This window comes from Vicia villosa, linkage group LG4 (assembly GCF_029867415.1).
Source record: "Vicia villosa cultivar HV-30 ecotype Madison, WI linkage group LG4, Vvil1.0, whole genome shotgun sequence".
NCBI classification, from domain to species: Eukaryota; Viridiplantae; Streptophyta; class Magnoliopsida; order Fabales; family Fabaceae; genus Vicia; species Vicia villosa.
Window position 1 is genome coordinate 171,272,143 of NC_081183.1, and position 72,089 is coordinate 171,344,231.

Sequence of the window (72,089 nt, forward strand, 5' to 3'; positions counted from 1 at the left end):
TTCTTTCTTGTTGATGATTATGATAAATTTGATTTATTCTTTTGTTATCATCAAAACCACTATTAAACTCACAGATACCAAAATAGCATATTGAACGACAAATCATGTTCTAAATATTATGAAGTTTTCTCTCTAAGGACAGCCTATGAATATTGAATCATCTCAAAAAGTATCATTTTATTGGGAAATATGAATTACATTCACTTAGAATACTCATCCATTATCCCTCTGTTGTATATGGAGAATAACTTACCCAAATAAATGGGGGACTAAAAGGTCCTATTCATAAATTTCATTGACACCTTGTGGTTGGAGATTAGAGGAATAAAATAATTAGGAGTCCTTTACCTCTCTAACAGACCTAATAATACGACCAAAAACATGAGCAGCAGCAGCATCACGAGGCTCGTTCCCAACAGCCTCTTCCATGAAAACATTTTATCTTCATCATCTTACAAGATGAGCTTACAGAAGAACGTTAACTAGCTATAATGTTCATCTCTTGTTATTATGAGAAAGCATTCTTCTTCAATGATTATGCAAATGGATCATTACAAGTGTTTTATAGTGAGGTACAAGGTGCATCATACTTATGGTGTAACTCATCTATGTTATGATAACTACTAACAATCTCTAACCATTATAACTAACTAGATGAAAGCATCTAACTGATTCTAACTACTTTGTTAGTTAGTGTAACAAGCTAGTTATTCATTTAAATAAATTGTTACATACATGATGAGTTATGGACGGTGTAATATCCCCCCACGAGTTGGAGGATAGATGTTATTCATACCTAACTTGGATAAAAGATGATGGAATGGTTGATGTAGGATAGGCCTTGGGGAAGAAATCGTCTAGTTGATCCTTAGAAGAGACGGGAAAGAGCATAAGGACATTTGCTTGCATCTTTTCACGAACTATGTGTCAGTCTATTTCTAGGTGCTCTATACGTTCATGAAATACCAAATTGACTGCAATGTGTAATGAATTCAAGTTGTCACAATAAATAACGGGAGGTTTGCTGCATTGGATTTGGAGGTCATGAAGAACATATACCAACCATTGGAGTTGACAAGTGGTTGTTGCAAGAGCACGATACTCAAGTTCAGGTGATGAATGTGATACCATCAATTATTTTTTTGTGCGTCAGACGCTGATAGATTTACCAATGAAAAAGCATTGACCTGAAATGGATATTGTGTGTTTACACAACTGGTGCAACCTACATCTGATAATCCTATGAGTTGAGTATGTGACTCGCTCGAGAAAAATAATCCACGAGCAGGGAATCCTTTAAGATATCTTAAAATTCTAGTGGATGCTTTGTAGGGATTGGTGGTAAGATTGGTAAGAAACTACCTTAGTTGTTATGTGATTAAGGTAATATCAAGTTTAGTAGCTATAAGGTAAAAAAGACTACTAACAAGTCACGTGTATGCAAGAATATCATGGTATGTAGGACTGGCATCATTCATGAGCTTATTGGTGGGATCTTCATGTGTGGTAACAGGTTTTGAGTCAAGTACGCTTGCATCTTAAATAAGATCTAGACAATATTTTCATTGGCACAATGTGATTCTGATTTGGAGTGGGCTATTTCGAGTAAATACTTGAGTTGACCAGAATTCACAATTTGGATTTAGCTGAGTGAAAGCTATGGAGAGCGATGGTTCGGTCAAAGAAGTAACGATAACTCGAGGATCAAATTGGTATTGTTGGGTGACTTGATCGAGCTCAAGATCAAGGGAATAGAAGGAGTTAGAATCAACATCATAGAGTTTGTAGGGTTGGATTACTATTATTTTCTTGTAAACAAATTTTACAAAGTAAGATTGATTATCTCAATTTCGTTTGTAATTTAGGGCAGACGTAGCCATAGAGAGGACGATAGGTGAACTGCCTAAACAAGTCTTTATGTCTTCTATCTCTCTCATTTATTTTCAATTGCAAATTGTTTAAATTGTTGATTGTGCAATCGATACGATTAGATAAACTTGTTATCATTTGAAAATCTTTTTGTGGAATTAGATTACAATTCATAAGATTGTAATTGAGTTTCAAATCAACAAAACCATAGTAAAATTATGATCAACATTGATTGCACCTCAAGTGTTTGACAATTTGCCTCTTAGTTTTCGTTACTCTATATTTCATTGGAAATGCATTACTAGTGTAATCATACTCAAACGTAATGTGTTGGTTGTTGAAATACATTATCGCAATTGCTTTTCATTATCATTGCAATTCTTATTGGTTTAACGCATATCCGAATTTTCCGATAACGGTTCGGTTTAGACGAATTGATCTGGGCAATTTTTGCTATCCATATCAAACAATTTTTTAAAAAATACTATTTTTTCCAAGTATTTTTAATTGGGGATCTATTCATCCATTCTAGATAAGTTGTCTTCATCTAACAAAGAACCCTATGGAAAACCGAAAATGCCCCTCAGTTTCTGGAAATACATTTTCGGACGTACCATTTGTATTATACAACGAGCACAAAGACACCGTCACCCTATAGCCAAAGAAAATTTTATTCCAGAGATACATCTCTGTCACATAGCATGCAATGATTTTTTTTACGCGTCGTCTGGTACAAGATAGAATTTGTTAAAGTGACACCCTTAAGAGAATTTAAGATCACTGAGTACACCCCTCTTGAAAATTTGATATATACACTGCAGGAGCTCCTACATTATGGCAACAATCATAAAATTGTGAAGATCGAGTACCACTTGCCATCTGTCGACAAAAAAGGGAACATTGAATTCAGCAAATTTGAGTTGAAGACGGATGCTGATTTAAGGGTTATGTGCAAAACTTTTTTCTGTTTAGAATCAAAAAGTTGTGATCGAGCTGGATGTGATTGTTTTGAGATCGATCAATGATATTATCAAGATGTTCCAACTTCCACAGGGATGTTAAAATGTAATGTTAGATCTAAGTTAAAATCCCTTAGGGTCCGTTTGGTTGGGAGTAGATGGTTGAGAGGGGAGGAAAGGGGATATTTATAAATATATGTGTTTGGTTCATTTTTTATAAGGGGAGGGGAGCAAAATCCCTCCTAGACTCACTTTTTGCTCCTCTTCAAATTGGAGGAATTTGGAGGGGAGGGAAGATTCATTAATCATAATTTTATTATTTTCCCTATTTTATCCTCAATTATTTTTTTAATTCCAAGATTGTCCTTATTGAATTATTAAAGACAAGATTTTTTTTCTCTGTATTATTTCACGTTTCATTTTTCATTTATTGTTCAGTTCCTATTTGTGCGTTGTTGCTCTCAGGTGAGTCTTTTTTCTTTTTATTTTAATGAATTTCCCTTATTAATATTATGTTGTTTTTTTAATAATAATAACATACTTATATCAGTTGTTATTTATAATTTATAATATATATAATAGTAATAAAGTTTTTTTTATTATACTATTAATAATAATTACAATATGCAAATATAGCATATTTATGTTATAAATAAAGATTTTAAGTCTAATATTATTTGTCCATTTTTTTTAACATTCTAACATTATTTTATATATTTTTAATTATAAAAATTGTTTTATTGGGTTATCAGATAATTGTTTGATTTTGGTTGAAGATCTATAGTTTAACTAATGTGTGTTGTTGTTTACTGTTATAGTATGTTTTATGAATGAACAAGTTTTTATTTGGTGAAATTCACTCAATACTAATGTTATTTAGAATTATTTTTACTAACAATATTTATAAGGATAAAAAGGTAAATTGATTTTAAAGTTCCTCCCCTCCCCTTCTTTGAACCAAACATATATGTAGTTAAATTCCCTACCCTCCATTCCCCTTCATTCTCTTTCCCTCTATTAAATTTCCTCCTCTCCCCTCCCCTCTCCTCTATTGAACCAAACGGGTCCTTATGTATTACTCATCTTATGATATCAATGGTAATTTTAATTTGTCAACATGCTATTTTTTTTTATATTTTTCTACGTTTTTCTAATGCTGCCTCTTAACTCTCCGAAAATATACCTCCCTAATTTTTTCGAAGATGCATTTTCAAAATAAATATTTATAAACATGCATTTTTGTGGATCCGAAAATACATCTTCAAAACCTAAAAACATTATAGTATTTTATTATAGAATTTTTACACGGTTCCCTAGTAATGCTTAGGTGCATTAAGAAATCCCCAATATTATACTTCATTTATAATTTGGCGCTCAAGAATATTGTTTTATTAAGTTTATAGTAGTAAAAGAAAATACCATACATCTATATAATGGTTGCATTTAGATTACAAGTATTTGTAGTCGAACTGTGATACTTCTTAATTATTTTGTTTTAAAAAAAAATTTGGGACAAAATTATTATTTACAACTGTGATACTAATAATTTTTTCAAATGTAAAAATTGTACTGGCTTAGATGATGAAAAAAAAACCCAAGCAAAACTTTCTGAATAATACAGAATTTGCTATGTTCTAAGAGGAGAATTTGTATGGCTACTAAAAAGACAAGTTCCCAACACTCACCCTCAAGGACCAAAACAAACGTAGGTACCTAGAGACAATCATTAATTTACGATCAATATGAAATTATGAACTTGTAAGTTATAACACAACCGAATCCGCTTAGATTTTGATCTAATTACAAAGATATTAAGAAGCCTGAATCAATGCAATCACAATATGTATTGCAGATAAAAACTGCAAAAAGGAGTTAAGGGAGAAAGCTACCTATACAAAACACACAACCACTCAAAAGAAAAGCTGAAAGGTTAAACCCGGTTAATTGTCTTCCATTCTCTTCCTTCTTAGCCAAACTTCCTAAGCAGGGGATGAAGCAGTCTAGGTCAGATGCATATCAATTCCTAAAATTGTTTTCTTGTCCCTGATCCATGGGCAACATCAGAAACTGGTTCTCGGCGTGCCAGATACAATCTTGTAATCAATTGAACAAGAAAAAACAAAAGGATAAAAACGGAGAAGGGCGGAAGAATGATGTCTATGAAATTTTACTTAATATACTCCCAAGTGTCGCCATAATAAACATGTTATTGGGTGCTGCGAGTTAATCCTCCACGTGTCACATTTCTGTCCAAGTATAAATTGAAGATTCAATTACAAGGGGGGAAAACAGAAGAAAAATGTAAAGGGGAAGATGAAACAAAGCAAAATGAATTAGTATACTGATGATTATAGATTCCAAATGAGTAATATGCCAATAACTACATATGAAAGTAAAAATAACAATATAATTTTACCTTCCAGAAATTAGCTGATTTTGAGCACTGTTTACAGGACCCTTTATATTGCTGAACCGCTTTGCTCTGTTCTCTTGTACTTTATCGACACGCATAGCAGCTACCTCCTTTTCCATGGCAGCTACTTCTCTTCTCATCTTCTTTGCTTCAACCTCCATGGCTTTGGTCAATGTATCTACTTTCTTTGCTAACATCTGACAGATAATGACAATTGCAAACGATTAGCAACTATCATTTATAAGACGTCAGCAATTAATTTCCAAAAACACAAATATTAAACTAACTACTAACCTCAATGGCATCATCTTTATCTTTTAGGCTTTGATCTTTCTCATGACCAGCTTTCCTCAAGGCAATAACCTCTTTCTGCAAGAGGTCATATAAAACACTTGGAATACTATCCTCTGTATCCGCCGGTGGGAAGTCATTAGGCTTATCACCTGAACTTCCTTTCCAATTATCATCAGCCTCTCTCTCTTTGGTTTCTTCAAGAGATTGGTTGAATGAGTAACTTTGAGGTGCTCCACTCAGCAACGTTTTACTCCTGTCCAGTGTCCTTGAGCCACCATCAAAAGATTTAGATGTTCCTTTAGCATGCCTCAATATTGAGCTAGACGATAGGGATGACCTGAGTTGAGGGGATGGTGCTCTCTTAGGCAAGAACCCGTTAGAGGTTAGTTTTGAGATATTATCAGCTCCACCCAGTGATTGGCGACGAGAATAACCATTGTTCATACTTCTTCCCTCTATAGTGCTGCGACTACTGCCACTAGAATTTCCCCTCAAACTCTCCTCTAGAACTTTAAGCCGTAATTGATATTTTTCCTGAAAATTGTAAAAAATATTATATAATCTAAGAGCTAGTTTCCTAGTTTAACAGATAGGAACCAGATTATTACTTTCAACTGTGCTTCAGATTTTGAAGTGCGCTCAGCTATAGCAAGCTTATCACGAAGTTGCTGCATTTCCCCCTACAAGAATGCAGTACAGTAATAAGAGTAAGCTGTATTAAAGAGAAGACAAATGCAGGGAAATTTATATCAAAGACTAAACGAGGAAGACATGAAAAAGTAATAAAAGCTCAACACAACCACTAAAGACAAATAAGCAAAGTAAAAACAAAAAATACCTGCAAGAATCGTCGTTCTTCAAGCCATTGTTTGACAGGCATGACTTTATCATTAGCATCTTTCCATTCATTTGCAACCACAACAGCTACTCTGTTTGCTGTTACCTTGGCACGACCCAATTCCCTATTAAGAGTTTTTCTTTCTTCCTAAAGAATGTGAAACAAATCATGTAAAAGTTAATGCTATAATCAATAAAGCAACCAGGGGATTGAACTAGCTGAAGACTTTAATAAATTACATTCATTTCTTGAACTTTCCGTTGATAATCTCTCACTGCATTTGCTGCTGCACCACCGGCAAGGACTGACTCTTCAAGCTCCCTCACAGTTTGGGTGAGCTTTTCAACCTCTGCCACCTTTTGTCTATGCATTTTGTCCAAAATTTTGTTTTCTTCCTGAGAGAAGTGATGATGAAACCACCATTAAAAGTTACATAATTACAGCTCTAGTGTACTGGGAAATAATAAAAATCATCCAAGATTATGATACCTGGCAAATCTCGATCTGTTTCATCAGCTCTTGATTTTTGTTTTGGAGATCATCCACCATGGAGGCCTTAGCCAAGGCAAACTGAACAGTCCTTTCAGCTTCAAGTAGTGCAGCTTCTTTGGATTTGGTAAGACGGTCTAAAGCTCTATTGTCATCTTGTAGTTTAGCAATCTGTAGGGAATATACAGAAGAGAATAAAGCCAAAAATCATTAGTTATATGCCAGATTCGGCCCCTCAAATAATTCTTTCTTTCAAGGTATTGGAATATAACTTCCGAGAACAAGGAAATACCTCTTGCCGAGCAAGCTTTAGTTCAGCCTCCAACGGGGCAAGAATTGCTTCTATCGGAGGCATGTCATCATCCTTTTGAGCAGCATGAACCCTTCGAAGAGTAGCTTCTGCTGCAAACTGAGCTGCCATTGATGCTTTCTTTTCGTCATTGATTTTCTTTATTTCAAGATTCTGTCAGAAATATTCAATTTTGTTAAAAATCATGCAAACTAGGGAAACAAATAATTATTGAAGTTGATAAAGGTTCAGAGCAATACTCTGCTTTCTAATAGAGATTCTGATAACTTTAGCTTCCCATCAACCTTTGACAGCTCTTCAGACAGCTAAAGTACAAACAAAAAGCAAGATAAGTTACATTTCAAGTTGACACAAAGCATTCAACAAACCAGTGTGAAGAAATTGCAAAAATTGGCATAAGAAACATGAGTAAGTTAGCGCTTAATAGAGGCAAAAGCTCAATGTAACGGATATAAAATAATACAAAGAATGATTTGTAAGAATGTATGAAATATTTCATAATATATTTAATATTATATCAGAGTGCCTTAGTTTATTTTCAAAGATTATTTTATAATCTTAAAAATGAAAATACATTAGATTATTTCTTAGTATTAGTCGCCATGTAACTAAGATATTATGTTGATGTGTTCTGTCTTTTGACACCTATATTTTCTGCGGCTAAATTGGGAACTAATTTGGGGTTGAAATCAACGATCGGTGAAAATTCTGATTTAGGTTTAGCAACTAATTTCTGGTTGTAAATTGTTGTTACAACACATTCTGTTTTGCTGGTTTTGGAATGTTCGTGGCGATTAAGCAATGATGATTTTTTATTTATTTTTTGCTTTTACCTTGAGTGGTTCAGCCACATGTATTCTGCTCTTAATGGTTAATCTTTGGTAGCTTCTGTCTCTTATGTAGTAAGTGCTTGTTAAGCATAGCTATGGTTTCTGGTTGATGGTTAAGTATGTGATATTACTGTTTCTGCCTTGAGTGTGTAAGGTTCATCTTTTACCTTTTACTTTTGATGGTTAAGCTTTGGTAGCTTCTACCTTATGTGGTGGTTAAGTATATTTACTTCTGTTAGATTGTTAAGCATGGATTTGTGGCTTCAGCTTAATGGATAAGTGCTCTGCTGTAATGGCTTTGAGTTTCTTGCTTCTACCAAATGGTTAAGCCTATAGTTGATGCTTATTTCTAGTGGCTAAGTTTTAATTCTCTATTTTTAGAATTGATGATTGTTCCCAAATTGGGATTCTTGATTCTTTTGGAACAAGTTTCATGGTGACTTCTAGGGAACATGTGCCTCGTGGTGTTGTTGGAGTAGTTTTATATTTTCTCTTTTAAAGTGTATATTTGTAGCAAGCTTAAAACTTAGACAGCATCAGTTGAAGGGAGAGTGTTGGACTATATGAAATACTCCCCCTGATCCTTATAATAAGAAATAAAAACTTCTATTTTTATCCTTTTTATAAGAAATATTGACCCATTTCCAAATGTACTAAATGCTAAATTCCATTTGTACACTTATTTTTTGTGAGAGAACATTTAAATTAAGTTGGTGGAATTAGGAGTACTCCATATAGGGTATTCATGGAATAAAATTAAACTTACAGGGGTATTAAAGGAAACCAACTATTTCCAAGATGTTTTTTAGGCCTAAGTGAATTAGGATTTTGTTCTGTTATCATAAGGACCTGAGGTAGTATCTTACAATATAACTTTTAATATATCAGAGTACCTAAATTTATTTCCTAAGATCGTTTTATAATCTTAGAATATCTAAGACTATTTCTTAGGATTAGTTTCCGTATTACTTAGATATCACTGTCATTTGTTTAGGCCTAAGTGAATTAGGATTTTGTTCTGTTATCATAAGGACCTGAGGTAGTATCTTATAATATAACTTTTAATATATCAGAGTACCTAAATTTATTTCCTAAGATCGTTTTATAATCGTAGAATATCTAAGACAATTTCTTAGGATTAGTTTCCGTATTACTTAGATATCACTGTCATTTGTTTCTGATTTCCCAATATACTTAGAATTAAGTATAAAGTCCTGAGGTGTCAACCCAGTTAAGAGCCTTAATTTGTAACCTCAAGGAACGGAGTTCAAATCCCATATGGAACAGTAGTAAAATGGTTAATAGTACCACTATTATTAATAATAATAATTTTCCCATTTCCAATTTTGTTTAAGGATTAATTAAGCATATAAAGTAGTAATCATTACAAGACAACAAAAATACTGCATGTCAAGACTTCACATGTAGTAGACAACAAAACAAAACCATTAAAGGAAATATTGACATTATCAAGAAGTCAACACAAATGTACAGTAGAATTGATAGACCCCTTATCTAGGCCAAGTAGAGAAAGTGAAAGGGTGGGGTGAAATTGGGAACAAACTAACCACATGGCAGGTTAGTCAGAATGACAACATGGGGGAGTGTTGTATAGTGGGGGACAAAGGAGGGAAGGCAGGCAATTTATTGGGTAAAGGTTTGAAGCCAATTAACTTGGGAGGTTGAAGACCCTCTAAGTTTGCAGGTTTTTTTCGATCTTTTCTTTGTAGTTGTTTAGATATTTCTTAGGAGCTATACTTCATATTTCTCAAAAAAATTACGGTACCTATCACGAATTATGAGTGAACCTACGGAATGCCATATAAATAAGAAACATATAGAATGCCATATAAAAAGCAAACAGTACAAGGATAAAGTATCCTCAAAAATTAATAAAAATAAAACAAAATTAAGGAATCGGGCAAATAAGTAATGGAAAAATACAAAACCCAAGTCTTTTTGAACAAGATGAAGTCCATTATTTAGATCAAACAACACCATAATGTCTTGCCATGAATCAAGTTAATGATAGACCATTTAAATCTAAACTCTTCTAATGATTTTTTGTTGTTGTAGTTTTTCATGTCTTTCCTCTACTCTTATTATTGGACTATCCTCCATGTGGTTTACCCGACCCTCCTTGCTAGTGCTTTTCCGAGTCTGCACTAAACATGTCCAAACCATCAAAGATGAAACTCAGTCATCTTTTTTAGAGTATATAAGTTATCCAAACTTTCACTTTGATGATTTCATTCATCCATCATAACATTCTCATCTCAATAGCATCAAGCTTACTCTTTAGCTCTTTAGCGTTCAACCTTCAACAAATCATATTAAGGTGGTTTTATAGTTGTGCAGTAAATTTTTCATTTAAGTTGGAGTAGTACTATTCTGCCACATATTAAAGCTTTTCATTTCTTCATCTTTTTTCAACCCTGCTTGTATCTTAAGATTTACATACTGTTCTATCTCTCTATCACTATGTAAAATGCACAAAAGGTACCTAAAACAGAGAGACTCGTGGTATCTCTCGATATCATTATGTATAATGGACAAAAGGTACTTAAAACTGAGAGACTTGTGGTATATATCTCTATATCATTATGTATAAATTATAATGGACAAAAGGTACTTAAAACCGAGAGACTTGTGGTACATCTCTCTATCATTATGTATAATGGACAGAAGGTACTTAAAATAGAGAGACTTGTGGTAGGATGATAGCTCTCCAATTTTCACCTTTAAACTAGGGACTTGTGTGTCTCTTGCTAAACTTGCATTCCCTATACTCTCTTTTAGATTTCCTTAAGCAAAGGTAATATGCTCCCAAGCCTCATCTCCATGTCCCAAATTTACCGAATAATTTAACTACTCAATATTAATACCACTCTAATAATATTCTCTTTCACTTGATAATATTAAGTGTAAAGTTAGAAAAGTTTAATCAATGCTTCATAGGATTTTGTCCTCTAAATTGGTCACAAAAGAAATAGAAAAAGTTAAATAAAAAGCTCAATATAAAAAGAAAATGAGGGAGTAATAAAATAAATGTTTTACCAAAGAGCACTAATTAAAAAATATGGAGTATCAAATAAAAAGGAAAAGTAATTTACTTCCATAATATATTATGCATTACAACATCTCAACCTATAGCATATCAATTGTCTGATAACGCCTTTACTTTAAAAAAAGTTATTACTCGACAATTTTCTATATATAGTCAAGTCAACCGAACAAAGACTATATAACAATTCACAATAGCTTCAGAGTGAGAACTCCAAATTTCACAGAGACAGTTTCTTTCAAAAGAGAAACTTATAGAGAAATTGCACAAAAGTGTGAAAGGTAGTGAAAGGCATTATCAAAGGAGCTTATTCTCCAATGCAATGCCCTCCTCATATGGAAAATATTCATCCCACTTTTCTGCTGCAACTTCAAAGTTTAAACATAGTAACCGCACCAATAACATGAACCGACTAGGAAATAAAACAATAGTATCATATTTACTTACTCAATTCCTCCCAAACCATGACCAATATGTAAACTAGCAATTACTAGTAATGAATAAAATAGCATAACATAATAAGCAAATGAATAACCCATAGTAACAAACTTGAATATAACAATAAAAACAACAATAACACCAATTTGAGAAATTAGAGGTAACCTCTTCAACTGCCTTTTCTCTTAATCGTTCAGAATGCCTCAACGCTTTAATCTCAGCTTGTGCTTCTGATAATTCTCTATCCTTATCTACAATAAAAGAAAACACAAATTCAAAAATCAAATTAAATTTTAAAAAATTTACAAAAAAATACAGGTCAAGAACTTTCAGATCGAGCAGCATTTTCATTTCCATTTCCACACCTCGAACTTCATTCTCAAGACGATTAAGCTCCACCTTCACCGGATCCGAACCGTGCAACAAATTCATGAACTCATCCGCCTCCATGCTCGGCTGTCTAGCCGGGCCGCGTCTCCTCGACGAGCCTCTCCCTTCTCGGAAAGATCCCGACACCGAAAGCGGCACCGGCGTCGCAACTCCTCCGTCGCCGAAAATCTCCTCCATTCTCCGATCTAAACAGTGCCGAACCAAAACCCTCACTATTTGAAGCAACGAAACAGAATGTGAATTTGAAAGTGGTGGATTTAGAGAGAGAAAGAAAATTCGGAATCGTTTTGTTTGTTTCTATTTTTTTTCTTCTTGAATTCTGATTTTGTCTTATTGTTTCTCTCTCTAGATTAATAATAATGAATAAAAAAAGTGAAGTGTTTTTGCTCTTTGTGTTGTGAAGAGATTATGGTTATTTTTAAGCTGAAATAGTGAGTAGTGAGTGATTGTGACTTGTTTTGCTGGAGTGAGTGTGAGGAATACTGCACAGTAAACTCTCTTAATGATGGTAATAATAAGAGATGATTTTGCGTAATGATGTAACGGCTAAGATAAGCCGGAAGTGTAGTGCGCATACCGTGTTTTTGAAAATGAGGGTTTTTAATTTTTTATTGTGTGTGGGTTCGTAGTGCTACTGGTGCACGTGCCGGCGTGACTTAGTAATAGGGAGCAATATTTATTTTTTTTAAATTATTAAATGAAGTCTAAAGATACAATATTTACAAGATTTTTTCAATTCCATGTTTCTTCGATAATTCAAAATGTGACTGATTGTTGACTTGGTTCATATGTTTCAACATAATTTTTTTCAATACATTAGTTTTATTTTAATGTTTAAAAGAAAAAGAAAAAAGGCAAAATACCCTTTTTGGTCCCTTATGTTAACCTCGGGGTTCACTTTGGTCCCTTAACTTCAAAAAGTGTCATATTAGTCCCTTAACTCTTCAAAAGGTGTCATTTTAGTCCTTTTTGTCATATTAGCGACTGATTTAGCAACCGATTTTTGAGTTTTTCCGTCGCTAATGTGACAAAAAGGACTTAAATGACACCTTTTGAAGAGTTAAGGGACCAATATGACACTTTTTAAAGTTAAGGGACCAAAATGAACCTCGAGGTTAACATAAGGGACCAAAAAGAGTATTTTGCCGAAAAAAAACTAGGTTAGAATTAAAGTTTGGCTTAATACATCCATATATAATTGGGTTGTGAGGTGAGAGTTTTCATTTTATATAAATTCGGTTTTAGTTTATATTTAATCAATATGGAATTGTAAGTCCAGGATGTATATCTGGAGTCGAGTCCTAAGCCGCCAAACAGCCTAAAGCGCTTCGTCCTTCTCAGACCTCGCGTTTGGGAGGTTATGTACATTTGGAATGCATATCTCAAAGTCGAGTCTTGAACAATCAAACACATAAGTATCATGTCTCGACCATGCCTCCGCAATAGGAGAGATTCAGCATGCCCGAGATGCACACTCTTATGTTATAGACGTGGGTACACACCCTTATTTTTTAACAGAATTCTAACAAATGGGTTGTTTCTGAGGTGGTTAGTTAGTTGGTGTTATGTTAAAAAAATATTTTAGAGTTTAAAGGAAACTTGAATGGGATAAGTGATTATTGTTTGGAAGTGAATATGGATTATCGTGTTGTTAATGTTGCAAAATGTGACGTGGGTAACAAATTAATACTCATAACTATGTTGAGCATAATGTGAAAATTGATTGTTAATATTTTCACCTAAATGAAAGTAATATGGATGAATAAACTCACAAAGAATAAAATTTGAAAGACATTGATGGTGATGCTAAAGGTGTGAGGTTTGATGTTGGAGATAATAGAAGAACCACTGCACTCAATGACGGTTTTTAAGTGGATTTAACGCAAAATGTTTCTAACAAAGTTAAAGTCAAAGGAAAGTCGTATAAAATCAAGGTCTGTTGTTCAAAATCACCTATGAAGAAACTAAGGGCATGGAAGGCCAAGGATATTGCAAAAGTATTGTTGAAGGAGATTCTCATAGGAAGTATGCAATGATATAGAGGTATGTTAGTGAGTTGAAAAAGGTGTGTGTTGGAAATAAAGTCAATATCAATGTTGATAGACCAAATCTATCAATTCAGCCAAAATGTGGTTCATTATATTTCTGCTTTGATGGGTGTAAGAAAGGATTCACCATAGTGTGTAGAAAATTTGTAAAGGGTTGATGATTGCAACTTGAAGACTAAATATGGGGAAAACTACTGATATATGTAGGTAGAGACCCCAATGATCAATATTTTCCATTTGCTGTTAGGATTATTTAAAAAGAAATAAGGAAAGCTGGAAAATGGTTTTTTTATAATTATTAATGGAAGATATTGGACAAGATATGAGGTATGTGTTTATATCAAATCAATAGATCATGAGTTAATATTGTTAATGTGTTGATGCTTGTTCATATTAGTTTCTTTTTTTTTTTAACTTTGCATCAGAGGTTCATTTTCTGTGCCATGATAGCATCAATTATCAGCTCCTTTCAGTTTAACTTTCCAATAATATGAAATCTAGAAGTCGAAGATCGTTACTATTACATTGTTCCTTCCCAATCTCCTTGATTATACTAATCTAAATTGATGTTGTATTGGAAGGTCTGAAAGAGCTTCTTGGTGAGAGACTGGGGACAAATTTCTCCGTCCTCATGCGATTTAATCTTGATTTGACTTTTGGATGAAATGGGATATAATCATGGAATTATGCTGGAATCAGTTGTCGATTTCCACAAACAACATCATTGTTCTGTACAAAAACCAAAAGTGTGATCGATTAATCGTCATAGACTCATGATATAGTGGAATGGATTTTCAACGCGGTAGAACGAGGGGTGGACCTACAAGGTTAAAAATACAACACCCAAGTTAGTTATAGAGTCTAAAATGAACAAAGTGTAAGTTTAAAAAAAGAGAACATGTAACTTATGCCTTTGTATGTTAGTTATATATGATGGACAATTTTATTGAACTTTGCTTCATTGGGCTTAGTGTAACACCTAAGGCCAATAAGGACGGAGAGTGGTTGCCGGTGCACGAGGCATGTCTATGAGACACTTCCGAAGTCGAAGAGGGTGAGGAGTGGACGCCAAATTCACATCGGAATGAGAGAGATCCTGAAGTTGTGTAGGTATGGGACTGCATGGTTGAAGGAAGACTTATAAGGATTGATTGATACTACCTATACCAACAAAATGAATCTTCTTTTCGGTAGCCTAACAGATAAGAACTCCACAATCAAGCATGCTTGCTTGGAGTAGTATTTTGAAGAGTGACCTTCTGAAAAGTTTCCTAAAATGCGTGTGAGTGGGGACAAAACATGCTAAAAAGACCTGTGTTGGTTTGGGAGGCATTACACTTAGCACTTGGGTCTTACTCGTATTGGATTTTTGGACGATTCCGAACAAGTATAAAGAAATATAATATTAGAATATACAAGGGTGACACAAACTATGTTGGTTTGTGGGACTATTCATCGCTATATTGACACAAACTATAAAAAAATACAATACACATTGGCGCCAGATGAATTGACACCACCATTGAAAACATGCACACTAACATCAATTGGATTGACAACATCGTCTGCAGACGCCAATCACCACAATAGATAGGGGGTGCAGTCGTCAATTCTCCTCGAAAAAAAAATATTTGAAATTGAATTAATTTGATATATTTAAAATGTTATCAAAATTTGATATATTTGAAAAAGTGAGTTATTTAGGTAAAAAAATTCTAGAATATTTGACACTTTTTTATCATGAAATTTACATCCGCATATTTTAACAAGAAATTCTATTTTTGTTCAAGGTTACATACAAATTTAAAAGATTAATTAAAAAAAAATCAAAACATTACAAAAGTAGTAGTATAAAATAAGGGATACAATTGTCCAAAAAAAAATAAAAATAAGGGATACTTTGAACTTAGGTAAAGTAGCTATTGTTCCACGGTTTCAAAAGTAACTTACAGCACCTACGTCTTTAAATTCAAAACGTATTTTCCATCGTTTCCATCGTTGCGACAAGTGCACCGTGCATAAAAATAGTGAAGAAATATCAAATTAATCTGTAGTAGTTTCACTTCACTGTACTACAGCTACTACCGCAACCGCAAGTGCAAGTATTACATCGTAAAAAGCATCAATGGCCATCGAAACTCTAGTATTAGGTATTTTTCACTTCTCTCATCTCTAGTTTCTTCCTTGAACCTCTCTTACCGCTGTTAATTTCAACGAACCTGTAGGCGCTGGTCAAGAGGTTGGGAAAAGCTGCGTAGTGGTGAACATCAACGGAAAGAGAATCATGTTCGATTGCGGCATGCACATGGGTCACCATGATCACCGTCAATTCCCTGATTTCTCTCTTATTTCACCTTCTGGCAATTTCAATGATGCTCTCTCATGCATCATCATTACTCATTTGTAATAGCTTCATTATTCATTCATTTGTAACTTACTCCTTTTTTATGTTTGTGTTGTTGTTGTTGATGATGATGTTTGATTGTTTGTGGAATTAAATGGTGCAGTCATTTGGATCATGTTGGAGCGTTGGCTTACTTCACTGAAGTTTGCGGGTATCGTGGCCCGGTTTACATGACGGTGGGTGACTCCTGTTTTTCCCTGTTACCTGTTTGGTGAAATGTTTGACTCAATATGATGTGCTGCGGTTGTTTTTAATCCTGTATTCACTTTTCTGTCTTTACAAATCACAGAACTACTTGTTTTTCGTTAGGGAGAGGACTAAAAACATGTAGCTTTTTTATTTTTAGGACTTAAAATGAGTATAGGGATTAAGAACAAAATTCGATATAATTAAAAATATATATAGACTTTATTTTTTTTCTTCCCTTTTTATTCAATAATTTGTCTTTATTAAAAAAACGTTGAGGCTTTATTTATTTATTTTCAGTTGATATGTGTTTAATAAGAAAAGTTCTTTCTGTACTAAAGATTCATAGATGTTACTCAAATTGGTGGGATGTGTGTATTGTTATGCAATCTTTCTTTTTTGATTTCAAATTTATTGCTAATTGTGTATTTGTTTGGCACAAAGTAGCATTATTGTTTGATTAATTGTTATGACAATAATACTTTGTTGTTTGTAAGCATTGGCACTTCATTTTGAAAGCATGTTCGGGATCCGACATTGACATATGTACACTCAACTATTCATTGTTATCAATTATTGATGAGGATACGTTATTGTTGTGTCCGTCGTCCGAGTCATTGCTTCGTGGGTTTGTATGTTTTTGTGATTGTGTGAGGGAGTGTTGAAAATAATAAAATTATCCCTTTTTAGTCAAACATAAATAATGGGAATTTTTGAAAACTGAAAATAAACTCAATGTTTTGTAGCCTTTATTGAACACTTTTGACATGAGAAAAGAATGTGAAACCTTTATGCGATGTTTCCTGGACGTGAATGATGAGTATGTTTTATTTTAAGATTATGGGATTGTTAATTTTATTCTGAGTAATAGGAAGCAAATGTCTGCGGTTCTGGATTGAAGAAACTATAATGTGATGCTAAATGTAAATGGTTAAAGAAACCCATAAATTAATTAAATAGGAAAATATTTTGTACAGAAGCGTATTCTTGATCGGAATTTCAAATTTTTATAGGCAAGGAATTTTTAACGGCATATGCATATAATCATGTTCTAATTTTTGCTTATGGTTATGGGCGCTTTGAATATTTCAAGTACTGGCCTTGGTTGTAGTTCTATGATGCTAAATTTAGCTTACTTATATTTGATTTTAAGCAGTACCCAACAAAAGCTTTGGCTCCTTTGATGTTGGAAGACTATCGGAAAGTCATGGTTGATCGTCGGGGTGAGGAAGAACTATTCACTTCTGATCATATTGCTGAGTGCATGAAGAGAGGTAATGTAGTATCCTCTTCTCCCTTGCAGTATCTATATGTTGGTTTGCATTAGACAGACATGTCTCTTAGAATGGGTGCATATACTCAAACATGTCAATGGATCGCATGCTATTAATTTTCTGGTGTATAAATATCATTCATTTCAGTTTTAAATTTTTATTGTTTTTTTTTTTTTCCGAAATTGATAATGATGACAAACTAAAATTACGGAGTTTAGATTTTTGTGTGAATTTAAAAGAAGATTTTGCCATGCTCAATCAGTAGTTTGGTGTGTGCTTTGGTTTGTCGGATACAGCAATTTCCCATCCAAAATCACCACACCTCTGACATTAGCATCTTAATTATATATCTTTATCACACTTATTATAATTTTATATATGATTCCTGTAAACAGTTATAGCGGTAGATCTGAAGCAGACTGTGCAAGTAGATGAAGATCTGGAGATACGTGCATATTATGCAGGACATGTAAGGCTTATGAGCTTCATCTCTGAAGTCATATTTCATTTGCTGTAATGTGTTTAACACATGTTTTGTTGGTGATTTTCTCACATTGAAGTTCTGGTTTAAATTTTTAGAATATAAAATGTAATGGATGGGATGCCCGAAAATTGGTAAATCAGAAACCATACATAAAATATTGAAAATAAGATGAAAGAGTCTGGTTGAAAGTCTGGAAGAGATAGGACTACAAAGTTCTAAATGAATGTGTCCAGTTGCTTTCAAGATTAGGTTTAGATAGTCTTAGATAGCAGAAGAACAAGAACAATACAAAATAGTCTCGGAAGATTTATTTCCTGATTTGGTCCAGTTGAGAGATCTTTCGCTTTTGCACCGTGTAATACTATAACTTTTAACTACTGAAGGGAATATGGTGATGTAAAAGTTATGTGGGTATATAGGAGGCCATCCTATCTTGTGTTTGCAAAATTGCAAGAGGTTGATCCTCTGGTCGAACTTATGCCTTTTCAATCACATGGTGAAAATTCAATTGTTCCACACAAAGGTTCCTTTTCAGCTGTGCTGCAACTGCAACACTACGATTTCAGAAGAAATATTATTATTTGAAAAGACATAATAAAATAGTCCACTCTTATTTACTTGAACTTCACCGACACAACATTAATAAAGTAAATTTGGGATGGATGTTATCCTTCAATATTGTGGAATGGTTAATTCTGTTCTTGGTCTCAAAAGCTATCCTTCTATTGTCGCATCTTCTAGTTCCATCATACGTGTAATTCCTGATATTTTGGTTAACTTAGCATAACCACTGAGCTATCGAAGCTTTTTAGTTTTCACTTTATTCTACCCACATCAGGATTGATACATTTATAATATATCATGCCTGTCACTTGATAAACTTAACATTATTATACCTTCCATGTGAAGCAGCATTCCTTAAAACATAACTCATCATTTTATATGAGGATGTTTTTAGGATTTTGTTTTTTTGTTATTCAGGTTACTTTCTCTGTCATATCTATCTTGTACGAATAGTTTTTTGTTTTTCTCTAGAATTGATTTTTTTAGTACTTTCATTTGATCATTCAGCCTCTTATAAATTGTTTAGGTTATCGGAGCTGCGATGTTCTATGTAAAAGTCGGAGATGCAGAAATGGTTTATACAGGAGACTACAATATGACACCAGATAGACACCTAGGAGCTGCTCAAATTGATCGACTACGACTTGACCTTCTTATAACTGAGTAAGAACATCATTGACTGTGTAAATCCTTTCTATAATGATATCATCAACATTATGTGTATGTTTGGTATGTTGGTGGGTATGTCAAAATCCCGGGGAGCTACCGTGATTCAGGCATACACACCGTGATACTAAACATGCACTATAGTGAGGGCTATAAATGGTATTCTCTACTTGTTTATTGTTTTAAGGGTATATTATTTATATTAATTCATATTCAATTATTTTTAAAATTTGAATATACTTGACTATTTATTTGCATGTTTATGTTAGAAATATGAACCAATGCTTAGCCTGCACCTAACTGGCTAGATTTTTAGGATGTTGGTCCTTACCTGCTATCAAACATATAAGGTGGTAATTTTTTTCATTGACTAGTGTTTGTTGTTAGTTGTTATTTTGTAAGCGGAGCAAGTTGAACTAACTTACTTTTCACTTCAACCTTTATGTCCCTCCACCAAACCACATTATCGTCCCTACATGACCAAGTAGTTCTGAGATTAGGTTTTATTACCCTTATTTTTCTTTATTTGACCAATTTCAGTTTTGGGGTCACATATTTTGCCACCTTAATTTATTAATCTTGTTATACTTTTTACTCTAATTTATCTAATTGAGCATAGGAGTGACAAATTTGCAAATTATATTGTCAGTTTGTTACGTGTACAAGTTGCAGCAACATTCATATGCATTTGATAAGGTGCTTTTTTATCTATTGAATAATGATTCAATATGGTTTAAGATTCAAGTATCTGTTTTGCACTCACTTCTTGTAATTATAAGAAGGATGATATTGGACTCACGTTTCTTATGTCTCTCAATCTCCTTTCAGATCCACATATGCGACCACGATACGTGATTCAAAATATGCTCGAGAGAGGGAATTCCTCAAAGCTGTATGTATTCGCAAAATTACTTTAAAGGAACTATGAGCTTGAAGTGTTAATTTAATTTGGTGCCTTATTTTCTCTCAGACATCTATTAAGTAGAAGCATTGTTTTGATCTCACTTTCTCAACCCCCTTTTCTCTCATACTTTTGCTGTCTGTGTTTACACTGAGATGAGATGTCCTATATTTGAAGTGGTCCTTTGATATTTTTGATAAATCTTGGCTTATGCTCTTAACATGGATCAGTTTTTTAGATTAGGTTATGAGATTTTGACTGAAGTAAAGAAGGCAAAGTTTTGTCGGTATGTTCTATTTTGCTCCTATTTGATGTATTAGGTTGGACATACGATAGGAACCAGCATTTTTTGGGTAGTATTTTCTTACAAAGAAATCGGGAAAAATATCCCTTGATCACAATATTGATTGCAGATCTTTAACATATGTACCTCCCAATGTCCAAAGACCTCAGTGCAAATGATTTGGGTTTGGAACAATGTCTGTTTATGTCAGTTTATACATTTTCTTATTATTTTTTAAGGAATCAGTATTATCCTATGCTATCATCTTTCCTTTTGTCTCCATTTTTATATTTTTTATAGTTTCTTTTTACTCGAGGCTCATAATTTTTGATATTGTACTCCTGTGTGCTAGAGTAAAGATTTGTCTGTGGCTTTTCTAGTAAGCTCTTAGTATATATGCAACTAAAAGCAAAATATTTTCAAGGGTCCAGTATTTAGTATTCACAACTTTTAAGGTAAATCTAAATATTATATTCAATGAAGTTTGTTATAATTAAATTTTTTTTATGTTAGATATCTAGACATCATTAGCATTTCTTTGTTTTTAAATTGAGAGTCCTTGTGTTTATTTCAAAGAATACTATGTAGTCAATGACAGATTAGCTTAGTATAGTGGACGACCCCCAAAACGCTATAACATAACAGCATGTAGTTTCAACAAGATTACATATTTTAATTATTTATTTTTGCTTTTGAATTTTTTACTTGTGCTTTTTTTGCTTTATGATTTACTTATGTAAGTGCACCTGATCTTACAATTAATCTAATATCTTACATTTAATCTAATGTTTGTTACTAAGTTTCAAATTAATTGATTCAGATTCATAAATGTGTTTCTAGTGGAGGAAAGGTGCTTATTCCAACATTTGCTCTTGGAAGAGCTCAGGTATTCTGCTTAAAATGACCATTCATCTCATTATTGTAATATATTTTTGTTTGTTATAACTAATGACCGTAGACGTAATTATGGTTCTTGTCTCTGTACAATGTTTCCACGTTGAACTTCCCCCCTTCCCATCCCTACACACTCATTAAAAGAGACAAGATGAGGGAGATGTCGTGTTAAGAGTCCCACATCGGACATATGCGGTCTGAACATAAGCCCCTATCTTTTCACCTTAGTCTTGGATGTAGTTGCGGAACACATTCAAGAGCTAGTACTGCAATGTATGTTCTTATTTGCAGAAGATACACAATCCAACTTGGAGAGACGAGAAGAAATAAATGGCAGGTCAGAGACTTGGAGACAAACTTTAAGTTAACATGGCTTTCATTTAAGTAGAAGTAAGGCATAGTATATGCATATACGTTTAGCAAAAGCAAAGCACATTGAGTTAAGAGATGAAAATCAGAGACCATACCATACCACAAGCCACTTGATGTAAACATCTTGAATCCATTATACAAAACGATTGATAAAGAGGGTGGTATAAACTATCAGATTTATGCAGAGTAGATTGGATGAGGGGGAGCTTGAGGGTTTTATGTTATAAAAAATACATCTCAAGCTAAAAGGAAAGTTTTATCGTACAACTTTCAATGATGTTGTATAGGATTGAGTGTTGGTTGGTAAATGCTAGAACAAGAGTAGCAGAAATGAGATTGCTATGCTGGATGTTTGGAAATACTACTCGAGATAGGTTCAAGAATGATATCATTAGAGAGAGTTTAAATAGTACTTATTGTAGAAAATATGGTTGAATATCGACTTTGGTGGTTTGGGCATGAGCGTATGAGACCTATATGTTTCGTAGTAAGGAGAGTAGGTCAGACGAAAGGCAGCTCAAATGCTAATGAAAACAAAAATTGATTTTTCTTAATCCTTGGATGTGATATATTTGAAGGTAATCTCCATTTTTTTTTCATTTTAAATCATTATATTTAAAAGAATGATTTTTTGGTCCTCATTGGGAGCTAAAAGCACTTGCTTTTATGTATATTTATCTAAAAGACATTTCTCTTTAATCTATTTTAACCAAGGAGGCATTAATGATCCATGAAGTGAACTACTCACGATTCTGGTTCAGTGACCAGTTTAACTATCGAAATTCAAACCATTAATCAAGATGTAATGTAACAAGGGTTTGTATATTTATCAAGTTATTTTGATATGTAGGAACTATGCATTTTGTTGAAGGACTACTGGGAGCGCATGAATTTGAAGGTTCCTATCTACTTCTCTGCAGGTTTGAATCAACTAGCACACTTGATTTACAGATATACATATTTATGCAAAATATAATCACATGCTTTTTGCTTTGTCACATTCACATCCTACACTGAGATTTTGCTTGAGGAGAGGGATTACCTGATTTTTGACGTTTAATTGTATTCTGATGCAACAAAGGAATGCTTACGTATGAAATGAAATCTTATAAATTGTGTATGAAATAAAAAGGCTTCTTCAATTTTCAATAATAAAAGAAAGAAATGTAGGACTATTATGATACTAACCACACATAATGTACCTTTCTTTGAAGAATCAAAATATAAGAAGGGACAAATATACATCAGTGCCTAATATGAGTTTTTAGTTTTCAGTATTTATTTAGGATTGGGCATAGTCATGAAGTTAAGATTGTTGAAAGGCATTTCCAAAGAATGCCCAAGTCACATGAAACATAGGACTCAAACTACAATTATGTTGCTGATGAAAAAAAAAATGAAAAAATGAACCAGAAATCGACTACCAATATGAAATTATTTCTCATGAAAATGTCTAAAGAAAATATTGATAAGCAAAAACAATTAAATTGATATAGGCTGCAAATTTATGATGCCAACTTTGTCCTACAAGAAATAGTTGTATTAGTATCTGCTAATACGTTCTCAGGTTGTGGAATATATGTCATAAAATAAAATACTATTGCAGTATGCATAATCTTCAAATATTACAATTTATAACGATATTTTTTCTGCTTTTCTTTTTATTTCCGTCTATTCAGCACTAAATAAAATAATTGCAGCTATAACAAATATATTAATTTGAATAGATATAATACAATGCAGCTTGCTCATATGTGACTTCTTGAGCTGTATATCTTCCTATTGGTGTATTTCTCATTATTTGTCGGTATTTGTGTGACATTAATTCTAATTATTTGAATATGTATTTTTCCTTTCAGGATTAACTATTCAAGCTAATATGTATTACAAGATGCTTATTGGTTGGACAAGCCAGAAGATTAAAGATACATACTCCACACATAATGCATTTGATTTTAAGAATGGTGCTATTTTTATTTCTTAAGTTCTCAGAAATTTCAAAATTCTATTTCACATGTGAAGTCGCATCTATGCATAAAACAACAACAACCAAACATTTTTCCCACTACATGGGACTGGTAGATCAAACCATGTCATAATTCCCAATCATCTTTGCATGCAATTCCCATTTTTTAAACATAATTTCACTGTTCTGTGATATAGAGCCTTGTGCTGGTGCATTCATGTGGTCAGATATGTTCTTTATATACAATAGCCTTTACAGTTAGTTGGCATAAATAATTTATTTTGCTAAATGATTATGAATTTAAGGTGAAAAACACAATTTCCAGACCGCACAAAAGCGGGGATTTTGAGGCTGGTTGAATTTTAATGACTAGAAAAATTGGTAATAAGGGATGCATGCAAAAGATTTAAATGTTATGAGGTAAAGGAGTGGACTTTGTGACTAAAACATTTGTATTATTTAATGCATTTTATAAAACTGAGATGGAGGTATAATTTGTTGCGTAAAAATGTATCATCTGATAAAGTCCTATGTCTCACTCACCTGGTTTGGATGTTGCAGTTCACAAGTTTGAGCGGTCTATGCTTGATGCTCCTGGTCCTTGTGTTCTCTTTGCCACTCCTGGGATGATAAGTGGTGGATTTTCACTTGAAGTTTTTAAACACTGGGCACCGTCAGAAAATAATCTTATCACTCTGCCTGGGTACACCCATTTATATTATTTTTCTTTACTTCCTTTTCAATTTTTATGGTATCTATGCTTATTAGACAGAAAATGAACAAAATGCAGATAAATGTTTCCCATTATTGGTGTATCATGTTTAAAAATAAATGGAAATCAAACTATTTTAAATCTATCTCCTGGTAATCAATTCTATTTCCATTGCTTGATGGCTTGGTGTGGATTATTTGCTGGTTTTATGGTAACCTAGATGGTTGGCCTTCACTCTGCACTTGAAAAGTTATGATTTTGTGTGTTTTCTAGAATAGGGGCTTTCCTTATTAGTCTGTGAATTTGGGTTTTGGGGGCTTAAATGTGCCACTGTTGTGGATATTATTGGTTGCCCATTATGAAATTTAAATGAAGACTTGGTTTGTTCTCCCTTGATCTTTCTACACTATGTCACAATGTGCGAGGAGATAATCCCTTCCTCCATTTCTTTTATCGTCTCTTCCATATTATCATTTTCCTTTTTATGGAAAATATGTATGAATTCTTGGTTGGTGTCAACGTTATTGGCTGCCAATGATAAAAGGTAAATGAAGAGCAGGTTTCTCTTTATCTTTCTATGACATGTCACAACTCACAACCTGTATTGTGTGCATTGCGGTGCTCTCTTTCCCCATTCCATTTTTTGTTTTTTCTGTAGTATTATTTTTCTTTTATTCATCTTATTTGGATATAATTACATATTAATTCAGTTCTGTGTTACTTTTGTAGGTATTGTTTGGCAGGAACTATAGGAAATAAATTAACATCAGGGAAGTCGACCAACATTGATATAGATCCGGATACACGGATAGAAGTGCGTTGCAAGGTAAAATTTATCTCCTACCCTTTTATTATGGATACCTTTTTTTCTTTCTGATCTTGTAATGCATATATAATTAGAAATAAAGTTTAGAGTAAACTGTCAGTTCAGTTGTCCAAAGATCAAGGTCTCACCTCACCTCTATCATATTAGGTTGTTGTCATCAGATTTGTCCCTTCAATATTGAAGCGTCACCAAATTAAGCCCCTCAAATATTGAAAGATATAAAATAGCCACTAAACTAGTCCAAGTATCATCACTTCAGCTATCTTGTTACAAATTTTCTAACAACAGTGTATTTTGAGGGAATGATCTGTTGGAAAAAACTATTTAGAAAACTAATGTGGTGACACTAATCTTTTGGAGGGCTAGTCGAATTGTATAAAAATTTCAAATTGACATGGAAAGCAACTGAATCAGTTCATTTAGTTTCTCAAATAATTTAATATTTTTTTTAAAATTTACAGATTCATCAGTTGGCTTTTAGTCCTCATACCGATTCTAAAGGGATTATGGATCTCGTGAAATTTCTCTCCCCAAAGCATGTTATACTAGTGCATGGTGAGAAGCCTAAAATGGATTCTCTAAAAGAAAGAATTCATTCCGAATTGGAGATTCCGTGTTATAATCCCGAAAACAATGAAACCGTAAGCATTCCTTCAACTAACTACGTAAATGCAGAAGCCTCTGGCACTTTTATCCGAAACTGCTTGAATCCCAACTTCAAGTTTCAGAAATGCAATTCCGTGGACACGCATAACTCCACTCTAATAGACAGAAACCCGACGCCTGAACTTCAAGTTGAAGATGAAAGAGTAGCAGATGGAGTTTTGGTCATGGAAAGTAACAAAAAGGCAAAGATTGTACACCGAGATGAGGTTTTGCTCATGTTGGACGAAAAGAAGCAAGAGGCCTAGTTTACATATTTTGTGTCGTTTACATATCGGTAAATGGCGGTGACTCAATAGATTGCCCATTTGGCAAGAGCTCTTGATTTATGTTCTTACGTTAAAACGGTGACAACAGATCTGGAGAAAAGAATCAATACTTTGGAAAATATCTGCAAATGCAGTCATTATGCATCAACAGAGCACCAGATGGGAAGAGGATCCGTTAAACAGGACAGCATGTGTTGGAATCATTGTACTTTTCTCTGAAAGAAATTTTATTGAAATAGACTTGAGCTGCAAGAACATGGAGCATTTGATAGTGTCTTGCTGCTGGGTGGTCTAAACAAGATTCAGAAACTATGGGCTCATAATTTAGGCTCCTATGTTTATGATGCTGGAGAAGGGAAATTATGTTATGATTGGATCATTTTTAAGTTATATATAATATTTGTAGTCATTATTTTTTAGATATTTAATTGCGGTAATCAAGAATTATCGATAGGTGTTGTACTGTTTTCCAATGAATCGTATTTCATTTTGGTTTTACGAAAGTTTCTCAATCCATCCCATGGTTATCTTACCCACCACGTAAAAAAATTTGCTTCCTTCCGTAGATGCATCTACGGAAACATAGTGAAATTTGGGATTTTCCCAATTAATTGAGAAAATCTTAAGTTCCGTATATCCATCTATGAAACACTCTATTGACAAAACCCATCAAACATTTCCGTAGACGTAACTACGCATTTTTTTTTAATTAATTGAGAATTTGAAATTTTTCCATTTAATCAAACCCATCAAACCTTTGCGTAGATGTAACTACAGAAGATTTTTTTCAATTAATTGAAAATTTGTGATTTTCTCAATTAATTTGTAATTTAATGGGAGATTTTCCCAATTAATATGTAAGTTAATGGGAGATGCATCAAGGGAATCTATGTTGAGAATTTGTCTTTTTTTGTACATGTAGAGTTAGTTCAAAGGGAAGTACTTTTCAAAATATTAATAACATTTTATGTAAAGTTAATAATGTCTTGATAGATTAAATTAATCAATTTTATTATCAATTGAAAACATTAACAAAATTGATTATGTTAATTCAATATAAAAAATTAAATCTAATAATTTTACTGAACTACTATTATCATAGACTTTAAAATATTCCATTTTGACATTTGTCTTAAACTTCGCAAGTGTTTGTTTAACATGTGTACATGAATGAGTTTTCAATGAAGGAATAATTCTTTGAGATTATTGAAATAAACATCCAAAAGATAAATAGATTAGAATATTATAATTATATATGATTAAATATATAATAGGTTAAATTAATAATTTAAAATATTTTTAACTAATTTGATTTAGGTTGGTCTAATCTAACACAACATAATATTTATAAAGTTTTATAATTTTTTAGTTAGTTCGACCCTTCATATTACTAAGTCAACTGTTATAAAATTTTGAGGTTCATATTATATTGTCTCAAAACAACTTCGCCCTAAAACACAAATTTGCAAATTTTAAAAATAAAAATCCAATAATAAAAAAAAAACAGTCATCTTAAAAGTAGAAACATACATAATAATCAGATGAAATTAAACAAATAAATAAATATAAACATTTTGGTTGAAATATTGCAGAGATTATTCGACGTTGGTTTTAAATCTTTACATAGATATTATTGGAGAGACATTATTTGTTTTAAATCTTTAAATGTGAAGAAGACATAATGAAAAATTATCGCAAGTAAAATAGTGTAGTATATATACTAGTATATATATATATATATATATATATATATATATATATATATATATATATATATATATATATATATATATATATATATATATATATATATATATATATATATATATATATATATATATATGTAAAATCTTAAAATATTTAGAGAGATAACTGAATGAAAGGGAGTATAAGAAAGATGTTGAAGAATTATTCACCGATACCACATACATGGTGAGGTTAGAAATATAATAAAATAATACAATTTAAAGTGAATAACAACTAACCAAATTTTAAAATTAAAACGCGGCTTTAATATTTTTGAGAAGACACTAGTCATGCTAAAAATAAAACACAACTATTAATATTGTCAAAAAAAAAAAACACAACTATTAATAATTACTCAATTTTTTTTATATATATTTTACCATTGTAAAGTGAATAAAATTAAAAAGTATATTCAAATATAAAAAACTTATATTTAATGGAAGTGCACATTTTCACTATCTCACTCTCACACAATAAGAAATTCTCTAAAATAATAAAAATTATAAAAAAAATCATTCTATTAATAAAACTTTTATATTCATAATCAAAAGTTATTTTCTCAACATTATAATAAACATAAATATAGGCTGTTAAAAAAAACATAAACATAGTCATTCTCTAACATGTATTTCTAAATGTGATTTTTAGACTTGAATCAATCATATAATTATATTTCCAAAAATTTAAATTATATTTTAAATTTTAAAAAATTATAGAAAAGTGTGAGAAATTTAAAAAAGATTAAAAATTAAAATATTTAATAATAAAGAGTAAAATTGAAATCTTTCTAAAATTTTGATAGGGGCTTAATTATATATGGGTCAAAAAATGAGTCAAAAACCCAAAACTTCAATAAGAAAAGCCCAATAAGAAAAGAACCATCCAAGCCAATAAGCCCTCAACCAAAAAAACCCTACAAAACACAAATCTCATCTTCACTTTCACTTCTCTGCATTATCACTAGGGTTTCTTCTTTTCTCAGCGCCGCACTCTCCCACTCTCTCTCAACCAACAATGGCAGATCGCGGAGGAGCTCCAGCTGGTGATCGTGGTGGTTTTGGCAGAGGATTTGGAGGAAGAGGTGGCGGACGTGGCGGAGATAGGGGAAGAGGCCGTCGTAGATCGGGAGGCCGACGTGAAGAAGAAGAAAAATGGGTTCCCGTCACCAAACTAGGCCGTCTCGTGAAAGAAGGCAAAATCCGCAGCCTCGAGCAGATCTACCTCCACTCTCTTCCCATCAAGGAGCACCAAATCATCGACACACTCGTTGGTCCAACTCTGAAAGACGAAGTGATGAAAATCATGCCGGTTCAGAAGCAGACCAGAGCCGGTCAACGAACCCGGTTCAAGGCTTTTGTTGTCGTTGGTGATAACAATGGGCACGTTGGGCTTGGGGTGAAGTGTAGTAAGGAGGTTGCTACTGCGATTCGCGGTGCGATTATTCTTGCGAAGCTTTCGGTGATTCCGGTGAGGAGAGGGTATTGGGGGAATAAGATTGGGAAGCCGCATACTGTTCCATGTAAGGTTACTGGGAAATGTGGATCTGTTACTGTTAGGATGGTTCCGGCGCCTCGTGGTTCGGGGATTGTGGCGGCTAGGGTTCCTAAGAAGGTTTTGCAGTTTGCTGGGATTGATGATGTTTTTACTTCCTCTAGAGGATCTACCAAAACCCTCGGCAATTTCGTCAAGGTTTGTTCTTAACTACTTTTATTCTAATACGCTTGTTTTTTTTTAATTATTATTATATATATATATTTATGATTGTTGTTTATTTATTTATTTAGGGTATTATTAATTATCCTTCCTATTGTTTATATTGTTTATTTTTAGTGATGACATAGTTTATGATTTGTAATAGGGAAATGGTTATATGCAATATATAGATACATTCAACCTAAAGTATTGGTTCCATTTAAGTTTATATGTGGGAAAACTTAACTGATTCATGTTAAGATTGTACATAAATTATAGGTTTAAGTTGAAGTAAGAAACGTTAGGGGATCATATCACACCACATCGTGTAGTTATTTAGTCACCTACAAACTTGGTGATGACTTTAGTTTAATTGGAAGATATGTGAATAGCTTTGGTTTTCAGTTGCACTAAAGTCACCTAAGTCACCAAATTTGAAAGTCACTCGGTCCTTGAAATTGTGAGGTGTACTTTTTTTTAACGGATATCCTAGTTTGTTACTTTTACTTTTTGTCCTGTATGTATTTTTTTTAGCAGTTGTTTGAGTTAAATGTGTTGGAACTGATGTGCTTGTGATTTATGAATGTGATAATCTGTCTTATTTTGTACAATAGAACTGAGTAACTGTGTTTTCATTTTACATTTTTGACACAACACAATTGGTTGTAATGTGCAAGACAGTGCTGGATTTGTAATTTCTGTGTGCTGTGTTCCTGCATTTGAGTTCTGTTGTGCGCTAAAATTTGTTACTTTTGTTCATTTCCTTTCTGAAATCAGCTATGATTGTTAGTATATCATTACCTCCTTGCATGAAATGGAGTTAATAACACTATTAATTTTTGCAGGCTACTTTTGACTGTCTGCTGAAAACCTATGGTTTCTTGACACCTGAATTCTGGAAAGAGACTCGCTTCAGTAAATCTCCATTCCAAGAATACACAGATCTATTGGCCAAGCCAACAGGAAAGACCTTGATCTTGGAGGAAGAGAGGGTTGAAGCTTGAGTTTTACATGTTTTTTTGTTTTATTTCTTAATCTATTTTAAGCATGTTAGGAGCTTTCATACTTTGATCCCTACGTGGTTTGCTTTATTTTTGAGGAACAGAATATCTTTTTACTTTGCATTTTTGGTTGTTTCAACTTCTAAGTTATAATTGGATGGATCTTTGCTTATTTTAAAATGCCTAGTTTTATATCTGTTTTCTCTCTATTGCAAATGAAATTTAGATATCAGATAATCAAGTTGCTTTCACTGTCCCGACTCATAATGTGAATTTGATATGATAGTGATGTGCTTGCTATTTTCTCTACTAAATGAATTCGAAGCTACAATTAGTCATGTTAAGGTTAAAGATTAATAAGGGAGTTAAGCTGTCATTTCCTTGTGTTTGGTTGTTTGGTGCACTGCATGTATTATTTTTCCCCCACGGTTAAATTTTTTAGCTTGATTCAACCCGACTGACCCATTAGTTATTTTGTACAATCGGGTCTGATTGGGTGTTGGGTTGAATTAGTTATTTAATTTGGATGTTACATGGTTGTTTTGGTTATAGTTTAAAGTAGGATAATGATCAAAATAATGTCAATAATATTAAAAATGTTATCACATAATAATAATCAATAAAAAAATAATTATTCTTTAATTATTCTAAAACTTTGTTTATTATTTTCCAATTAAAAAATGAATATATGTAATTTTATTAAAAAATAGTCATTTTAATGAGTTTATTCAAATAAATATTAAATTGATAAAATTCACTCGACTTACCCGTTTAATCGATTTAACCGAATATGACGAAAACTGAATTTTTTTTGTCGAAATTGGATCATTAAAATGAAACTGTGGTTTATGTCGGATTTAAGTTTGTCCACTCCTAGTTCACGATTGCGATCATGTTTATCTACTCTTTTTATTGTTGTTGACAGGATCGTTTAACGTTATTAAAACATAAATCAAGTAAAAAAAAGTCATGCTTAATAAAGAAATTCATGATAAATAAGTAAAAAAAAGTCATGCTTAATAAAGAAATTCATGATAAATAAAGAATCATTTAAGTTGACAAAGCAATGCATAAAATCATGTCCTCCCTCCGTTCCTTTTTAATTGTCATTTTTTAAGTTTTTCCACATACCAAGACAACCAATGATTAATGTTACTTTTTAAGTAATGATTATTATTTTTTCAATAATACCCTAAACTTATTAATACTTTATTTAACTTTTTCTCTCTCTATCATAATAATTAGGGGTAATTTTGACAAAACAACAAAAATACTTTCTTGAACTTTGAAATATGACACTTAAAAAGAAACAAATTTTTTTCACAAAAGTGGCAATTATAAAGGAACAGAGGGAGTAATAAATTTCGGGGAAAACTCATCTCACTCTATGGGATGGGATGTGTCTCACACTTTTAAAAAATTCAAAAAGATTTTATTAATTTAATTAATAGATCCAAAGTTAATGATTTTGATGCATTTAAACATTCAACCTTTGAATTTTTAAATTGTTAAGAATATATGGATTGCCTGACCATTCAATCAAATTAAAAATGTTCACAACTATAATATTGTTGCGGGATTTGACTTTCTAATCATGTCATCAGCTAAAATAATTATAAGAAAAAAATTTAGAAACATCATTTATATCATACGGATGCTATTGTCTCATTCACAATCACCAAGACCATTTAAGCCAATGAATCATTAGATTATATGTTGATTTATACTTTGCCTAAAAAAAATTTAGTCATGGACAACTATACATGACAATTTTTGAAGTCAAGACTAAAGAAGTTCTTAAAATCTTAAGTTACTACAAGAAACAAAATATGTCTACTACAACAAATATTGTATTCATAGAAGTTTTTCAAAGTATTTGCTAGGTAAATATACCCCTTTATTTTTCTAAAGTTTATTTGCTTCTTTTCAATTTTAAATTATATTAAGCTATAACTTCATACATACACTACTTACTACTCATTAAATAGTTTTAAATAGTAGACTATCACAACACTTTTTTATTACAAGTCCATGAATTGTTAATATTCATTCAAATATCACATGGTGAATAGAAGACGACATGCTTAAAAAATGAAAATTTCTTTGGCCACCTCCCTATGGGGTCACCCCCAGCGAAAATACCAAAATACTCCTGCTTCGGAAGTTTATTTCCGAAAGCGTTTTTTTTTGAAAAAATTGACTTATTTCGGAAGTTCATTTCCGAAAACATTATTTCGGAAGTGAACTTCCGAAATACTGTGATTTCTGCAAATTTATCAAAACACTCCCCCTCCCCCAATCATTTACCCTAAGGCTATGTTTGGGAGTTTGGAGGGGAAGGGAGGGGAGGGTTTTGAAAAATAAGAAGAATTGGGTGAAAAGGATAAAAAGATTTTGGGTAGGAGGGTCTTGGAGGGTTTGAGTTTTTTCATAACATCAAAAACCCCATAAAATGGGGGAACTCAAAAATTGCATTGAAGGAGGGTTTTGGAGGGTTTTGAAGGGCTTACTTAAATTTTCCAAATATCTTTCAGGTTGTTATAGTATTCTGAAAATTAAAAATTTAGTAATGATAATGACTCTTTTATCATTCTAAACAAAATCATTTTTTATATTTTTTTAAAATTTCTTTTTTGGAAGCCTTCCCCTCCCCTCCCCTCCAAACTCCCAAACATAGCCTAAATCAAAACAAAAAGTGGCAAAGGCGAAAATTTGTGCAAACAGAATTCCAAAGCTGCATCAAGGCTCCAATCACACTGCTAAACAACATTCAAAAGCCCTCAATCCTAACACTTTGTAAGTTTTGAAATTTTTAGATCTATTATTGAAATGCATGTTATTTAGGGTTTTAATTGCATAAATGATATATGGTTAGGTTGTTAGTAGTATTTAGGTTGTTTAGAAGCATTTTGATTTGGTTTGAAGTTTGGTTTAGGGGTCTGCCATGGAAGTTGCAGAAAAGTGCATCACAGGGGTGTTTCGGAAGTTCATTTCCGAAAACACCTCCCTCCCAGTTTTCGGAAATGAACTTCCGAATTGTATCAGAAGTTCAAATTTTTTTGTTTTTTATTTTGTCTCGCATATTAATCGATTTCAACTGTTTACAGGAACATGTCAGACAACCAACAAGCACGCAGGACTGCGTCTTCTAAAGAGGGCGCTAAGGGAAGAAAGGGTTCTTCAAAGAAGGAGGTGAAAGAGGTGAAGGAGGTGAAGGAGGTGAAGGAGAAGAAGAAGCTTTTGACTGGTTCTGCTTCTCGTCCCCTGGGAGTCCATGGCTCGGACGCGCAGGCTCAGCCTTCAGGCGTGATCAACGCTGATGGTTCTGATACTGAGTGGGATGAAGATTGGTATAATTATCTTCATTCGGAGGAGTTCGCTCGTCGAGAAGAATAACGTGTTTTTATTTTGTTTGATGTGTATTTTGTAACGCTCGTCGGGCAGAATAACATGTTTTTGTTTTGTTTGACGTGTTTTGTTTTGTTTTGTTCGGATTTCGGATTGTATCGCACAATGTTTTTGTATTGGATTTATCATGTTAATAAAAATACGTACTACTGTAAGTAACAAATAACGGAAGAGGTGTAACCGGGGCCGGAACATATGACGGAGGAGGTGGATGTCCGGAGGAAGAAGAACCGGAGGTACGTCCACCGCGAGACAAAGGAGCCAATCATTGTAAGCTATAGTTTATCATTATCATCTGGGGACGTCATTTCTAAAAAATCAAGATTAAAAATAATAAGATTTTTTTCCCAATTTTTTGTAATGACGTCCCCTGATGATAATGATAAATTATAGCTTACATTGATTGGCTCCTTTGTCTCGCGGTGGACGTACCTCCGGTTCTTCTTCCTCCGGACATCCACCTCCTCCGTCATATGTCCCGGCCCCGGTTACACCTCCTCCGTCATTTATTACTTACAGTAGTACACCTTTTGAAATTTGGAAGCCTTTTTTTCTCCCCACCACTCTCTCATCCACACCTACCCGTGTTCAACAATGTGTTCAACAATATGTAACTTTAATTTTATGTAATATTATCGTTGTAATATTCACCCGATTAAATAAAGCGAATTGTTGTTGTTTTTCATTTTATTCTGTCCAGACATATTTTCGAAGGTTCATTTCCGAATTCTCCAAGGGGGGTGCGTTCGGAAATGAACTTCCGAAACACCACATTTTCTGAAAATGTAACTTTATTTCGGAGATGCATCTCCGAAATCAATATTTTATATTAAAAAACACACGTTTTCGGAGATACATTTCCGAAAACACCTTTTTTAAGAAAATAAGTACAGTTTCGGAAATGAACTTCCGAAACAAGGGGTATTGTGGTAAATTCACCAGGGGTTGGCAAGAAGGTTAGGAGGTGGGTGAAGAAAAATTCTAAAAAATAAAGTCTACTTTGATAGTGTATATTATTGTGAAATTACATTACTTTTGTTTTAGAAGTGATGATTATATCTTAATACACATAAATTTAGTTGTTATAAGTCTTGTATCAATAATTTTAATGTTTATTTAACGTGTAACTAATTCTGAGTTGTATGGTTGTTAAAATACAACTGAGTTGATATACGATTCATATTATAAACAACCATTCATATTATAAACAACGCATTAAAAATTTTACACATTTATTTAAATACAATGTATAGCATTTAAAATTTTACACATTTCTAGTTGAGTATGCAAAGAAAGCGGTAAGATTAGAAAATTTAAAGTTGAGTTGAAAATTTTTAGTATGCAAAGAGGAGGGACAAAATTGGAAAATTTTAAAATTAATTAATTTGAAATAAGTATAAATAAATTAAAAATGGCTATGATATTAAAAATTTAATTGTTATACACATTGAATGTAAAAAAAAAAAAAATATATATATTTATTATAAAAGTAAGATATCACCAATAGTCTCAAGTGCTGTAAAATTGTGATTGAGAGACAATACTATTTAGGACCCGTTTGTTTTGGCTTTTTTTAAAAATGATTTTTATAGTGTTACTAAATTTTGTGAAAAAACTTTTTACAAAAAAACTTTTTATAAAAACTTCAAATGAAAATTTTGTTTGAATAGTTATTCTTAAAATGTGATTTTAAGTATTTCATCTATTTATGGCAAAAAAAATTGAATATCAAAATTTCAAAAAATCACTTAATTTTGAAACTATTTCAAATAGATTTTCATAAAAATCATTTTTGAAATACAATTTTTTAAAAAAATTATGATTTTGACTAAGTTTTGGTCTTCAATTATGTATATTTATGTTATAAGATGTCAAAATTAGTGTTTCATTTTAGAAAAAACAAATATAAAAAAACTTGTAATATTTTGAAAAATAGTTTTAGAAAATCTATTTTAAAAAATACAAAGAAAAAATCTATTTTTTTAAAGCTGAAACAAACTGGCCCTTACTCGCCCTTACTCTAATGGAGTATATATAAATTAAATTCTACCAATACTACTAATAATACTCCATAAATAAATAAGATCTAGTTTGTGGACATATGTAACAAGTGCTACAATGATTCTGTTTACAAATCAGCATAAGATAAACAGCAAGGATTAAATTTGTTAACGCAAACTATGTACAGAATGAAAATTATAACAATAATTTAATAGAAACAGAAAACATATTTAATCCAAATTTTTATATGGCATTTTAAAAGAACAATACAATCCATAAATCTGGCACAACTTTCAAATAACTCTAACAAAGAACAACATATTACTCAATTTAGTAACATCACTAACTTATTCATGAATATATAACCTAAATCTTCTCTACATAAATAGATAAGCAAAACAACTATCAAAACCGAGAAAGTGGTTGTTCCTTGTTTTGAATATCTACATATACACAACAGCGTTGAAAACACTCAGTAAAGTGTTATACTTATACCTGTTCGTTTCCCTTGAGGATATTGTACTTACAAAGAGGACAAGTTGCATTCATCTTTAGCCATTTTATTATGCATGAAGAATGGAAATGATGGTTGCAGGGAAGAGTGTGAAGCTCCACTCCATCCTCGTATGGACAGAGGCATATACAGCATTCCTGAAAAGCAAAACATCAAACAACAAAAAATATAGTTTACTTAAAATCGTAAGTTTGTTTTTAAGAGATCGAGCCTACATTCTAAACAAAGTACCTCTACTTGCTATTTGTTGAATTCAAATTTCAACTTCTATCAGTTAAATCATAAATTTCTAAAATATCAAGAACTTCATAAGCTGTTTCTAAGTTTGATTCATTAGTTTTTCCTCTTTAAATGACAAGATTCATATGCATGCAAACACGTAGAGCTAAAGTAACAATCTTCATGAGCAGTGACTAAAATAGAAAATCAGGGAACCATTGATTTCCATTTCTCAGAAATGATAAATTATAAATATCCAAGACTAAAATAATTGTGTTTCAGGAAGCCATACTGCATCCTCAGGTAAAAGTATCCGTTCATTAGCCAAGTATCCACTGGATGTTTCTGTGGGAACCATCAATCCAGCTCCACCGCTAGCCTTCTCCTCATTGTTTAATAATCGAAATCTGTATTTTGGAAGTATACTAAGGTCTGCTTCTGATGCACCCTCCTATATTCATTCAAAATGAAACAAATAGAACAATTAGAAGGTTCCCATGTTATTGTTCAGTCAGTTCAAAATATCTTTTTAGTCATACCTGTCCTGCAACAGCATAGAGAATAGCAATGATGCAGGGCAGACAACAACAGAGAGCAATGCCGATCAAGCATGCCAAAACAACACAGAAGATGGCAAAAAAGACATCAAATGCCAGAAAGATAACAGCCAACCTGTAAAGATTGAAAAACAGATCATTGTTTTCATTATATCAACAAACTTAACAAATCTATCAAATAGAAAGAAAAAAAAGAGTAACTGCCCATTTTGGTCATCTATAAATACCCTCAGTATCACAGTTCTCCATTTATTTGAGATATCAAATTGGTTCTTCAATAGCAATTAATAAAATCGATTTTGTTCTTTTAAGGACTAGTTGGGTTGTCACTCTAAGGACCATACTGATGCAGTTATAATGGACGGCCAAAATTGGCCTTTGATCAAGAAATATTCTTTAATGAAAAAATTCTCCCTGGTAACTTTGAAAGCTACGAATTTTAAAAAATTTCTAGGTTCACTAATATTTAATCATATGTTCAACTTTAAATAAAGGAATATAAGAAATCATTTTTATACACATAATTTAATTAAATGGATCTAGCCACTAATTGCCAAGAGTAGTAGCTAACAGTGTTGTTATCCTCTTATAATTTATAAGCAAAGGGTATTGAACAAGTCTTCTTTTATCCAAAAACAAGAATGAAAAGTAACATGCCTTTCGTACATGATAAATCCACCCCCAAATCAACAAACATATACAAAAACACACACATGCATTTTCAGACACCTGAAGCACCTTAACAAATAGAAAATATTATGTGTATGCGAGTGAATCTATATATGCAGATTAGATATCATACTATTAAAATTGATATATAACACTATTCTAAAAATGTAAAAAAATAAAAGCTTACCAGTACAAGCTTGGAGCATTTTCCAGAAGGATATCACCACCAGAGACAACCCAGTAAAAGCCCACCATCCACCAAACGAATGAAACCCCAGTGTTTATTGATTCACATCGCTTGGTGAACCTGTTTTGTAGATAAACAAAATAAGTGGCAACAAATCTTAATTACTTGATTCAGTCCAGAGATGTGATAATAAGCCAAACCGCACATCTTTACATATAGCTAAAGTAGATTAACATGCATTAGCCTAGTTCATTTGGAAGAGGAAGAGACTTTTTTTTTTTAATTTTCAAGTAGTGTACCATAGTCATGTTTTGCAGACATCGGATAATGTGAAGTATGGTATGGCATCTGTTACAAAAACGTAAGTAGAAGGATGCAATGAATATTGAAATCCTAATGAAACTACAAAATAGGAAGAGTTTCAATGATAGTTATCAATAGCACCCTGCTGTAGCTGCGTAAAACACCGGCCATTACTTTCACTATGTGGTGTAGCAGTTTCATGCTGCTGCAATCAATGGCGGCGCTTCCCAATGACAGGGAGTCTCTGCTCCCCAATTTTTTTAAAATATTAGGTATATATATTTGGCCATAATTTAACCTATATTGCAAGAGACGCGGCGGCATAATGTTAATTTTGCAACTGCTAAGTCTTGGTATCAATTCCAGCAGGATTTTTGCCTTTCTATATTGAATAATTGAACAAAATGTGGCTTAAGTGTTTTCACGGAGTCGAACTCTCATCTTTATATAAAAAAATGTTTCAACTGTTTCGTCTCAATACCAAACTTATGTTTAGATTACACATATAATATGTGTATGTATCCCCAGTTGTTCGACTCACTACTACCAGAATAATGTCGGCTATGTATGCTACATTTGATTTGTACCTAAACAATTGGATGTAAAGACTGTTTTTCTTCATGGTGACCTTGAAGAAGAAATATATATGCCCCAGCCAGAAGGCTTTGAAGAAAAAGAAAAAGAAAACTTGGTTTGCAGGTTGACCAAATCTCTGTACGGTTTAAAGCAGATGTCGAGGTGTTGGTACAAAAAATTTGATTGATTCCTTCATTATTAGCCTTGGGTACAACAGACTTAGTTGAGAACATTGTACGTATTACAAGAGGTTTCAGGTTAATGATTTTATCATTTTGTTGTTGTATGTGGATGACACATTAGAGACCAGCCACCAGTGAAGCTTGACGGCAACTTTTCAGCCAGCACTAATTGTTTCTCTCAGAATTTGGGTTGGGTTAGGCCTAACTCATCTCTACAAAACCGACTTGTAAGGTGAAGATTGCCCCCACTTATAAACACAACATAGGCCATATCTCTAAGCAATGTGAGACTAAATCCACCCCTTCAAAGCTAACACAATGAAGGTGTTAGGGGCTGCAATGAAGGCAAGCCGAAGAGCCGCAATTAAGGCGACTAGGGACGGACCGCAACTAAGGCGAAAAGTCCAACAGTTTCCAAGTCACCACCTTGGGCTTCCTTTGTCCATTTTTCTACTCACGTATGTTCACTTTTCTTTCTGCTGCAGGTTGCCCCCACAGTCTCCCTCTTTTATCACTTTTGCCCAGTTTCTCTTCTCATGTTTTTCTTTCACTCTCTGGTTTTCTTACACAAAATGATTTCAATCCTATGTTGTATTTATCAAGTCTAAAACAAAGACTCCAATGTCAAAGTAAAATCTACAATAATACTCACAACACGACGAATTATGAACAGCCGCAACACTTTGTTGATCTCGCAACAACTTATTCCAAATAAATGACATAAGTTTCTTCAATAAGTCCATAACATAATAAAACAATTGTCAAACAAATCACTCTAATGTAATCCGAAACTGTTCTTTGCCAGCAATCTCATAAATACTTGAACTTAAATTGCAAGCAACATAAAAATTCATTGAACACTATGCAGAACATAACATCATGCTCTCTTCAGTTCTGTTTAATTTTAATTTAATTTTTTAAAAGTGAAATCAAAATACACAACTTATATATAAATCACAAAATTAATATCTTAAATTAACAAAATTAAGTTAAATTTATATACATACATAAACCCTAGCATGCAAAAAACTTGAGCTCCAAATATTAAGAAAGTCAAACATCTAAAAAAATCGAATATAATTCACCTGGACTGAGAAGAATTCCCGTCGCCGTCATCACTGTCACTTCCGTCGGAACTGGCCGCACCGTCGTTCTCCCTCTGCCACCGTCTCAAATCTCTCCTGCTACGGCGGTGGTACTCAAGCCACACTAGCACAACATGAACGAAACACTGCAGCGCGTAACCTATGATCCAAACTCGGATCGGCGTGATCGGATTCTCGTCAACGGTGCAAAACAACATCACCGCCGAAACCACAACGAACGCCATGTTCCATGATATATCTAACGCTACCACCGGCTTCGAGTATCCCCAGTCAGCACGACGCTCTTCGAGTTCACGCGCCGCCGTCTCTCGCACGAGAACCGACGGTCCTCTCCGTCCGGCAGCGCGTCCGAGAAGAAGCGCGAGGGATGTAGAGCGTCCTCCTTCATGGCGTGAACGGAGGAGAGGCGCTTGAGGCTCTTGCGTTTCGGAGGTTGTTGTTAGTGAAGACATCGTTAAGCTAGAGAGAGAAAACGCGCGTTTGCATAATTGAATTGTAATAAGAAATTGGAATTTAGGGGAAAAGTGCTTTTATGAATCTCGTGCGAGTCGTTACTGTTAGTGAAGGAGAGTGGAGGAAGAAAAAGGAAAAAATGAATAAGTGATTATTTATTGAGAAGGAAGAGAAGAGTGAAACGCGTTGAAAGGTGGATCGGAAGGGAAAAAATGGTAGTTGAAAAAACGGTGTTGTAAGGTAATTGGTGATGGGTCAAAGAGACCTGAATGATAGGATATTTGAAATCCCGTAATTAGTGTCATAGATATGTTACTATCGTGTTCATCACTTCATTCTTCTTACAATGTAAACGGTGGCAACCGATCCAACAAAGATAAACAAAATTTTTATAACATGCCTAATGCCTAATATAATAAGAGTTTAAAGATAGTGTGCAGTGTCGGTGTAAATAAGTTTTACACATGCAACCAATCAAAATGCTTTAATTTGTTATATAATTATAGTTTTTTAAAATTAAAAATAGGCTTTATTCTGACGCATGTCTCTCATTAGTTGACCGTGTAAAAATATTTTATACTGTCAGTGCATTTCCTTTTTTCCCATATAATAATAGCACGTATTCATCAACTTAATATAAAAAAATTGTAATTTATTTAATATTTTAAAAGTTGATACTTATTTTATTAATACAAGACTTTTTTTTTATCATGGATAATAATGGATAATAATTAAACAACTTTAAAGGGAATAACTCAATTTTTATTTTGGGTTAATACCTATTTTCACCTCTGCCATATGGGGTGTATTTGAAAAACCCCCTGCGAAAAAAAAAGTTGCAATTATTACCTTAACAAATTTTAAAAATTTCAATTTGGACTCCAGCCACATCATCCAAAAATCTGACGTGGCAACTTTTTTTTAATTTATTATTATTATTTTAATTATGTGGCTGGCTTATGTGGCATTCTTCTTATTTTTTTATTTAGTTCTTAACATGTTAAATATCAAAGTTTAAAAAATTGATCCCATGGGGTGTTGAACCCATGCACCATACAATAAATGTGAAACACCTCACCACTGGACTACGCTTCACTTTGTGTTAGAGATATGACTTAGCTGTATTATAATAGATAGTGTTAATGTTACATTATTAATAGGAAGAATTGCTTACCACTGGGTCGCTTCACATTGTGTTAGTTTTGACTTATACTATTAAAGTTAATTAAATTATAAACTAAATTAATTTAATATAAAATAATATTAATTAATAAAATTAATATTAAATTAAATATAAATATTAATATAAATTGTTTAAATTAAATTAATTAACTTAAATATAATGTTAATAGTAAGATAATATTAATTAAATTAAATTAAAATAAATTAAATTAAATTAAACATAAACGTTAAATTAAATTAAACTAATATTAAATTAAATTAAATTAAACATAAACGTTAAATTAAATTAAACTAATATTAAATTAAATTAAATTAAACATAAACGTTAAATTAAATTAGACTAATATTAAATTAAATTAAACTAAACATTAAATTAAATTAAACTAATATTAAATTAAATTAAATTTAACATAGACGTTAAATTAAATTAAACTAATATTAAATTAAATTAAACTAAACGTTAAATTAAATTAAACTAATATTAAATTAAATTAAATTAAATTAAATTTATTAAGTTAAATTAAATTAAACTAATATTGAATTAAATTAAACATAAACGTTAAATTAAATTAAACTAATATTAAATTAAATTAAATTAAATTTATTAAGTTAAATTAAATTAAACTAATATTAAATTAAATTAAACATAAACGTTAAATTAAATTAAACTAATATTAAATTAAATTAAACATAAACGTTAAATTAAATTAAACTAATGTTAAATTAAATTAAACATAAACGTTAAATTAAATTAAACTAATATTAAATTAAATTAAATTAAATTAAATTTATTAAATTAAATATAACGTTAAAAGTAAAATAATATTAATTAAATTAAATTACATATAAACCTTGATATAAACATTAAATTTAATTAAACTAATATTAATTAGAATATATAAACTGAATTAAATTAATATAAACAAATATTAATTAATAATGTTAACAGTAAAATATAAATTAAAATAGTATTAATTATAAAATATAAATCAAATTAAACTAAATTAAATTAATATAAACTAATATTAGTTAAAATTAATTAATTTAGTTTATATTTTATAATTTAATTAAGTTAAATAGTAAAATAAATATTAATTATTATTTTATAATTTAACTAATATTATTTAATAACGTTAAGATTAACTAATAAATATTAACTTATAACTAATAATTATTAAATAATAATGTAAACATTAACATTAATCTTAATAACGTAGCAGCAGTTATTATATAATTTCTATGGGAACTTTAATACAAAAAACGAAACACAGCATAGTGGTAAGGTGTTTCACCCATATTGTATAGTGCATGGGTTCAACACCCCATGGGACCAATTTTTTAAACTTTGATATTTAACATGTTAAGAACTAAACAATATAATAATAATAAAAATGCCACATGGAATTAAATTAAATAAAAAAATAAGAAGAATGCCACATAAGCCAGCACATAATTAAAATAATAATAATAAATTAAAAAAAAATTGCCACGTCAGATTTTTGGATGATGTGGCTGGCTAAAGGTCAAAATTGAAACTTTTAAAATTTGTTAAGGTAATAATTGCAATTTTCTTTTTCGCAGGGGGGTTTTTCAAATACACCCTATATGGCAGGGGTGAAAATAGGTATTAACCCTTTTATTTTCATCGTGAATATTAGGTCAGATAAGGTTGAGGACAAAAATGGAACGTAACTGAGCTATGGTATCGTTTTAGAAAAATTAAAATGAATTGGTGATGATTTGTCACAAATTGAATTTATTATAAAGTTTTCAGTGAAGTGATTATAGGGGTGCACATGGGGTCGGTTTGAGTTAAATTTAGCTAAAATTATAATCCAATCTCTAAGGCTATGTTTGGGAGTTTGGAGGGGAGGGGAGGGCTTTGAAAAATAAGAAGAATTGGGTGAAAAGGATAAAAATATTTTGGGTAGGAGGGTTTGAGTTTATTCATAACACCCAAAACCCCATAAAATGGGGGAACTCAAAAATTATATTGAAGGAGGGTTTTGAAGGGCTTACATAAATTTTCTAAATATCGTTTAGGTTGTTATAGTATCCTGAAAATTAAAAATTCTAGTAATGATAATGACTCTTTTATCATTCTAAACAAAATTATTTTTTCAGAAAATGTCAAATATTTTTCTATATTTTTTTAAAATTTCATTTTTGGAAGCCTTCCCCTCCCCTCCACTCCAAACTCCCAAACATAGCCTAAATGGTATATTGGTTTGGGTGAGGTAAAATAATCAGGATTGGGTTAGGTGGTGGTTTACACAAAATGTCTAAATGTACAATGAAATTTATGATAAACATATATTTGTAAAAACCAAAATTACATTACAATAAAACCTAGAATTGTATAAAATATTTGTAACTTACGAGAATTAACATCAAAATAATCAAAGTGTGGCATCCTAAATAAGTTAAAATCATTACTTACTAAATAAAAGATGTTCAAAATGTTGAAATTGAAGCAAGCGAAATAAAAAACATCAAAATCATCACTTGTCAAATTACAAAAAAAAGAAAAAAATAGTTACTCAATAATCCATAAATTTTGTGGGTTGGGTGTTGGTTTACCCATAACTCAATTATTTTAAATGAATTTTCATTTTTAAAAATTATATTTACCAATCACCCAATCCACTTTTTAGTCGGGTTGAGTGGATTTTACTGGGTTTGATGGGTTTACCCATTCCATAAACATCTCTAAGTGATTATATGGTTTTAACCGTATCTTAAATATTTAATAATGTATTTTTTTAACTTATCAACGGTTATTATTTTATTATTTAAAATACACCGCTTGAAAATAATAAATTAGATTTGTGAAATGTATTTTTTAACTTATGAACGGTTATTAAAATATTTAATAATAAACGTTATTATAAATTTATTATATTTAAATAATAAATTAAATTTTTAATTTATTAACGATTGTGATTAACTGACAGTGTAGAGAAATTTTACACCGCTTGTAGCCATTAGATTTTATTAAAATTTAATTTTTATCTTAATTATTTATAAAACATTTATGAGTGGTTGTGATGTTACACGGCGATACATAACAAAATATTATTGTTATATAAATCATTTTAAAAACTAATAATAATAATAATAATTTTTTATTATATTTTTAAATATTTATTATTTTCTTTTATTTCAATTATATAAATTTGTTTATTAATGATTATTTATATTATTTTCAATTAAATTTTTAATTATTTATTATTTTCTTTTATTTCATTTATTTAAATATAATTATTTTATACAATAATTATATTTTATTTAAGAATTTAATTGAAATGCACTGACAGTGTAAAGAAGTTTTACACTGTCAGTTAATCACAACCGTTGATAAGTTAACAATATTTAATTTTTATTTTAAATTTTTTAAAGTAATACAATTGAATGGTCATGATATGTAGTAATGGTGCAAAACTTTTTACACTCACATAGCAATTAAATTATTTATTTAATACTTATAAAATCAAAAATGACTTATAGTAAAAAGTGAATGGAGTAATTAAAATAATTTTTCTGTAAATCTTCAATCAAATATTGTTATTAATTATAATTAAAAGAGTTGACCAAAAATAAAAAATCACATCAAATGAATATTAATACTATTTTAACGAAACAAACAAAAACTATTCATGCTACAACTGACTTCAACAAAAGTTTTTTAATTTAAGAGGTGTCACTTTAAAAAAAAAAATTAAAAAAAAAAGGTATCTAGCTTCATTTTGAAAGACGAATTCTTAATGATGTTAAAAAAAGGTTGAACAAGACAATGATTAAATGACTAAAGAATTGCCTCAATTGAAAAAAAGTTTGATCAAGACAATATCTATTATATAAGAAGAGTCTATCATTTCTTCAATTCTCAGTCATTCCACATTCTCTCAAAAATCTAGATAAGCCCTCTCAATTTTCTATTCTCTCAATCTTTGAACTGAATTGGTTTATCTTTTTATGTTGATTTAAAATAAATATTAAGGATCATAGAAAGAGAAATCAATTCAATCTAATAAAATCAACAAATCAAAATTTAATGGTCGTGATTTATTGTTCTCATTTCTTATAATAACAAAGTATTCTCACTTGATATATATATATATATATATATATATATATATATATATATATATATATATATATATATATATATATATATATATATATATATATATAGGGGACGACTCAAGTGAGAATACTTTGTTATTTTGATTTGTTGATTTTATTAGACTGAATTGATTTCTCTTTCTATGATCCTTAATATTTATTTTAAATCAACATAGAAGAATAAATCAATATAGTCTATTAAAATCAACAAATCAAAATTTAATGGTCGTGATTTATTGTTTATATATATATATATATATATATATATATATATATATATATATATATATATATATATATATATATATATATGATCTTAAACAACCTCCTAAATAATAGCTTAAATTTTTTACTTTGAATAGATTTAAATTAAGAGTGGAGATTCATATTAGTCTTTCATAAAAATTAAAAATTAGAAAGTCTAAATTGATCCTTAAGATTAAAAAAATTTATTTAATCCCTTGAAAATTTAAGGTTAGTCTCTATCTTAATATTTTTCTCAAATCAGTAAATCAAAATTTACCACTGAGCAAGGATCGAAACAAAGACCTCTTAGTCTAGAGACAATCTTTTCAACCATTAATCCTAAGTATTTTCATGTTTTGACATACAAATAACACTTATATCAATATATTTTTTTAAATTTTTTAATTATTAGCAATCTTAAAATATTTTAATGATAAATCTTCAATTGAAATCCATGTGCACTAAAACCACATTTAAATATTTTCCAAAATTATTTTATATAAATTAAAATTAAGTTTTAATAATATCTAAAATAAAATTCATATTTACAAATTAACATATAACATTTAATTACAAGTTAACATATTTACAAATTAAAAAATAATTTTAAATTGATATTTAAATGTATTTGAATAAATATTTAAATGTAATTTTTAAATTGTGTCATATATTTTTTGGTGTAGACTTTTTATAACAAACTACTCTTAATATATATTTTTTTATTTTTTTATAAAATAAAGAAGAATTTATTAATAATAAATAATTATTTTATATATAAGATGTATGTAACAATTATTTTTTTAATATTAAAAAAGAGAGAAGTGTCATTAACTGGAATGAGGTTAATAAGGTAAATAAGTTGGTCATTTGTTTTCCTAAGTTTTATAGAGATTGATATGAAAATGAAGTTTATGTACTGAATTCTTGAAAATAATGCTTGATTTTTCAGTTGTTGGGAATCTTGTGATATTGTTGCAAATCCTATTGTCAGAATCATATTTGTTTTAAATACATGAAGATAGCAATATTTTTAAGGTATTTATTCCTTGATTATATATATTTAAAAAAAATCTTAGTTTTTAATGAATTATTACAATAATATAGGAGTAATATTTCTATTTAGTGATTATCGACTAATTATTGTTGAATAAGTCAAATTTTGAGTTTAGACTTATTTTTATGATTTGTTTTCTAATTAATTGTGGTTGCTTTTACTTTCTATTTTCTCGCAAACGTGTTGGTAGTGTGTTAGTCAGTTTTCTATTTTTTAGGTAATCAGTTGTCTAAGTCTATAAACTTAGCATGTTCGAACTCAAATTAGATTATGTGTTAACACTAATCACCTCTCACGTCAATTCCTAACACAAGGTATTATTTTTGTGATTTCTTATTCTTAAGATTGAAACAATTTTTAGTTTTTGTGTTTTGGGCATTTTATAATAAAGTTTTAATAGCATCACTAATTCTTAATTGGCTAATTGTGTGATTAATTATATATTGTATGTTGGATTATTGTTCACCAGAAGCACACAGTGCATTGAAAACTAATACATGATTATTTGTTGCCTCAAATGCAAAGTCATTCACTTGTGAAAATCGCTTAACAATAATTTGTATGGGTTAGTTTGCATTGTGTCTTTTATATCAATGGATAAACATAAACCTAAATATCACATGCTTGCTTTTATGTTTAGGGTTAGACCTGAATAATATTTCATGAAAAATATTAATATGAATGGACTTAAGATACATATTTTTGCAGGAAATTAATCTTTTAGACATTAAAATGATCTATTGAATTGTGGACATTATAAGAACCATTTGGATCATAAAGAAAGAACTCCAATTTCTGTGAGGCATTACGCTTGCCTGTTTCAATTTTTAATATTCTCTTCTGTTTTCTTGCTTTAACATGTTTTTTTTTGTGATTTGTTGTAGAGGCCATGTGTTTATACCCTTGATGATTGTAATGCATGTTACAAAATAAAAGACCATTTGAATCGTCGTGTCATCGAGGGAAAAATTTAATGTCTCATTGAGAATTGCGAAAGTGATTTCTCTTTGCAGATCAATTTGAAAAGACATGTTGACGAGATTCATGATGAAAATTCTACCCCTACTAGTAGTGGTGAAAATTAGAAGCGGTTTTTATGTCGTAAAATCGGACATGGAAAGATTTTCAAATATGTATCACAGTTGTATAAGCATGAAGATTATCATGGTATGTTTTCTTTCTTTTGTTTTTATTATATGAATTAGCAAATTTGCTATGGAATGTTTGCAGTACTGTCACTTTATTTCAATTTCTGAACAGTTTGACACAATTTTGAATTAAATGTTTATTATGTTGTTAAACTCGCAACTGACGTGGTTTTTTGCTTAGACCGATTGCCTTAAGGCTCATGTTAAGTCCTACCATCAACATGTGACTTGTGGCACTCGTGGGACTAAGCAACTAAAGAAGAACATGTACAGGCATCTTCGTACACGCAAAACAAGCACTTCATCATAATTTTCTAGCTAAAACAACATGCTTATTTTGTGGCACTCGTGGGACTAAGCAACTAAATAAGAACATGTACATGCCTCCTATCACCCATTAACATTCTATAAATGCTACCGTAATTCTAATTTTTTTGTTATGCAGTTAAGCTTGCAGTTGACGAGGTTACACGAAGGCTCATGTTAAGTCCTGCCATCAACATGTGACCTGTGACACCTGTGAGACTTTAACAAAACCCTTTAAAAGTGAATTTAAGGATTGTGACTGATTCTCAACAGTAAGATGCCCGCCGTAATTCTAATTTTTTGTAATCATATTTTATTAACTTTCAATATCTAATTTTCTAATTTTTTGAAATTTAAATATGTGTGATTAATTATATATTGTATATTGAATTGTTGTTGACCTTATTTTGTGCACATTTTAGGTGGTGGAAAAAGAAAAAGTTGAATCAAAACTTAAAGCAAATGGTGCATGGAAAACTATTATATGTGATGAGTGTGATACTAGCTAAAAAAACATGCTTATTTCTTTCGCGGCATATGTAAAGTCATTCTCTTGAGGTAATTGCTTAACAATACTTTTCATTGTTCTATTTCAATTTTTTGGAATAAACGTGTATAGTGGCTTTTGAGTTATCACAGTTTATACTTAATGGTTGATAGTTAATTCAGTTATTAAGGATTATATATCAACGACTAGTTTGTTTCTAGGTTGTTAATCTTGGATATCCACGAGACCCCTAGAATGCTATAGCGGCATAGGGATTCTATTGTGAATTTAAAAAATCAAGATAAATACTTAACATGAATACATAAATACTTAAAATAAATTTCAATAACATACATAATGTCTCAATAAAAAGTTGCAAAACAAACCAAACAATTGGGCTCCAGTGGTAAAGGAGCTCCTGCTAAGGACGACATTCAAGAAATACCGAGTTTGATTCCTAGTGGGTAACCATGCTTGAGCAGTGTTCGTACCTCGGTTCACGAGCTCTAAATTTATAGGGCTACATTTCCCTAGGAACCAGAGTGCAAAAGCAAAAAAAAAGTTGCAAAAATATACATAAATTTTAAAAGCACCCTTAATATAAGTTCCTATCAAAATCAAATTATAAATATACTCAAGATGACTAATTTTGTTTGAAAGGATAATATAATATATAAAAGAAAGGCACTAACGACCAAAAGTACATATCAGACGTTAAAAAGAACGACATAAGGAGGGCCAACAAAAAGGGAAAAACTAATAAAACAACAAAGTTAACTCAAGACTGAAAAATACAAACATCATGCAGAAGCCCAACCACCCACAAAGCTAGGGGAAAGCCACTACAGAGAGAAGACACTCAACCCATAAACCATACAAATCTAGATCTCTTCAACTAGAGGCAACTGCAAAAACAAAAGCCACATAAACCATAAGAACACACCCAGAGGAAGACCAAAGTCACTCGCCCCAATATTAGCTCGTGCACATGAAATGCTTCTCAAGCCAGTATGAGAAGGTACAAGAGTTCCCCAGAGACCTACCAAGATACCATTTCCAAGCCAAGACAATACTCAAATCTTCCACGTCTTTTGCATTCAGCTTTGAACTAGAGAAAATCATACTATTCCTAGATTTCCAAATAGAGCAAACCACATCATGCCAAATCATCAACAACCTCGTCTAATCATATGCCCACCACTAAAGGGAATAAAAAATTGTAAAAATGTCAAATTATCCTTAGGAAAAATAGAAACATAAACCCAACCATCTAAAGATCTTATACCAAACAGAGGCACCACCTCACAAGTCACAAAGAGATGAGAGGAAGACTCAATAAATAAGGAACAAAATGGGCAGGTAAGAGTCCCTGAGGTCAACTAGATTCCCCTCTTTAGTAAGTTATCCCCGGTAGGGATACAATCCCTAAGAAACTGCCAAGAGAAGTTTTAACTTTAGAGAGGGCCCAGCTAGCCCAGATATACGGGAGGACTAAGTCACCATCAAAGACCTGCTGCACCGGGGGAGCTGGCGAGAAAGAAGACTAGAGTAAGTAGAAGACACAAAATAGTCTCCATCACTTGGGTGAAGCTATCTTCATACATCAATCTCCAACAAAGGTCTAAATCCACTAATGACAGATTGGAAGCCACTAAAAAGAGTCTCCTCATAAATAAATAAATAAAAGGTCTCCGCCACCTAAGATCTTAACTCCAACAATCACCCTCACATCTTCCAACCTCCCCTATAGTCTTAGAGTCCTGATCATAGATGCGAAACAATCTAGCGAATATGAGTCGAAAAGGAATATTATCAACCCAAGGGTCATCCCAATAGGAGGCAAGGATGCCAAATCCTACTTTTAGGGAAACACCATCCCTAAACCAATTAAAAGTATCACTATCATTACCACCTAGAAGGGAGACCCCTCTCCACTAAAGCGAGGCCTCTATAAGAAAGGAAACTCTCCCACCCAAGACAGAGGACATAGTGGCAACCCCATACTGGGCCATGAGGATATCACATTAGATGCCAGAAGCACCATAGATAAGGTGCCACCTCCATTTGCCCAACAGGGCCAAGTTGACCAACCTAAGGTCACGCACCCCAAGACTCTCAAGCTTTTTGGGCTTGCAGACATTAACCCACTTGTCCTAGGAAATTTTAGACTCCCCTTTCACCCCTCCTCAAAGAGACCTCATTTGGATCTTCACTATCTTCTTCCAAACTTTAAGAGACATCTTTTAAAAAGATAATAAAAATATAGGAATATCATTAAGAACAGAATTGAGAAGGATTACACTCCTACCGAGGGAAACATATTTATGCTTCCACCAAAGGAGCCTATTAGATAAAATGTTAACTAGATGTTCCCATGTAGACGCAAAATGGGGGTTAACTCCAACAGGGAGCCTAAGGTACCTAAAAGGAATACACTCTTAGTTACAATGGAGAAACTCACAGACAAGGTTTAAGAAGGCATGATTAGAATTCACTCTAATGATAGAGTTTTGGAAAACTTCACACATAATCCTGAGTCAAGCTCGAAACTACGAAGAATAGTCTTGATAGTCCAAAGGTTATAAATAGTAGCATTGTCCAAGATAATCATATCGTTTTCATACTGAAGATGAGAGACCTCCAAGTGCAAAGGTCCAATTCTAACTAACCCCGGGAAATGACTAAATGGCATATGCGTCTTCCTCATCTTCACTTTTAAGTCCAGGAAAATGCTTCAATTTTTATCTTTTCACAAAATATATTTCATCGAAGATTCTCTATTTATCATATTGTTTAACAATAGACAAAGATATCTGTAGAAAATTTTAAAATACTTTTCTATATATATATATATATATATATATATATATATATATATATATATATATATATATATATCATATTTTTTAACAATAGACAAGGATATTATAGAAAAACTTAAAATACATTTCTATTTATCATATTTTTTAACAATAGATAATGATGATTATAGAAAAACTTAAAATACTTTTTACTATAATAGTAAATATTCTCTCTTATATATAAAGATGCCATTATCTTTTATTTTTTAAATTTTTTATTTGAATATTAATAGCTAAAATATATATAATTTTCAGATAAAGAGAAAGTATAAAAATGTACCAACATTATTTTTAAAGCTATGAATAAACAACAATATGTGTTGTCACAATGGAACAAGTTTGTTGAAATATATCTTTTAGTGAATATATATGTTGATCCACTCTTTCTCTATTCCATATATATAGAAAAAGAGTGTATATTCACTAAACAATGTATTGCGACAATCTTGTTCCATTGTGGCAATACATTTTGCTATGTATTCATAACTATAAAAAATAAATTTGATACTTTATGATACTTTCTCTTTCTCTGACAATTCTATGTATCTTGGTTATTAGTATTTCAATAGAAAATTTATAAATAAATGATAATTTCATCCTTTATATATAAGAGAAAAGGTTTACTATTATAGTAAAAAATATTTTAAGTTTTTCTATAATTATCCTTGTTTATTGTTATAAGAAAAAGATGAATAGAAAGTATTTTAAGTTTTTTTTATAGTTATTCTTTGTTAAAAAAATATGATAAATAGAAAATCTTAGGCGAAATATATTTTATGAAAAAACCAAAATTGAAGCATTTTCATGACAATTTGTATAATGGGTTTTGAGTTATCATGGCTTATACCTATTAATTTATTAATTAATTCAGTTATTAGGGATTTTATATCAATGGTTAATTTGTATCTACGTTGTTAATAATGGATACAAGTAGGATCCCCAAAATGCTACCAGGAGTTTGCTTTAGGTCATTTCACCTCTCTTTTTTTCATGTTGCCCTTTTAACCCATGTGTTTGTATTTTAAAAAGACATCTTCATAAAACTTTATCGCACAACTTCGACATTCTTCTTTGCAAATCAGCAACCAATCCATTGTTTTTCAAAAATTATATCGTTCTTCACCTATTAATCTATTTCTTCATTTTTCTCATCCATTTACAATTGTCTCCTCTTTTTTTCTCTTTATGGCTCTAGGTTCTTAATCTCGAATAGAGGCGTGTAGCGTCAGATTCCAAAATGCTATAGTGGCATAGCGGAATCTCCGCTATTGTGAGCTTTAAAAACCAAGGTAAATACTTAATATGAATCTATAAATACTTAAAATAAAATCCAACAACATACATAATGCCTTAAAATTAAAAGTTGTAAGAACATACATAAATTTCAACAACACCATCGATATGAGTTTCCATCAAAAATCAAATTATAAATTTACTCAAATGGACTAAACCAGTGTTGCTAATAAAAAGACAAATATAGAAAAACAACAAAATAGAGCTAAACATAGGAGAAGACACATATTGTTCCCAAATTGTTGAACACGAAGGAGTGAGTTTTGAAAACATGTGATAGTATAAAATAATTAATAAGAACACGTAAATTATCAAGTAGGCACTGTATCGTATAAACTTTCATTTTACAAAACTTATTAACATTAGACATCAACATAAAAACCTCGCGACATCATTGAATTTTTTATTAATATTAATTAATTTTACTTGAATTTCTACAAGGTAAAATTGCAAAGGCAATGTTACCAAAAATTATGAAACTTCCCAAATATTTGAGTCAATGAGACATCTATACCGGTTATGCTTCCTTTAATGCCTCTATTTTTTTATAACATGTAAAATTCAAATTCAAATCAAAATCAGTTCATATATTCTAATGAATCAAAATCGCAAAATAAAAGAAAATGTAGCTGAACATTCATACCTACAACTTTACTCACACCAAAGACCTTAGTGTGAGTAAAGTTGTAGATATGAATGTTCTAATACTTTTTTCTCTTGCAACTTTTGAATCAGTAAATATCATGGACTGATTTCGATTAGAATTGGACATGTTATAAAAAAAGAGGTATTAAAGGAAGCATAATTGGTATAGTTGAGCCACTGACTCAAAGTTTGGACAAGCTTCACAACTTTTGTTAACATTTCCTTAGCACACTCCTACTTCATGATCCTTGTAGAAATTTGAGTAATTAATCTTAACGAAAACTTGATGACATGAGCATGAATATTTTATTAAATTAAATTCATAGATGATGAACCTTCAGTGATTCTGACCCATGCTAAAAATGGTAGTCTTAAGGAGTAATCTAGGCCAATGAGGGGAAAAATTGAATGTTGGAGTTTTATCGTGGAGGTTATTATGTTGCCATATAGGTAGGGAATGAAAAATATAATCGGTGTTAGAGAAGTAACTAGCCTATAGAATTGGTATGATGTTGTATCAAATAGAGTGTAGTATCATACCAGATAAGGCAATGTCGCTTAAAATAAGCACATATGAAATTGAGTCATGGAGCGTAATATAATATTTCTCAAGAGAAGTATTACATCAGTGAAATACTAATTGAGATAAGCAGGTTTATATTTACGTTATGAGTTTAATGCAATATCATGAAGAGAAGTACTGCATAGTGCAGTATCGTAGAGAAAATCATAATCTTTTGCAAAGTATAAAAGTATCAAAGAAAAATAGGAAGTTTAAAGTATAAGATCATGCATAACGTTAATTAATATGTTGATAGGGTAGCTTTGACAAGTGAATTGTTTATATGTTATATCTTGATGATTTATGCCACGTTAGTTTAATGTGAGACTATAAATGATATTGTGAATTATATTGACATCGAATGTTGAAAATTTTGGTAAAATTTGATTTTTATATGATATAGTGCCTAATTGATAATTGTCATACCCCAAATTTGTCCTACCCCTTTCAATTTTATCTGGCTTAGGCGTTCATATTCATTCTCATTGCTCATTAGGGCACTAACATAACTCCTGCATTATTAAACAATAAACTGGCTTGAGATCAAGGATCTTGAAAAGTTGGAGTTTCTCTATCGATTTGAGACTCTAATTTTAACTTAAGCTTATTTCAACTAGGTCTCTGATCAATCATAGTTTGTGGAATTAGGGTTTTAAAGTTTGGGCACTATGTAATTCTTCTCTATCAAGCTATTATTCATCCAAGCTCAGGAACAAGGATTAGAGTTTATTTCCCTACAATAGGTCAAAGGTTGAGTTCCTTATTATTAAGTCATCATAAGAAAATAATTAAAAATGTTCATATGAGCATACTTTTAGTCAACAAATCAACATGGGGAGGTTGACTTGTTGTTGACCAACTATTATCGTCTTGCTCATTTTTAGTGACTGGCTTATGATATAGTTCTCATTCAAAGGGAAAAGGAAAAGAATACTTTGAAGTTCAAATTTCATTGAAAAGTCAACATTCAAGTCAAAAGTCAATATCCGTCATTCACCATTCAAATACACCCCAAGCCATTCACTACCACAAAGTCATATCCTGTACATACACAGCCAAACAAAATCAACATAACACATATGAAAATAAGCCCAAGAAATCAATACAGTATCACCATTAACATCCATTCAAACAATTCAGTACAAGTTCTTACCAAGGCTCCTAACAGATATGTCACAATTCTAATCAACCAAACAACCAAAATAGAATCCTAACTAACCTTCTAACATATAACTACCCTAACTGATCCAATAACTAACTTCACAACTACTCTAACAGAAAAGAACCAACTGTAACCATCCCTAACAGAAATTAACTAACAATGACTGACTCAATCCTCACTCTCCATTCCATAACCAGCTCACTCAAATCTAACAGCTATCATCAAACCTCTAAACCTTCATAACTGAATCCGAACCTGTCATAACCACCTCCATACCTATCTCCAAGCCAACACTCATCGAACCTAAGCACTATATATCTCAGCTTCCCTCCACACTTCAACTTCTCCACCATTTTCATCACCCTCAAACTCATTCACTCTTCAATACTTTCTTCACCCATCATCATTCACCAACTCTCCAATCCTCTCTCATCTTCACCACATTCTCCAGCCTAACCTCAATCAACACTCTCTCTGAACATTAATCATCAATCGCACCTTACTTTCAATCTCTCTGCTCCAATCAGTCTCTTCCCTATCTCAAGCTTTCAATATCAGAACAACCACAACAACAACGATTCACAGAAAATCAAACAAAAAGGAGAAAGTAGAAGATGAAGAGAAGAAGGGGAAGTGGTAAACACAAGCTAAATAACTCAAGAACTCACCGGGAATATTACTTCACTCTCCTACGTTTATTTCGCTGTTTTGTGTTGGGGAATCTCTGGTTTTCTGTATCGGTGGCTTAGTTTCGCCGCGAGGTTAGCTTATTCAACCTCTCTTGATCCTTCACCTTTTCTTCAATCTCTTGTTACCACAACACAGGTTAGGTATTCCTGAGTTTAAGCCTTGAACGATTTGCGGCGAGGATGGTTAATTTGAGGTTGAATTTGTTAGGTTATCTAAGAATGAGAGGGGATTTAAGAGAGGGATGATCGGTCGTTTGTGGTGCGGTTGTGTGGTGATGAGTGTCGGCGTGGAATTCTCGATCGGAGATAGTTAGGGAAGCTCCGCCGTTTGTTTAGGAGAGAAGAGAGTCTGAGATAGCATTTTAATCGTCACAACTACTAACCCTAATTCCTCTTTCTATTCCTTTTTCCTTTTTTATTTTAATAATTTGTTAATTGAAAACATTAATTGAAATAAGAAAATATGAATGAACCTTGGGCCAGCGAAATTCATCGCCCCTCTAGCCCATCACACTCTATTTTTTGTGCTGAATGAATTGAACATTAGAATCTGAATGAGATTGAAATAATCTGAATGGTTCATGGATCATAACCTACCTGGGCCAACGAATTGTTGTGCACACCCCTTTGTGGCCCATTGCCACCCTCTTTTTTTTGGCATAAAAGAGTTTGTAACAAAAATATCCATTGGGCTTTTTATGGTGGGCCCTGCGCCTGAATTTCTTGTTCATACCCCGTTTTCCACTTTCACCCCCTGCTGAGCCCATCACCATTATTGAACAGAAAATAATAACTCTTCTGGGCCTCCCTGTTTGGGCCCTGCGCCAAATTGCTAATACACCCCCTTGTTGACAAATAAAAAATAATTAAAATAGTTTTCTTTTTATTCTTTTGCTTGTTAATTCAATTTTTGCTTAAATAAAAAAATGACAAAATATATTTTCTACCCAATTAGAATTTTAGGAATATTTGGTTTCTTTTTTTAGAATTTGTAATTGTTGATTGTCTTTGATTTTTGATTGGTTGTTAATAATAAAATATACTTAGTTTTTTAGTTTAGTTCACAAAAAATAGTTTTAAGCTTGATAAAAGTACCAAATGCTTGTGGACTTTTTCCTTAATAGTTTAGAATCCGTTTCTTCCTTTTTGTGAATATTTTTTATGACTTTGTGAAATTCCTAAAATACCCCTAGTTGTTAAAGTTAATTGTGGTCAACTTAAATGACTTTTTCTCATCCTTTACACTTAGTATCTTCCCTTAGGATATTAGATCTCTTAATTAGGATTTAGACTTTTATAAAATAACAATTAGGCTAGTGAATTAGGTTAGTCCCCCTTTATTCTTTTCTTTTTCTTTTTCAACTTTAAAACATTTAATCAATAAAGAGGCGAATAACATTTTTACTTACTTAAGTGGAATAGAAGTGAGTGGGTGTATTCCCTGATCTGCTTCGACGCCACTTATACACTCTTATGTGATTCAACTTGCAAAATAAATTCCCTTTAAAAAATACCCACTCAAAAACACACAAAATACCTAATAAATGTTCAAAATTAAAACAAAGTAAAAATATGATGAGTGACCCCGTAGTGGGAATTATTCATCATCCCTCTACAATTAAAAAACACAAACCAATGTTCCATCTCTTCTAAGAACAAGTTAAGTCCATTCCATACTTAGGCGTGTAAGTCTCCCAGGGTCGAGCATCGTGGATTTTGACCTTAACCTCTATTCAACTAAAAAACACCAAAACAAACAAAAACATGTGAGCCGAACTACGACGCTCTGATTCCTGAAAATAATACGTAGGCATTGGGTCGCGGGGCCTAAGCGAGCACATTTGTAAATATTTCTTCTTTTCTCCGTATTTCTTTTGCGTGCATTCGCATTTAGGCTTTAGACATAAATACACCCTTTAGATAGAAACAAACATAGGTGGATACCATCGAGTACGATGGGCGTGAGGGGTACTTGTACCTTCCCCTCGCGTAACCGACTCTCGTACCCTGATCTCTGGTCGAAAGACCTTGTTCTTATTCATTTTAGGTTTGCTGGCGTTCCTTTCCTTTTAGGATAGATATGTTAGTGGCGACTCTGTCATTTTTCGCGAGCGTGCGACAATAATTTATGCGTTCTTTTTAACTATGTTATACCATTACATGTTTTTGAAACTCACCCTATCGTATTCAACATTTTCAATGAATACAAATATTTATTTTTAAATTTATATGGATTTTATCAGTAACATGTGTTATTTCCCTATAAAATTTGGATTCTTTTTATAGAATTGAAATATAAATTTATAATCATTATAACCAAAGTGTTTGTAGTTTCTATGTAAAATGTTATATTATATTAAAATGTTATATGTCAATTTTTTTTTTGTCTACAATCATTTCAATATTTTAGGAAGTCCGCAACAATTTCTTATGAAAAACAATAACATTATTGAAAAAATGCCAAATTTTCAATTTACATAACAATAATATATATATTTACTTTGTATTCATTACTCATTATTATGATTGATAGAAATTGTTGTATATTAGGCACACAATTATCAATAAATATGATTCAATTATTTTCTTATATGGTATCAACTAGGTTTTGATCCTTCTTTTCTTCTCCTAGTGGCACATCACAATCTATGTTCCCTTCACTTCCTCTCTTAACCATTGTCCATCTTCTCATAGCTGCACACCACCACCTATATCCCCTTCACTTCCTCTCTTAACCTTTATCCACGGTTGAATTGATCCCTCTTCTATCGTGTTTGGCACTACCTCTGTATTGACAGGCACATCCTCCATTGTGACCGGCACCTCAGTCTCCCTAGCCCAACGTTCAAAATTCCACTTGGTATTTTTCATCAAAAAGATGAAATTTGTTATTCTTGTATCTTTTAACAATGATTTAACCCTCTACCTTTCTTGGATTAGTCACTTACATCTAACAATACAAATCGTTGTCTACTTTTGCAACTATGGGGTCACAAATGGAACTCGTGGAGTCAACAATGATTCAACACGTTGCCCATGAATTCAACTCTTTACCAGGAGCATTTGTTGTAAAAACTCCTAACTCGAATAATGGCATAATTAACCAATCATCATCCTCTAGTAACCAAAATCAATAGTTCAGTATAACAATAACAACAACTTGTGTGGCAACCATGGAAGGAAAAATAATTTTAGCAGACAAAACTCTAGCAGGAGAACCCGTAATGGTACTAATAATTATATTGATTTCATTCCTTCTCTAGTAACGGTGGTCGTGGTTAGAACCCACTTTGGCAATAATGGGCTCCATGGGACATACTTATGTTCCCATGTCCTTATTGTAATTGGGCAAGGACAAGGACAACAATTGCGAACATGACTCACCAACCTATTATACTTGGCTCAAGACCTCAACAAGATGATTTCACTATTGCTACACTGACATGTCCCATAGGTATAGATGATGCGATCTAGACCCTCAGTATGGCTTAGCCTGGTTCGTCTTGGTACATGGACATTAGAGAGACATTGCACATGACATCCTCCAATGGTAATTTCTTGTTTTATTTGAATTTGAGCAAATATAGTCACTATAAGAAAAAAAATGGAATTTACCACACATAGGTTGCAACACTTACCCAAAACTGCCATAATTCCTTATCTGCGATAGTTATCGTGGCAGTTACAGGAAACTGTCACCCGTTTTTTTGGTTAAGAGAAACCAAAATACCTAAAATCCTTTTTTATTGGAAGTTAAATATCATATTTCATATCCTACGAAGGTTACAAGAACCGACCACACTCAAATTTCTCGACTGTTCTCCACTAGCTGTCATGTTCCTCTACTAAATTTTCAATTCACGCGGCTATGATTTCTAGTTTCTACTGTGTTTTCATTTTCTTTCAGAATCGTAAACCCTTGTCTTTTCACCATCCAAACTGTAACCGAATTCCATTTTCTAAAAATTGTTATAAGTCTTTAGTCAAATAAGAGTCCTAATTTTTAGGATAGTTTGCTAAATTGATTTAGTCAAGTTTGTTTCCTTATTTCTTGCTAGAAGTGGGTTGTTTGTAGTTTGTTACAACATGTTCGTTTTGTTCTCTATTTATTTTACTGCATTTCACAAGGAATAAAGAAGTCATTCCCAATATTGTTTGTTGTTTTCTATTGAATTCTTGTTGCATCTAACAATCTGGTAACAGAGCGTGACTTGAGAGAGAGGGGTGAAGGATAGAAAAACACTTAGAAAGGGGGGGTTTGAATAAGTGTAGCTTTAAAACTTGTAAGATAAAAACAATTTGCACAATGATTTTTATCCTGGTTCGTTGTTAACTAAACTACTCCAGTCCACCCCTTGGAGTGATTTACCTCACCTGAGGATTTAATCCACTAATCACACAAGATTACAATGGTTTTCCACTTAGATAACCTCTAAGTCTTCTAGAGTATTCTGATCACAACCTGATCACTCTAGGAACAAACTTCTTAGATACCCTCTAAGACTTTCTAGAGTATTCTGATCACAACTTGATCACTCTAGTTCTTACAAATTAATGTAAACAAATTCTTATAAGAGTTACAATGCTTCTTAATAAGATATTATCACAATTGTGATTTTCTCTTAAGTTTAAGCTTAATCTCACTAAGATATTACAACAACAATGTAGTGAGGTTGAAGATGAAGTTTGAGAGCTTTTGAATTTGACAGCGTTTCTGTAAGTTTTCACAAAGTGTTGTATTCAGCTTCTCATTAGAACTTCTATTTATAGGCGTTTGAGAAGATAACCGTTGGGAGCATTTAATGCATTGCGTGATCCGTACAGCATTGCATTTAATGTTTCACTCTTTTGTCAACTACCTCGAGCCTTGCTTTTCCTGCTTTTACTGACTTTGCCTTTAATAGCTTCTAACGTTCCTTTTATCAGTCAGCGTAGCCTGCCATCTTGTACTTTCTTCTGATATGATGTTTGTGTAAACAACGTTTGAATATCATCAGAGTCAAACAGCTTGGTGCAGAGCATCTTCTTGTCTTCTGACCTTGAAGTGCTTCTTAGCGTGATACCATGAGAACTTTAATGCTTCTGCTTCTGATCTCAAGTTCTTCTGATGCTTCCATAGACCATGTTCTGATTCTGCTTGACTATCTTCTGATGTCTTGCCAGAGCATGTTCTGATGTTGCATGTTGAACCTTCTGAGTCAGTGCTTCTTGCGCTGATTTTGTGCATACTCTTTATGTGATTCCTGAAATGGAAATTTCATAGAATTAGAGTACCACATTATCTCATACAAAATTCATATACATTTTTATCATCAAAACTAAGACTATTGATCAGAATAAATCTTGTTCTAACAAGGGGTTCAGAAGAAAACTTTGTTTCATCGTCAATTCCAAAGTTCGACGATGACTACAATCATTGGAGCATGGCCATGGAGAATCTTCTTCGATCCAATGAGTAATAGGTTGTTGTCGAATCAGGATACAACCAGCCTACGAGTATGGATGGGATGATGCCAACGCAAAAACAGAACCTACAGGAGATGAAGTTAAAGGAATTGGAAGCTAATAATTACTTTTTTTAGTCACTTGAGAAATCAATTCTGAAGACGATTACATGAAAGGAGACATCCAAACAACTTTGGGATTCCATGAAGATGAAGTCTCAAGGTAATGCTCGAGTGAAGAGAGCTCAACTCAATCATCTATGTCGAGACTTTGAGGTTCTGGAAATGAAGTAGGGAGAATCGATAAATGATTACTTTGATCGACTAATGACGGTGGCAAATAACATGAGGAATTATGCGGAAGATGTGAGTGATGTCAAGATCATTGAGAAGATTTTGAGAACACTTAATGATAAATGGAACTACATTGTTTGTTCCATTGAGGAAGCCAAGGATATAGATAAACTCACTGTGGATGCCTTTCAAATTACTCTACTCGTTCATGAGTAAAAGTTCAAAGGAGATGGAGGAGAAGAACATGCTTTGAAAGTGACTCATGAAGATAATTATGTATGAAGAGGATGAGGGAAAGGTGCTTTCAGAGGAAATCGAGGACAAGGTAGAGGAAGGGGTCGCCTAAATTGGAGCAAGATACGATTGAGTGTAATAAGTGTCATAAGCTTGGACACTTACAATACAAGTGCCAACCAAATTATGCAAATTTGGATAAATCGGAATAGATGGTGCTAATGGCGTTTACTGATATCCTTGGAGGTGATCGAGATGACATATGGTTTATTGACTATGAATGTAGCAATCACATGTTAGGTGATTCATCTCTCTTATGTTATTTAGAAAAGGGGTTCAACGAGGTGGTAAGATTGGATAATTATGCAAGCACGATTGTTATTGGAAATGGAAGTGTTCGATTGACTATAAAAGGAGTGAATCAGCTTGTACGCGATGTGTATTGTATACCGGGGTTGAAGAATAATCTTCTCAGTGTTGGGAAGCTGCAAGAAAAAGGTTTGGTTGTACTGATGCGGTCAAATATGTGTCAAATTTATCACCACACAAAGGGATTGATTTTCAAAACCACCATGGCTACCAATTAAATGTTTGTGTTTCTATTGAACAATCGATCAGTCCAAAAGGAAAGAGATGAAGAGTGTCTCCAAATAATCACTCAAGACATGGCTTATTTATGGCATCGAAGATTCGATCATCTTAGCTACAAAGGATTCAAGACTTTACAAACAAAGGGCATGGTGAAAGGCTTGCCAAGTTTTTCCGAGGGTGAGATTACGTGCATCGATTATTTGAAAGGGAAACAACATACAAATGTAATCCCAAAGAAAATTACATGGAGAGCATCATCAAAGTTGGAGCTCGTTCACGCTGATATTTGCGGCCCAATATCTCTTGTTTCAGATGGCAGCAAGAGGTATTTTATTTGCTTCATTGATGACTATAGTAGGAAGACATTGGTGTATTTTCTTGCTTTTAAGTCAGATGCATTCACTTACTTTAAGTTACTTAAAGCTCTTGTCAAAAAGTAAACTGGTTTTCCCGTTAAATGTATCAGAATAGATCGTGGGGGTAAATTAATATCAAATGAGTTCAAAGAATATTGTGAAACGAATGGGATTAAGAGACAATTAACTGCGGCATATACATCGCAGCAGAATGGAATTTTTTAGCGGAAAAATATAACCATGATGAATATGGTGAGGAGCTTATTGGTTGAAAAGAATATTCCAAGAAAACTCTGGGAAGAAATAGTGAATTGGGCATTTTATGTTCTTAATAGATGCTCGACATCATCGATGAAAGAAATGATGCCAAAAGAAGCTTGGTGTGGGGTGAAACCTTCAGTCGAGCACTTGAGAGTCTTTGGTTGTATAGAACATTCTCATGTACCAGATGCTCGGAGAACAAATCTTGATGATAAGATCCATTGTTGTGTTCGTTTAGGGGTAAGCGAAGAATCAAAGGCATTTTGCCTATATAATCCTATATTTAAGAGGATTCTAATTTGTCGGAATGTCATCTTCGAAGAAGAAGAACAATGGAACTGGGAGATAAGCTATGAAGATGACAGAAGGTTTAATCTGTGTTAATGCTCTGAATTATGTGATTGGCATTTATGTTTGGCTAAAATATAGTAGCAGCAATATGTAATAGGTTGAATAGAACTTGCAAATATAAATATGTACAAAACAGGTACAACAACAAGATGTTATATGGAATGTTGAGACATGCTATGTGAGACATGTCTTATGAGATGTCATATGCAGAAACTCATGACATCGTGTCTGTTAAGCTGAAATATGAAGATTCAAGATGTAATCAACAGATGCAGAATATTCTGTGGAATATTATGCAATCATATGTGGCGCAGATTTAAAGATCAAGAGAATAAAGTCAGAATATTGAAGATCATGTAGTTTCTAATTATGGAGACAATTTAGGAAACTTATGATTAGAGACCTTTCTTTTAGCAGAAGTTTTCTGCTGATTTGTAACAGCAAATAAGGCTGTGATTGAAGGCCCAAGTCCAATTGGGAATAGGTTATAAATAGAAAGCTTTGTAACCTAGTTTAATAAGCAAGCTGAGTATCGAAAAGATGTAATCATTAGGGTTTGTCAAGGTAGATCACCCGAGTTGTGGGATGGCTGCCATGTCCTTCTTAAAACCTGTAGGGAAGAGAAGCATTGTTCTCATTCTTAACCTGTAGGTAAGAGTTGAGTGATTCATGTCTCTTGATTGAAGATCTTAAGCAAGATCAAGATTTGTTTGAAGTGTGTCTTCACTCTATTTTATTCTGTCTGTTATCACTGGTTGTGATTCAAGGGATTTGAGGGGGCCTCATATCTATTTGAGGGGGGCCTTATATGGGTAGTATTAAGTGATTAGACCGCAAACTGGTTGTTTGCTGAGGGTATATGAATTGATTCTATTTAGTGGACTTATCCCTGGCTTGGTAGCCCCCTGAGTAGGATTGTGAATCCGAACTAGGTAAACAATTCATTGTGTTATTTATTTTATGCACTGATTTATTAATCTGTACAGTAATGGATGTCATAACATTGAACATGACATTAGGGATTACTTCAAAAGCTTGTGCGTTTATTGAACTACCCTAGATCAAAATCTGCATGTGATAACTGTGTTATCATTATGCATAAATGGTTCCAGAATTCTTATGACCTGTTAGCTTTCAAGTGTTGAACCATAATTGAAGATGATACTATTCTACCATTGAAGCTTTTACAATAGACTAGATGTCACGACATCATAAATGACATTCGGGTTCTGTCATACCAGAATTTCAATCTAGAATGGGAAGATGGCAACAATGAAGAGGTGGAGTATTCCAACGATGGTAGTGAAGAAGAAAACGTAGCTTCTCCGAAGAGGGACATATCTATTGATGGCAATGAAGAAGATGAAGCAACTCCTCCGATAACACCCCGAGTTATAAGAGAACTGTAACACCCTTCTAAACCCCGCGACAATTAAATTAATATTTCAGAGTAACATGAAAACAAAGGTGCCAAAATTCATAATTAAAAACTAATATCATATGTCATTGTCATGCATTCACTAAGAAAATTCAACACAATTCATAATTGTTCATGTCAACACAGCGGAAAATCAATCATACGGAATAGTTCATCATCTTTAAAGTTTATATCCCTCAAAACATCAAAATAAAACAATAGAGTCATAAACGTAAACTCAAAACATCACGTTCCCCAGTGTTACACTATATCAGAGCATGACACCTGACGCTAAACTAAAACACACTGACTCATGAGCTAATCCTCACCAAGTCGGAAAGCCGTTACCTCAATCTGAAAATAACAACATGTAAGGGTGAGTCTCATCACAATTAAAAAATATTATTGCATCGTAAATAATAACATATCATAGTTATATCATTCACCCAATTGAATCATATTCAGACAATTTCAACAAACACACAACTAGCACATCATCAATTCATAACACTGAAAATACATTCAATCATGTTATGAAAATCATGCATATGTAATGACTGACACTATGCATGTGGTACCTAACATCATCAATGGGAATAACCCACCGACCAATCCATCATCTTCAAGATATGGCTCTTCCAGCATAAATTCCACACAATGGGAATTATGCCCTTCATTGAATCCCCACATCATCAGGATTCAGCCCTCAACAAATGGTTATGAATGAATGTAACATATATAACATACTTATACCATCATCATCATCATCATCATCAAGTATGTTTAAATATATATTCACATCATTCAAATATCATCATCATACAATTCATAAGTCATCACACGAATATTACTTCAAACATAGCATGTAATTAACATATCTCATCACATATATGTATAATACATCATTCGTCAAGAAATAAATCATGTTTCAAAATAATTCGAGTTACACCTCATTTTATCTTTTATACACATAGGATATCTCATGAGGTTCACCATATTCGAAACGGCACTAAAAACAAACCAACGGTTCAAAAGATACGTCTTTTTCAAGTTTGGACAATTTTCTACACAGCAAGGTCCGCTCAGCGGACCACTAGCGACGTGAGGCAGAAGCAAACTTCCTTCAGACCTCCGCTCAGCGGACCACTAGCGACCCTGAACACTAGGTCAGGTCCTCCGCTTAGCGGACCCCCCTCCGCTTAGCGGACCTGCGATTTCGCAGATTCTCAGGTCTGCGACAGACCCTGCGATTTCACACATTCAAGCCCCAAAATCGACTCTAACATCAGTTACAGTCATACAATCACAAATTACATCATCATACATCATCATACATCAAAACAACATATTATTAATCCAACAATTCATGCAATTTCATCAACTATAACATCCCTAACCTAACATACAATCCAATTGACTCAAACGACATCCCTAATCAATGTTATCATCTAAGAATGCGATAATAGATGATAACCGAAGAGTCCCCCCTTACCTTAGCAAAATTATTGATAGGTCTATCTCTCTACAGTTCCTCTTCACGTACCAGCTTTCCAATCTCTCGTCTCTTCTGCTCTGCTTTTCACATTCCTTTTTCCTTTCTCCCAATTTTCTTACTTTTGTGAAAAAAGATTCTAATTAGTAAAAAGGCTTTACTAGTATAACACCCCCCTTCCTTACTAATGCCACACATGGCCCAATGGCTTACACCAAACTTTCCAAATAATTTCCAAAAGCCAAATAATTCTGATTATTGATTTAAATACCAAATAAATTAAAATTAAAATTATAGGGTGTTACAAGAACCATCATATTTGAATGATTTTGTCTCTGGTGATGGTCTTTCAAATGAAGGGGAAGAGGTACAAAATCACTTGGCCTTGTTTGCTAGTGCCGTTCATTTTGATCCAATTTCGTTTGACGAAGCAGTAAAGGAGGAGAAGTGGAGAACAACCACAGATGCCTAAATGAGATCAATTGAGAAGAATAGAATGTGGGATCTTATTGACCTGTCTAAATGAGCTAAAAGAATATGAGTCAAATAGGTGTACAAAACAAAAGTGAATGGGCTCGGGGAAGTGGATAAACACAAGGCTCGCTTGGTCGCAAAAGGTTATACTCAGGAATATGGAGTTGATTACGAAGAAGTATATGCTCCTGTAGCTCGCATGGACACAATTCGAATGATTTTAGCACTTGCAGCACAAAGAAGATGGTGTGTGTTTCAGCTGGACATGAAATCAGCTTTCTTTCACAGGAAGTTAACTGATAACGAGTACATGGAGAAGCCAAGAGGTTATGAAATAAAGAATGAAGAACATAAGGTGTATAAGCTCAACAAAGCTTTGTACGGACTTAAGCAGACACCACGGGCATGGTTCAGCCATATTGAATCATATTTAAGAAGTGAAGGTTGAAAAAACAAATGAATATTAATATAAAATAGCCTTAAGATCTACAACATGTTGATTTATCAAGGTTTATAAGAATATCTAGATGGATATATCCCAAGAAAATGTCTTTAGGTAGTGACGACATTAATCTTGAAATACACTTAATGACAGGGAAACAAATGATGAGATTGACTTGTGATTCTTTTTCAACTTAAATTTCTTTTTTCTCAGATCTCTTTAGATATGGAGATGAGACAACATGTGACTTAGCTTGTCCGCTATATATATATATATATATATATATATATATATATATATATATATATATATATATATATATATATATATATATATATATATATATATATATATATATATATATATAGTGATGAACAACTAAGGCTTTCATTATTTCAAAATAAATTGACTTAACATTCACTCATATTAAACCAATATCATTATTATATAATTGTTCTGGATTAGTCCTACGGCTAGGAACGACCCAATCCACATTCGCTTTAGAACGGCCCAATGACCTTGGCTCAATCACCTAAGGGCAGAAAGAACACCATCTCTTATGCTCATCGTCGAGCTTTCTCCTCCTTCCATACCGAGGACGACTCACCGCCGTCTCGAGCGACCCTTCCAGCCTCTATATCTGTGGTCGGACATCCTGCTCCCCAACCACTGTGAGGTGGACGTTCCGGTCGACCAGGAAAGCACTTTCGTTTGACTACCAGCCAGTTTCGAGCAACCTCCCAAGATTCCTAGGTTTACTCCTAGAATCCTGGGAGTCACGCGTTTTGAGCCTAGATCCACGATCCAGCCCAAAACGTGGACCAATGGCCAAGCGCTAAGGGATAATATAAAAACCCTCTCATTTGAGAGGGTCGGGAAACACAATTTTAAACTCTTGAAACACTCTCACGTATCTATGCTCCTACTTACTTGTTCGTCGGAGTGCCTTGCAGGTACACTCCCTCCTCCTCTTCATCAACAACGTGCAGACGTCTCTGACCCACTTTCTAATTCCGATCAACCCCGAATAATGATTCAATTAAAATTTAATTAACATTGAATTAAAACTTTTTATTAATAAGTATTTAATATAAATCTTTGATTAAAAGAAGTATTTAATATAAATAAATGTACTCATATAATAATATTAAAATATAATAATTAAATTAACTATTTAATAAAATATTCCAAAAACCACTATAATTTTCAATTCAATAAAAAGGCTTTAAAGAGTTACCTATGCAAAGAAGTGACATATAATCAATCTAAATTTAAGTCACTTAAGGTATTTGTTTGTTTTAGTCATGTTCAGGTCAATTTAAAAAGAAGTTGAATAACAAAGGATGATAATGGTTGGTGGCTATCATGCAATAGGAGATTACATGTTACATGATCATGCTATTAATTTTATTCATTATTTTATTTTGTTTCTCTTTTCATTTTTTTGTTATATCAACTGTATTTTAAATAGATGATGCATTTTTTTTTCTTTTTACTATTTTCACTCATATAATTTTGTTTTCATTTTTCTATTACTAATTTTTTTTTTTACAATTTATATATTATTTGTCATGAAAATTTCACATTAGTATATTTGAATTTAAATCTAACTCCTTATGCAATATATAATGAATATTTATCAATTGAATCAAGCTTTGGTTATTATTTTTAGTCTAGTTAGAATGAAAAAATTTGATTGTATATTCTTGTTGACATTTCCAAAAATTATAAGCATTATGTGCTTTTAATTTTTTTTATTAAAGATAAATAAAAATAAATAAAAACTGAAGTCAGACAATTGTTAGTGAGATATAGTAATTTTGTTTTTATTATATTATTTTTTATATTGTTAATTAGACTAAAATACTTATTATAGTTACAATCATTTTAAAAGTCATATACATTCTAATTTGTGTGAAAATGTTATATTAAAACTTGAATAAGTATTTATTAATTAAAACTTCTTTAGTTTTCAGTTGTCATATCTATCATATAAGAAAAGTCTACCATTTGAGCAATTCTTAGGCTATCCACATCAGCATCTGTTCCATGGTTAATCCACATCAGCTTTGGCGGTTAATACTGATTTTCTGATCATTCATCTGCATGGTGGGCTGCGGCAGTTATTGCTGTGGGAGTTTCACCCTCCCAGCTTCTCATGCTGTTGCAGTTACGTAAGGTCCATCATTGTGTGCCTATCCACGTTCCAAACCGCACAATTGCAGTAATTACCTATTTAAATGGCTTGCTTATTTATCAGTGATTTCATTCTTCTCTTTCCATGCTTGCTAACTTCTGCGGTTATCATTCAGTGCAGTGTGAATTTCCATTATCATGTCAATGCCTGTTGAGAGAATAACAGAGATCAATGATGGAAAAGAGCTTTGGAAGATTGTTGTTAGGATTCACCACAGATGGAATGTTGTCTCCAACAACAAGGAACATTTTGAAATGATCTTTGTTGACAAATTGGTGATTACCCTGTTTATGTTTCAGTATGTTTATCATTTACCTATGTTTGTATAGTTTGAATCATTTTTTGGTTTCTGGCGCAGGGAGATGATATTCATGCTGTTGTTCCAGCACCGCATGTGTCGGTGTTCACCGAAAAATGCTTATTAGGGCATACTTATACTGTATCTAATTTTAAGGTGGTGCCTTATGTTATGGCGTTCAGGGCATCAGGACACAAATATATGATCAAGTTTACTGCTGGAACGTCTGTTCTTGATGAAGACAAACATGAGATACCCCCGAAATCGATTTTATTTACAAGTTTTTTGGACATCATAACAGGGAGGTTTGACAAACATGTTCTGATTCGTGAGTATAGTTTTTGGCTGTTTTATTATCTCATGTTTTGATGCATTTTAGCCGTGTGAAATTAATATATTTATTTCAGATGTCGTTGGAATGGTGGATAGTATTGGTTATGCACAGACTGAGTCGGGCGCAAAGAAGCAGCAAATTAGCATGATGTTGCGTGACCACAGGTTTGTTTTTTTTATACATTAGACTCCCTGATATATGAATCATGTTATATATCTTAATGTGTTGTGATCATGGTTTAGCAACAACATGTTGAACTGTACTCTGTGGGAATCATACGCGGATCAGTTCATCAAGTTTAACAAAGTTAGGGTTGCTGCATCACTCCCTACAGTTGTGTTGCTTCAGTATGCCAAAGTGAAGGAAGAAGGTTATTCCATGACTTATTTTTTAAATTAATACTAAAACTACAAAATCTGTGATAAATATATTGACAAGGTATAATTTGAATTTGCAGGAAAGTATCCTCTGTCTGTGACAAACACCTACAATGTGACCCTTTTATATGTTGATGCTGATTTTCCTGTCATGAAAGACTTTATTGATAGGTATGTTGATAGTGTCATCCATTATGTGCAATTATTTTTTTCATGTATGAATTTGATAATGATCCATGCTCTGCAGAATGCCTGAGGAGAGCAGGGTAACCCTGTCTGAACAACTCGGAGGGAATTCCCAATATTCCTCCCAAAGTTCTGAAAATCAACAGCTGACTCCTATGCAAAAATTGTTCTCAAAGGCTGTTGTTTTGCCTATTGCTGAGATTATTCAACTTACGGATGTATGTCTTTCTATTTTCCTATATTATCATAATTATAACCTCATCATTTAGTGCGTCACTTATTTCTGATTTTGGCTGATATTTGTCCAGGTTACATTTTGTGCTACTGTCGCTACAACAAAATTATTAGTAGCGTCTCCGTTTGGATGGTACTATCGTGCCTGTCATATGTGTCAATCTATAGCGCGTGGGAACAACCCCCCCTTTGAGTGTGAAGCTGGTCATGAAACCATGGCTGAAGTCCTTAGGTTTTAGTTGTTCTCACCTAATATATGTTGTTTCTGTCGTGTTTGTGATGTTTCTATGTTGTCTGCTTTTTTAACGGAACGACTTCTTATGATGT

General features: G+C 32.3%; 5 protein-coding genes across 5 annotated transcripts in view; 3 read left to right on the plus strand and 2 right to left on the minus strand.

Annotated features, from left to right (window-relative positions):
* Positions 1-4,554: 4,554 nt before the first annotated feature.
* Positions 4,555-12,288, minus strand: LOC131595920 (microtubule-associated protein 70-2-like). The gene is made up of 11 exons (XM_058868449.1): positions 11,870-12,288; positions 11,670-11,755; positions 7,412-7,477; positions 7,155-7,325; positions 6,863-7,033; positions 6,613-6,768; positions 6,374-6,520; positions 6,144-6,215; positions 5,536-6,069; positions 5,245-5,438; positions 4,555-5,074 (listed from the first exon to the last, which is right to left on the minus strand). Exons 1-11 carry the CDS (start codon positions 12,069-12,071, stop codon positions 5,035-5,037), a joined length of 1,839 nt encoding a protein of 612 aa, XP_058724432.1. The 5' UTR covers positions 12,072-12,288; the 3' UTR covers positions 4,555-5,034.
* A 3,578-nt stretch (positions 12,289-15,866) lies between these two features.
* Positions 15,867-27,288, plus strand: LOC131595921 (cleavage and polyadenylation specificity factor subunit 3-II). The gene is made up of 13 exons (XM_058868450.1): positions 15,867-16,092; positions 16,168-16,345; positions 16,450-16,522; positions 17,689-17,806; positions 18,202-18,275; positions 19,381-19,517; positions 20,349-20,412; positions 21,525-21,590; positions 22,821-22,890; positions 23,830-23,934; positions 24,498-24,639; positions 25,378-25,474; positions 25,936-27,288. Exons 1-13 carry the CDS (start codon positions 16,068-16,070, stop codon positions 26,383-26,385), a joined length of 1,599 nt encoding a protein of 532 aa, XP_058724433.1. The 5' UTR covers positions 15,867-16,067; the 3' UTR covers positions 26,386-27,288.
* Positions 27,289-29,083: 1,795 nt separating this feature from the next.
* LOC131595922 (small ribosomal subunit protein uS5w-like) lies at positions 29,084-31,025 on the plus strand. Its single transcript, XM_058868452.1, has 2 exons — positions 29,084-29,841; positions 30,690-31,025. The coding sequence occupies exons 1-2, from the start codon at positions 29,167-29,169 to the stop codon at positions 30,846-30,848; spliced, it is 834 nt and encodes a 277-aa protein (XP_058724435.1). The 5' UTR covers positions 29,084-29,166; the 3' UTR covers positions 30,849-31,025.
* Positions 31,026-36,461: 5,436 nt separating this feature from the next.
* Positions 36,462-41,374, minus strand: LOC131595923 (E3 ubiquitin protein ligase RIE1). The gene is made up of 5 exons (XM_058868453.1): positions 40,547-41,374; positions 38,401-38,520; positions 37,527-37,659; positions 37,280-37,438; positions 36,462-36,905 (listed from the first exon to the last, which is right to left on the minus strand). Exons 1-5 carry the CDS (start codon positions 41,017-41,019, stop codon positions 36,744-36,746), a joined length of 1,047 nt encoding a protein of 348 aa, XP_058724436.1. The 5' UTR covers positions 41,020-41,374; the 3' UTR covers positions 36,462-36,743.
* A 29,096-nt stretch (positions 41,375-70,470) lies between these two features.
* The window catches only part of LOC131598318 (uncharacterized), a 2,521-nt gene continuing 902 nt past the window's right edge, over positions 70,471-72,089 (plus strand). The window contains exons 1-7 of the mRNA XM_058870933.1: positions 70,471-70,608; positions 70,692-70,772; positions 71,011-71,129; positions 71,208-71,335; positions 71,423-71,513; positions 71,590-71,746; positions 71,837-71,895. Of these exons, the coding sequence (XP_058726916.1) occupies positions 70,471-70,608; positions 70,692-70,772; positions 71,011-71,129; positions 71,208-71,335; positions 71,423-71,513; positions 71,590-71,746; positions 71,837-71,895 (773 nt within the window). The remainder of the gene's footprint in view (positions 70,609-70,691; positions 70,773-71,010; positions 71,130-71,207; positions 71,336-71,422; positions 71,514-71,589; positions 71,747-71,836; positions 71,896-72,089) is intronic.

Bases quoted from the DNA above. Each gene is read 5' to 3' on its own strand.
- LOC131595923 (XM_058868453.1), bottom strand. From the start codon at position 41,019: ATGTCTTCACTAACAACAACCTCCGAAACGCAAGAGCCTCAAGCGCCT. The intron at 37,660-38,400 runs GTAAGCTTTTAT...CAATCTTTACAG, and splicing joins AATGCTCCAAGCTTGTACTG to GTTGGCTGTTATCTTTCTGG. The intron at 37,439-37,526 runs GTATGACTAAAA...GAATGAATATAG, and splicing joins TCTATGCTGTTGCAGGACAG to GAGGGTGCATCAGAAGCAGA.
- LOC131595922 (XM_058868452.1), top strand. From the start codon at position 29,167: ATGGCAGATCGCGGAGGAGCTCCAGCTGGTGATCGTGGTGGTTTTGGC. The intron at 29,842-30,689 runs GTTTGTTCTTAA...TAATTTTTGCAG, and splicing joins CCCTCGGCAATTTCGTCAAG to GCTACTTTTGACTGTCTGCT.
- LOC131595921 (XM_058868450.1), top strand. From the start codon at position 16,068: ATGGCCATCGAAACTCTAGTATTAG. The intron at 16,093-16,167 runs GTATTTTTCACT...ACGAACCTGTAG, and splicing joins CATCGAAACTCTAGTATTAG to GCGCTGGTCAAGAGGTTGGG. The intron at 22,891-23,829 runs GTTTGAATCAAC...TTTTCCTTTCAG, and splicing joins TCCTATCTACTTCTCTGCAG to GATTAACTATTCAAGCTAAT.
- LOC131595920 (XM_058868449.1), bottom strand. From the start codon at position 12,071: ATGGAGGAGATTTTCGGCGACGGAGGAGTTGCGACGCCGGTGCCGCTT. The intron at 6,769-6,862 runs GTATCATAATCT...CACTTCTCTCAG, and splicing joins AACAGATCGAGATTTGCCAG to GAAGAAAACAAAATTTTGGA. The intron at 6,216-6,373 runs GTATTTTTTGTT...GCATTCTTGTAG, and splicing joins AAGAACGACGATTCTTGCAG to GGGGAAATGCAGCAACTTCG.